A 72,089-nucleotide genomic window follows, 5' to 3' on the forward strand; every position below is an offset into this window, starting at 1 on the left:
AGATTGAAAACTCAGCAATACCAAAGTGCAATCACAGTCAAAGCAGAAGAGAGAACAGATACAAGAGGCAGTAGTTTCGGATTTTTGAGTAACACTCGAGAAAAGCAAATGGAAATTATTCGAGTGAAAGTTCAAATTGCATTTCTCTTTTACTCTCAAAATGTTTCAAGTCTGTCCGCTCTCAAGTATAAAAATCTCTCAATAATATCCACCCTTTTTTCTCTCAATGTTCAAGTCCTCCCAATAATGTTCCACCCTTTTTATGTCAAGAATAACTCTTATTTATAGCAAGACCTTGTCTTGAATTCTCAACCCCAAATTATTCCCCAAATGGCATGCTTTGTCCCCACTATTAAATGTCTTCTTTATTTTAAACCTTGTCCCCCATGCCTACATTAAATAAATGCCACATTACCAACCCATTACAATATGTCCCCCATGCCTACATTAAACAAGTACAATATTCCTTCCCATTATGTTTTGTCTTGTCCCCCATTATATTAAACAAGTACATCAAAAACCTCACCCCATTATATTTTGTCCCCCATGCTTAACATAAAGAATCAAAATAATGTTCAATTACCAAACTACCCCTCCGACCTTATTGCAATTACAAATCTACCCCCGAATGCAATGCAATTTACCAAATTACCCCTCTGCTCTAAACAATCAATTAATCATAACTTGACCAAAATATAGTCAAGATGACCAATTTCTCAACAATCTTCAACAACAATTATATGAACACGATGAACAACACAACTCCAAATTAATGGAACTAAATTAACCATATCGGGAACCAATCCTGGTTAATTTAGCAAGGATACAACAATACAAACAACAAAATACATGATTCAAACTAAATCAAACCAATCAAAAACAAACATAAACTCACATTAAATCACTGGATTTAAACATGAACTTCAAACCAAGACGAACATGAAACAAAACATGACGAATTCACATGATTCAAACAACATTACTAATTTCTGGAAAATACATAACAACATGAGACAAATTGAAGAGATAATTAATTAAATTTCAATTTGAATCTGACAAACATTAAACTAACAAATATTTACATAAACAATAATACAAACATGAAATAAACATGAAAAACAACTAATTAAACTTCTATTTTGAAATCTGAAAATTAATTTAACAAAACATATGAACATGAACAAAACCAAAAATCAAATATCTAACCATAGACATGAACAAAACAAACATTTTCCGCTTTTAGATTCGAAAAATATCAAAACAAAATACGGACAAAATAAAACTCAAAAAATCTACTAACCGAATCGAACAACATACATACGGACTGTTTCGACGACCCTCGACCAAAGCTCGACCACACGACGACGAACGAACTTAAGAAGCCAACTGAAACCGCGCCGAAGCAGCAGCAGCAGTTGTCGCGGCAGAAGTGAAGGAACAAGGCAGCTGGGGGTTCGTTTGGTTACGTGAAGGAGCTGGGGTTCGTTTGCGAAGAAAAATGAAGGCAGAAGAAGCAGCGATGAAGACTGGCCATGGTTGTTCGAGCTGAAGAAGACGAAGTGAGGCAGCAGCAGCTCGGACGGCGAGGTTGAAACATAAGTAGTAGCTTGATGGGTCTGTTTGGCTCGAACGGGACGTCGAGCAGCTGTTCGCCAAGGAGGAAGATGAAGTAGCAGCTCGGATGACGATGTCCATGGCGGAACGGGCTGGACGATGAGGGCAGTGACAGCAGTAGCAGGTTTGGTTTAGACTCAAGGAGATGGTTGGACGTCGTTGAGGCAGTGACGGAGTAGGGTTGAGGATGAAGAAGAACCAACAATGAAGGTGTTCGACGGAGGGCTCGTCGCTGGTTCGAAGAAGACGGAGGCAGCGGGCAGTCCATGGGCAAGCTTGAGCTCGCCATGGAGAAGACGAAGCAGCAAAAAGGCAGCCATGGGAGCTGGTCTTGGAGCTTTGGAGGAGAAGAAGCAAAAGGGTGTGGGGGGCGGATGTTTTCTTTGTTTTTAGGGTTTTTGGTTTTTTATTTTTATTTTTTGTTTTGTTTTGTGTTTTGAACAAATGAAGAAAGGGGTGTTGGGTATTTGGGTTAATGGGGCGGACCGGGTCGACCCGTGTGAAGATGTATTGGGTCATGGAGAAGATTGGGCAATTATTTGGGCCTGAGGTTGAAATTTGAAGAAGTGGCCCAATCCGATTTTTCTTTGTATTTTTGTTATTTTTTCTTCTTTTATTTTCTAAAACTAAATTATAAAAGTACTTAAATTATTATTAAGAACTAAATAAGTTATAAAAGCGCAAATTAACTCCCAATAACAATTAACGCACAATTAAGTAATAATTAAGCATAAAATTATTCGTTTGGACATTAAATGCTAAAAATGCAAAAGATGCCTATTTTTGTAATTTTTAATTTTTGTAAAACTCATTTAATTACTAACAATTGTAGAATTAAATCCTACATGCAAAATGCGACATATTTTTATATTTTTTATTAATTTAACAAATAAGCAAACACAGACAAATACAAATAATTATCCAAAAATATCACAAAAATACTCAAAATTGCACACCAAGGAAAATCATTTTATTTTGCATTTTTTGGGAGTATTTCTCATATAGGGCAAAAATCACGTGCTTACAGTAGGCAAACTCTGCTAAAGGCAAAAACTGATCCCACGAACCTCTAAAGTCAATAACACAATCTCGGAGCATATCCTCCAATATCTAAATAGTCTGCTCGGACTGCCCGTCCGTCTAAGGATGAAATGTTATACTCAAACCTGGGTGCCCAACTCTCGTTGAACTGCTCTCTAGAAATGCGAAGTAAACTGCGTACCTCGGTCCGAAATGATAGATACCGGCACACCATGAAGGCGAACAATCTCCCGGATATAGATCTCAGCTAACCTCTCGGATGAATAGGAGACTGCCACAGGAATGAAATGCGCTAACTTGGTCAGCCTATCAACAATGACCCAAGCTGCATAGAACTTCTTCCGAGTCAGCGGAAGTTTAGTAATGAAGTCCATAGTGATCCGCTCCCACTTCCACTCGGGAAGCTCAATCCTCTAAAACAATCCACCAGGCCTCTGATGCTCGTACTTAACCTACTGACAATTCAAACACTGTGCCACATATGCCACAATATCCTTCTTCATTCTACGCCACCAGTAATGATGTCGCAAATCCTGATACATCTTCATGGTGCCCGGATGAATAGAGTACCGGGAACTATGGGCCTCCTCTAAAATCAACTCTCGAAGCTCATCCACATTAGGCACACAAACTTGACCCAGTAATCTCAAAACTCCATCAGCATCTAAGGTAACCTGCTTGGCACCTCCACACTGCATCGTGTCTCTAAGGACACACAAATGGGGATCATCAAACTGTCGATCACGGATACGCTCCAATAACGAAGAACGAGCTACCGTGCAAGCTAATACCCGACTAGGCTCAGAAATATCCAACCTCACGAATCGATTGGCTAAGGCCTGAACATCTAAAGCAAGCGGCCTCTCACCGACTGGGATATAAGCAAGACTGTCCATACTGGCTGACTTTCTACTCAAAGCATCGGCCACCACATTGGCCTTTCCCAGGGGATATAACCACCTCCTCTTCAACTCCTTTTGCTTGAATAAATACTAAAGACTCTTATGATCAGTGGACACCTCACATGCCACGCCATACAGATAATGCCTCCAGATCTTCAATGCGTGAACAATGGCTGCCAACTCCAAATCATGAACCGGATAGTTCTTCTCATGAATCTTCAACTGCCTCGAAGCATAGGCAATGACCTTGCCATCCTGCATCAACACTGCACCAAGCCCAATACGGGAAGCATCACAATAGACTGTGTAAGGCCCTGAACCTATGGGCAATACTAACACCGGTGCCGTAGACAGAGCTGTCTTGAACTTCTGAAAGCTCGTCTCACACTCGTCTGACCATCTGAATTGGGCACCCTTCTGGATCAACCTGGTCATCGGGGCTGCGATAGATGAGAACCCCTCCACGAACCGACGATAGTAGCCTGCCAATCCCAAGAAACTCCAGATCTTTGTAGCTGATGCCGGTCTAGGCTAGTTCTTGACTGCCTCAATCTTCTTCGGATCAACCTAAATACCCTCTGCTAATACGACATGACCCGGGAATGCAACTGAACTCAACCAGAACTCACACTTTGAGAACTTAGAATATAACTGACTATCCTTCAGAGTCTAAAGAATCACTCTGAGATGTTTCTCGTGCTCCTCCCGGCTACGGGAATATATCAGAATATCATCAATGAAGACTATCATGAATGAGTCCAAATAAAGCCTGAACACCCGATTCATCAAATCCATGAAAGTTGCTGGGGCATTTGTCAACCTGAATGACATAACCAAGAACTCATAATGTCTGTACCGAGTGCGGAATGCTATCTTAGGGACATCGGATGCCCTAATCCTCAACTGATGGTAGCCAGATCTCAAGTCAATCTTTGAAAATACCTTGGCACCCTGAAGCTGATCGAACAAATCATCAATCCTTAGCGGTGGATACTTATTCATGATTGTAACCTTGTTCAATTACTGGTAGTCAATGCACATTCTCATCGAACCATCCTTTTTCTTAAGCATGGGTCTAATGAAACCCTTCTCAAGCAAGTCTTGCAACTGCTCCTTCAATTCTTTCAACTCAGGCGGGGCCATGCGATACAGCGGAATAGAAATGGTCTGAATGCTCGGAGCCAAATCAATGCAGAAGTCAATATCCCTATCGGGTGGCATACCCGGCAAGTCTGAAGGAAAAACCTCAGGAAACTCGTGAACAATAGGCATAGAATCAATAGAGGGAACCTCAACACTAGAATCGCGAACATACGCCAAATAGGCCAAACACCCCTTCTCGACCATACGTCGAGCCTTCACACACGAGATAATGCTGCGGGTAGAATGACCAGGAGTCCCTCTCCACTCTAAATAGGGCAAATCCAGTAAGGCTAAGGTCACAGTCTTGGCATGACAAACCAAGATAGCGTGGTAAGGTGATAACCAGTCCATCCCCAATATAACATCAAAGTCGACCATATCTAAAAGCAACAAATCAACATGAGTCTCAAGACCCCCAATCACCACAATACAAGAACGATGAACCCGATCGACCACAATAGAATCACCCACCGGTGTAGACACATAAACAGGAATACTTAATGAATCACTAGGCATGACCAGGTACGGTGCAAAATAAGATGACACATACGAATACGTAGACCCTGGATCAAATAGCACTGAAGCATCTCTATCACAAACCAGAATGGTACCTATAATGACTGCATCTGAAGCCTCAGCCTCGGGCCTAGCTGGAAGGGCGTAACATTGGGGCTGGGCCTACCACCCTGAACTGCAAACTTACTAAAGTACGCCTTGAAGTGTTGCATTAAAAATTACTATTTTGAAACTATCTCGAGAAGACGAAGTAGCACACGAGGCAATTTTTATAAATCAAAATCTGTAATGCATCCTAATTGAATTAAAACTTTTTTAGAGTCTGCTAATTGCATCTCCACGCTTGAAGTTACCATAACTGCTATTTCTCTCTGGGTGATCTAAACTAAACACTTTCGTCTAATCTTTTAACACGAAACAGAAAAATAAAAAATTGGCATTTAACTATAAAATAGTAAAACATCTAATATATTTAGAACTCAGAAATTTCACCAAAAAATCCATGTCTCCAAAATGGCAAAATCTAATCGTGACCGACGCAGACACACATTCAATATGAACATACCAGAAAAAAGAAGAAAATATTTAAAGTATTTATTCGGATTACTTTATTCCAGAAAGATTTAAAGGATGAAAAATAAAAAGTTAAAGGCATGTTAGACCACATACAGTTTAATCAAGATTCAAGTAGTGCATAATTTGCTGAAGACAAAAAAGAGAATTAACTTTAATGACCTGAGGCGTAAACACTAATATTTGTGGTGATTTTTAGACTCGGTTCTACAGAGGATTGAAAAATTGTCTAATATTTGATTTGTTTTGGTTCCACAATTAAACTTTTCTATTTTATAATATTTATAGTATAGAACTATAGATAATAATTATAGAATTTGATTTCCATTCAAATAACAAATGAACGAATAAGTTTCCTTTACAAATTTGACTCTAAGAATGTCATGTTGACCGGGACTCTGCAATATTTGAATTGCTTTTACATTTTTAGGCATAAACGTTTAAGACATAATTTAATTATTGAAGGGCATAACAGGCAACTAATATTTTAGGGATATTTTTGTCGTTCACATTTAGCGTAAAACATTCGTGCTTTTATAATAACTAGTTTTAGTATACGTGTGTTGCACGTGTATGTTGCTTCAATCAATAAATATATTTATATATAAGAAGAAAAAGTTACTGAAAAATAGCAATTTATATCAAAATAATTTAAGTATTTTCTTAAGGAAATCATTTGTAAAAGGTGGTTAAATTTTAATTGTTTCTAAATTTTATACATTAAAACTTCTGAAATGATTCAAATAATATATATTCGATAAATAAAATTGCTTTTAAAATCTTAAATAAGTAAATATTAGGAAAATTAAGCCATAAAATAATTATAGTTGTGAAATAATTTAATAAAATATAATTTAAACAACCAAGAAAATATTTTCGTATGAAAAGGAAAATAAAGGATCACAATTGATCTTGCACGCTAAATTTTCCTTGTACGATATAGGTACAAAATATTTATATGAAAATTATACAATATTTTTTGTCCTTGGTTGAAAAGAAACTTTACTTTTTTATATTCTCTTCTTTTTCTTAATATAATTTTATCCTTATTTAGTTGGTTTCGAACTTCAAAATATTAGGTAATATTTAACATTTTGCTTGATTTTAAAGTCCTAACTATTAGGAAAGTAACTTAAATTACATATTTGTCAAATGTAAAACTTATTTTTGAAAGTTAAAAAAGACGAACTACATTTCAGTAAGGGCATTCATATTTTTAATATATTTAAAAATTGTTGGATTATATTATTTTTGTCTAATAATTAATTCATAGATTTAATTATTATTTTTATTATAATAGTAACTCATTAGATTTTGTTGATTAAAGTTCTTAATATTAGCACATCCCAGATTTTAAATATTGAACTGTAACAAGAAAAAATGACAATTATGTCAAGGATACTAATATAAAGAAATAATTCATATAAGGTAATTTAAATTTAAATTAGTTTTAAAGTAACACAAAAAATAAATTAGCCCAGATAGTTTCCATGTTCCCCTATATTTCTTACCAATTGAACGTGCATATATTGGGTGAGTTTATTAAAGCGTTTAATTAATAGAATTTTAGGTGATGTTAAAATCCTATATATTAAGAATTTAATATGGAATGATTACAGTTATATAAATAATTTAAATAAGGTAAAATCTTAATTGATTTTGAACTCCTAAATATTAGGACTTCATTCATAATTTAAATCGGAAACTAAGTCCTAAATATTAGAAAAATAATTTGAATTACTATTTTGTCCAATGTGAAATTTATTTTTAAAGGGTAAAAAAGGCGAACGACATTTCGCTAAGGGCCTTCGTGCTTTTAATATATTATTATTATTATTATTATTATAGATTGTTACTTCAAATACAATGTTTGTTTTGATTGTTATTAAAATATTATTGTATCATATCATTAAATCCATCGTTACATTAAAAGTACCACTTTATGGAACACCCGATTTAGTGTGGTCGCGTCGTTTTCTTATTTTTTTTCTCTCATCTTGCCCTTTTTTATTATTAAAAATCTTATTTTATTCTCCACCCTACTATTTTATATAATAATATATTACCTCTTACCTTACTTTTCCTTTATAATATTTGTAAGTTTATTCTTCATATTGTTGGTGCATAACGTCATGAAACGACCGGAAACAATACAATCTATCCAAACATTGCATACATCAAAAACGATACAGTACAATACAATACATACTACACGATACATTATGAAACGATACACAACAAGTATCCAAACAAGTTGTTACTGTCTAAACTCATGGCAGACACCAGAAAGGTAATTATTTTCTGCATTAAATCGTAGTTATTCAAGCACTCTATTTATACTTGCTAAAAGAAATAGGTTTCTAAAACTTGAGTTGTTGCTCAACGCTGACTAAGATCCCATATTAGAAAATTACCCAAACTAAACATGAAGAATATACAACAGGCAATCAAAGATTCTTTCTCACTTGGTATATATATATATATATATATATATATATATATATATATATATATATATATATATATATATATATATATATATAGGAGTCATTGCATCAAAGAAGCGTCCACAATTGACTCAAATATTTGCTTCTTCCAGCATTGCACACCAAAACATCTGGATGAGTTTATGACTCAAAATAACTGGAATTTTGATGAGACAAGTATTTTTTTGGAATCTTTGTACATACCCAAAATCATCACCGTAAGAAACCCACAGAACCCCAAATCATCATCTCTTGTTGTACTTACCCACGGTAAGTAACCCAAAAATAACGCTTACTCACTCCTCTTCCACTGTTATCCCCCAAAATTGCAAATTCTTTCCTTTTCCAAAGCTGTTGATATACGATTTCTCTATTTAATCGTCCAAATCTCTTTCTTATTTATACAATACAGAAGAAATTCGAAGATTTGCTCTACAATCAAGTTGTGGGTAAGCTTCACTCTATATTAAAGTTGGTTTTAGGTTGAATTTCATAATGAAACTCGAGGAAGATGAAGTTTCAGAATTGTATTACGATTGGGTGATAAATGTATCATAATTGTATCTGAGTTGTATTTGATACATCAATACCTAAGACAATTCTAATACAATACTAATACTATTAAAATACAATATTGTATTATAATTTAAGTTTAGAGTTGATTCTAGGTGGATGTTTAAATTGAACTTGAAAAAGATTAAGATCAAAGTTGTATCATAATTTAGAATTGTATCACAATTGTATCACAATTTGTACCTAAAAAAATACATGATACAATACTAATACAAGTATAATACGATATTGTATCAGTTTAAGTTTAGAGTCGGTTTTAAGTTGTATCATAATTGTTTAAGAATTCTTTCACGATTGTATCAAATTTGTATTTGAATTATGAGCAGTTGTGAGATCGTGACGAATTTCACAGTTTGTATCATAAATATATGATAATTATATATTAATTTATTAGTATTGTATCATGTATTATTTTGGATATTAATGTACCATCTACAAGTTATATACAATTGTGATACAAGTATGATACAATTACGTTTTACGTATTGATATATCTGATACAATTTAAGTACAATTATGATACATTTATCACACAATTCCTGAATATTTCTTCATTTTAAATGTTGCCCGGTCTCCCAGCAAAAGAACGATGCAATTGATGATTTAATAATATAAAATTGTCGACAATGGTGGGAAGAGAGAGGATGGAGATTCTGGGCGTAGATTAAGGAATTTTGTTATAAAAAAAAGTACAATTATGATACAATTTAAGTACAATTATGATACATTTATCATACAATTCCTGAATATTTCTTCATTTTAAATGTTGTTCGCTCTCCCAGCAAAAGAACGATGCAATTGATGATTTAATAATATAAAATTGTTGACAATGGTGGGAAGAGAGAAGATGGAGATTCTGGGCGTAGATTAAGGAATTTTGTTATAAAAAAAAGTACAATTTAAGTACAATTATGATACATTTATCATACAATTCCTGAATATTTCTTCATTTTAAATGTTGTCCGGCCTCCCAGCAAAAGAACGATTAATTGATGATTTAATAATATAAAATTGTCGACAATGGTGGGAAGAGAGAAGATGGAGATTCTGGGTGTAGATTAAGGAATTTTGTTATAAAAAAAAAGAGGAGGGATAGAGAAGAGGAGAGGGGGAAAAGGAAAGGATATAATTGAATCCCTTAATTGAAGGCACTAATAATTGAATCCCTTAATTGAAGGCACTAATAATGGGGTGGGAGCCTTTTAAGGAGCAATCTACACAATTTGTAAGAAAAACCTAGATGCTTATTAAAAACTACAAAACATAAAGAACATTGGTAAATAAGTTTCTAATATAGTATAATTAGGTAAAAGTCTTCGAGGATGGCCTTACTCTTATTGATTGACAACTTACAAAGAATTGGATATTTTACATACAAAAGAATATATGAACAGGAAGAAATAGTAATACACAAATACAAGTATAGGAAGAGCATATGAATGACCAACTCAGTTGTATTCCTAGAAATACAAGTAGTTGGAGGAATCTGGATAGTTACTGGTGTCTCTACAGAGTATAGCTCGAGCTTCAACAATTGAACGAGGGGGCTCAATATCCTTCTCTTGTAGAGCATTTCCTTGCAATCTTTGCATTTGGGAAGCAAATATGTCATCCAGAATCTATAAATCATACCATGCAAATATTTCAAGAACCATTTGCATAAATATGTACTACATTATATATACTGAAATTTAGCTCCACTTACCCCAAGAGCATGGTAAGAACCACTATACCATACTCGGTTCTCTTTTCTTCCTTCTAAGAATTTCAGTATGATCTAGTATAAGAAAAGAACAAAATGCCATTAACTCAAGGGTAAAAAGAAAAAAGTTAAAATTAATCATTGTAGTCGAACAGCTCAAATTTGAGATGGTCACTAGATAAACCAACCTGTCCCATTTTGTCCCAAAATCCACGGCAGATTGCAACAAATATTACACTTGTAAAGACTTCTTTCAAGTTGCTTAAGGAATCTGAGAGTTGTGAATTCAACAGTTGCATTCTTTCACGGATTTCAGCCTCCCCATCTGCTTCCTTCGTTTCCTCCAAAATCCTTTGCAAACGTGTGCAACGATTTGCTTGCATCTGAAGCAGCAAAATTAGAGAGAAAGTTTAACCACCTCATTTCATGCATTTATATTCCAGTCAATAGTGTGATATGATAGACAGTAAAACACATGGAGTAAACACATCACAAGATTTACTCTCACTGATAAATAGCTAATTATGAGATAGTAGTTGCTTACATTACTAGCAAGCTTGATTATTATTGCTTGCATGTAGTTTTTGTATTTAGTCCTCAGTAATACCGTAACTCCATTCAGTTGCTCCCCGAAATTGGACTTCTTCTCTCCATTCGCTGGTAGATAGGATGCCCATGACTTCAAAATGTCTTCTAGTTGACAGTGTAGAACGTCTAGAATTCTCTTGATTGTGTTCAAGAAAGTGCCCAACTGTCAAAACAAGGCCCCAGCATATTTAGTTAGTTATGCTTCCTCTGCATTTGTGTGTATTAGCAGCTTATGCGTCTCTTTGTTACAACACTAATTGTTATAACCTGTCCATCTATTACTAGCAGTTACCTGATTAGGAATGCTATAGAGAGTAGTTGATTGCCTTCTTGCTAATTTCTGAACTTGCATGCCGAGCTTCTTTGGAATGCTATCCTTCAGTGGGGTCAAGATATCATTGTACTGTTTCTCTATGGCTTTTATAATTGCTCTTTCTACATTAGCAACAGCCTGTGATATCAACAGAAAGCGTTAATCAGCAAATGGAAGGGGTTCTCATTTATTTATACATTTGCACAGCCATGAAACAGCATCAAGCATCTGTCTATATGTTTCCATGAATACGAAAATAGAGCTTACATTCTCCAAAATGACAGTGTACTGAGGCCAACGGTTGATTACTACTTCATACTCAGTTAACATTTGTTTGGTTTTCTCAAACATTTCTTCGGCAAAAGGAGAAGTAGAATAGTTCGTAATAACACCAGACCATAACACCTGAAAGAGGTGATAGTTAGAATATGGAAAAATTTTAAGCCTCTCTTGCACAATAACAAAACAAAAGGGGTTATTTCAAGTGAAGATTAAGAGCTGAGTTACCTTTTCTGCCTTGCAAAGCTCAAGTAAGTGAAGTTGCAAATCCTCTATCCATACCATTATATAACTATGAAAGAGACCTCTCGAGTCTACACCACCTTGCACTCGACTGAATCATGGGAGAAAAGGTTAAATGACTTGTCTAAGAAAGCATAACAATTTCTTTGCTTCGATACAAATTTAATTGCGTTCAATATAACCTGATGTTCCATGTGTCTAGATTCCTCTCAAAATCAGCTGCTGCAATCAAAAGTTCATTCACATGTAGAGAAGGACTTGATGGAGGCCATGCAGCGAGAAAGTTCTTGAGCCTCTTACACAGTTCAGTGCTGTAAACTGAAGCCGTGATGGTTGTAAGGTCAATTGAACTGAAAAATGAATGTTCCCACTGTAAGACAATCTGAAGTTTTATTGGCAGTTTAAGTTGCACAACTGCAACAGCCAGCATAATACGAGAACTTGGAGCAGTAATTGTTGGCATTTTTAAGCCTATCTTGACATGAATTTCATTGAAACGCATGACAATATAATCATGGATATGCACCAACAGATTGATATCAAATTGCATCTTACTTTTAGTTGCATCATACCTTGGAAGTATATGTTGATTGTGGATCTTAATATCTGCCTGGATTTCATTTGATATTCGGGAGCAAAGGTTCTTCATCTTCGAATAAGCAGTGGTTATTGTTACTGAATCCATGACAAAGCCATCTAAGTTTGTTGACAGGAATTCATCAGTTTCGACCATGTGTTTTCGGCACCTCTTTGCTGCTGCTATCTGTTAAATCATATTTTCATTAGACTTATATGATGAGACATCAAAAAGTGTAAGCAAAACCAGACAACCGAATGCTCTACTCATTTACCTGTATATAGTTTCTAAGTGTCATCTGAGCATCTTGAGCAAGTATGTCATGGAGAAGAGTGTAAACTTGAACGGCAGGAGCAAGTGCTGGTGCTGCAGTTTCTGCTACAGGAGCTGAAATGTCTGCTAAACCTGTGGGACAGTTTTCATCCAAGGACTTGTAGTTTTCAAACACCGTGGCCAAGAGACTTCCAACTTCTGTTTCGCAATCCAGAAGCAAACTTTTCTGAAACAAGAAAAATTGTAAGTTTGCGTTCTCAGCTCAGGTGAAGTTTTTGCCGGCTTACTGAAACTAGCATGTCCAGTTACAATGATTTTAACAATTCAAAAAGATAAGCCAGTATTTAAATAGCAAAGGGTAGAGGATCAATTAGATAGACCACTTGTAAATGGTAACATATGCCTTCGCTTTAGTTTCTGAAAATACTTTTACCTCCTCTTTAAATATATTTTTTCTCTCTCTGAAATAAGAAACTAATAAGGTCGCGCCATTGTTCTATGATACCATTTATCTATGACATCTCACTAGAAAATGGAAAGCAGGTCAAATTTCAATGTTCAAAGAAAATGTAAAGCAGGTCAAATAAAATGGTAGAAGAGAGTAACATATTTGAAAGACAAAGGATGCTGCAATTAATTTACGAAGGTTTGAGAACTCTTGCATTTACGGGAAAACTAGATTAGCATTGCTGTAGAATTGGATTTTAAGAAATAATTCTGTAAAATGTCTAAATCTCCAGAATCACATCATCATCGAAGGTTTGAGAGTTCAGAGTCTGATACCTCTTGTCTTGTTAAACTTTTGTCGTTCCTTGCCTTCATCACTGGCACAAGCAACTCATGAATGAGCTCTAAACAATCTTTCGTTGGAGTGGCAACATCCATGACATATGAAAGGTACCTATTGAACTCTACTTATTCAGCTTTCTTAAAGAGACATTAAAGGATATAACATTTGCATATATCACAAGCATACCTTAATTTAGTATAGGTATGTGAGACCCCATAGTACAGAGAAAATTCTGTCAGTAACCAGTTCCAAGGTCCCTCAGACCTTAAACTTCGTGCACTGAATTGTTGAGCATGCATGGAAGCCTCCAGTAATAGATCATATGCAAGAGTCTCCGCAATAGGTCCACTCTGTCATAAATGGGAATCGAACGCATGTCACAAATTATTATTAACTCCTGCACCTATAAAATGAGCTAAGACACCATACACCAGCAGCAGTTTTGAGTATGTAGATCTTAATAATAACTGACAAATAATGTTTGAGACCTCAAGTCAAAAAGGGCCAAAGGATAAAGACCTCGAGTTAAATGGCTTAAGGTTAAGTCTCCAGTCTGTAGTTGTTTTCTTCTTTTCTTTTGTTTCATAAAAGAATCGAGAAAGAAAAAGATATATAAATATCTTTTATGTCGAACATTATGTGCTAGCTAGAAAATATGTATAAATATCAAAAACAGAGATAGGAGATGATGTTACACTTAGCAAACTGAATTAACAACCACCACCTTAAGGGAAAGATAATGAATAAGCTTAGAATCATACTTTTAGCAGATTCAAATTTAAATGTTACTCTTCTGACTTCAGATGAAAAATTATGATGTTACCTACTCATATTACTTCCTTCTCCTATTTAACGTATATTACGACAAAAACATTCAGATTCCACGGGACAGAAGTTAAATATGGTGGAGTGTCCTTGTTAAAAACCTTGACTTGTGTTGTCTCATCAGTTGTCAATGTACAATTGATTGATAGCTGGACCTTCCCAACACATTCATTATCATCATGATAAATCGGCCACCAGCGAATCTTATCATTCTGGAACAGTTACGAAACTGATGTAAGAAGGTGGTATAATAAGAATTTGAAAGCTGAATAAAATAGTCGTAACAATATGACCTATTGGAGGTTTTGACATACACTGCTGTCAGTCACGGCTGAGATCGGTATTGAAGTTCGACCCAAAGTACTTCTCTTCATATCCTGTACTTCAAGCAAAAGAGCATCTCCTTGGTTCTCTGGGAAACTGTATTCAGAAATATGTTATCTTGTCTGGAGAAATTAACATCTGAGCATAATTGTCCGATATCAAATAGAAACTGAAGTACAGGACTATCTTACATATGAGAATGCGAGCATCGGGGCATAGTGTCACAAAAATCTAAATATAACGATCATATTTCTAAACTACTTATAAAGGTGACCATACAATTGGAATCTTGACATAACTGTTCTTTTCCTCATCTTGCAAATTCTAATCAGAGAAAAGAAGTGAACGTAACAAAAAGAAGTTCCCTAAGTCTCTCATAAAGCTTATTGTAAGATAACCACACAACTGGAAGTCTTCTAATCCTAACAATATTCAGGATACAGTTCACTGGATTATTCAACTGGATTATAAGCAATATAGAACCAGTATGAAGTGAAAAAAACAACTTACAAGTCATGGTGATCACCACTTCCAGGCTGCAGCATAACAGCAGAATTTGGTTCAAATTTAGTATCTTCCATTGAACTCTTCAGGAGAACTAAGCATCTCAGGGATTCTGCAGACAACATAGTGGAAAACAACTATGTTATTTATGTACGAGGATCCTAAAAACTCTACATGGTTTTTGTTTGATTTTGATAGTTCCAGAAATCTACTTATTTCCAGAGCGTGCATGAATTCTTAACACGTAAATAAGAACCAATATAGACCATCAATGTGTTATTAGTTAAGGAATCAACTAGGCCTCAATACCAAACTAGGTTGGATCGGTTGGATGAATCGGGCCATCTCATTCCAATATCTTTTGTCTTTTAGAACAAATTAGGAGTTCTTTAAAAATAGAGTGTTCCCAAGTCTCACACAAATCCGTAACCACATTAGAAAACCTCCTTAATAATACAATCTAATACAGATATAACAACTAGTTGGCATCGCCTATATGGTTCGTTGCTTCCATTTTATTAAGAATGTTGCCTTAATTGCGAGAGGTAGTAGTTCTTTTGATACACTTCTCTTCATATGATTTTAGGTCTACATTGGCCCTTTTAGCACCCTTCAATCACGATATTGTCTTCACCTAGAGAAGACCATCACCATCAATGCTTTATCAGGAAATAAGAAAAGAAAAAAACGTCAATCAGGTTGCTATTTTATCATCTAGAATAATCATTCTAAGAGAATCAAGCAAGCCGTTCGTGTTGAATTATGTAAACCTTTTAGAAGACTATGTTTTTTGAACTCCACAGGCATTTTTGGTACTCCCTCTGTTTCAAGTTAGATGACACACTTTCCTTATTAGTCCGTTCCAAAAAGAATGACACATTTCTGCAATTGAAAATAATTCAACTTTAAACTCTTTATTTTACCCTTAATGAGAAGCTTTTATAACCACACAAATGTCATGACCCCACAAAGCTTTTTTTACCCTTAAGCTTTTAAGACCTCAAGTTTCAAAAGTCTTCTATTTTTTCTTAAACTCCGTATCGAGTCAAACTACCTCATCTAAATTGAAACGGAGGGAGTACTTGTTTCCGTGATCCAATTGAAGAGAAAAGATCATTCAATAAGAAGTACTAACCTTCGGATGTCAGCAGAGATGAATGAATTTTAAGAGAATTGATTCCATTTTTCACCAGTGAAGAAACATGCCGTACATATTCCGCTCCGGCCTGCATGCTAATTGCACCTCGCATTGAGTTTGCGCTCTTAAGCTTCCTCTTTGGTATGATTCTTAACTTTCTTACTGCAATTGGTTTTGAAATGATGTCAAGCATTATATACTATGCAAGTAAAAGATACACATTACATTACAGAATAAGATATCTACTTGCAATATAGTGTCACAAATTTTATTTCATTTTCTTCGTCTGGAACATCTAAAAGGCTACATTCTAACACATCTTAGGCGAAAGATTAGTAGATGAAACCATAACTTATTAATCAAATATGATTCACAGCTATTTATTTAATGAACTACCCATTCTAACACATCTTAGTCGAAAGATAAGTCAACTATTAAACTTTAACCAGAAAGTGATGTGTCTAGAAGGGAACAAGATTTCATAGAAATTGCAGGATTAAACCATAACTTATATTCAAATCTGTCTTCACAAAAGAAAAAATAACTAGCTCTGAACTATAAATTACCTACCTTACCTCCGAGGCTCGGACACACACATACAAATAAAAACCAAAGAGCTGCACTACCTATTACCTCAAAAGTTAAGCATAAACAAGCGTTCTTGAGTTATACCTTCCACACGAACCTTCCCCACTAATTTTCTCACTTTCAAGGGTAATGTTTGTCCATTTGTCTTATTGATCCTTTCTGTTGTCTGCATGCCTCGAGGTTGGAGCAACAGTTTCTGCAAGCTGCGAAGTTGAATAAGATAGTTAGCGAATGGTATTAGTCATGGAAAAAGTGTTGTGGCCTTTAAAGCTGCTTTTAAGTGATTCAATAAGAGAAAATATAAGCTAGCATACCAGAAAGCACCTCGAAGCAGCTGGCATTCATCGCGTAAAAATTCCGGTGCTTCAACACATCCTCTTGCCCAAGCATTTAGGCATAGACGAATGCAGGCATCATAAGCCAAGAGAACTTGCCATCCATTTTGACTGATGTTGTCAAAGAAATGCTCAGTAGTTGCAATCTAATAAATAAGACTTAGAAGAAGTACACATCTTTTTTTAACCCTAAGCTTTTGAGGCAGCAAGATAATTTAAGTAAAAAAGAAAAACCTGGTATCATAACGGCTTGGAAATCCCACAGAATTTCCTTGCTGGAACGAGGGCACAGTGTTTGTTTCCACAAAAGTTGATTTATCTTCCCTGTACCAAAATGAAGCTGTCATGGAAATGAAAGACATCTGCAAAAATGTTTCATGCTGAATGTCATTTCACTTTTTCATACCCTCGGCTTTCAGTCTCTGAAAGAACTTGTTCATTTCTATGACAAGCCTCTTCTGGAATATTTTTCTTATTGTGCTCAGTTCCAGACAACCCTCCAGAAGTGCTCAATCCACTTCCACATTCCTGTTCAGAGTTATCTTCATCTGCTCCAATATCCAATATGGGTGGTGCACTTGGGGTTCCTAAGTCATTTAGCCTACCAACAGGTGTTGCCTGCATTACATATAGTTAACCTCTTATCAAGAAAAACTCAACTTCGATCATATAATCAATCAATCAATGAAGGGAAAAGGCTAAAAGTTACCCCCTTCTATGATACCTAAATATCTTAATTTTACCCTCCGTCATACTATATCCGTTAGAAAGTTGTCTCACATTTGCCTTTGACCTTAACATACCTCCAAACTAAAGTATAACAAAAGGTAATTTTAAACCACAATAAAATATAAGTGGGAAACTTAAACCTTTTACCCAAAGTTTTTTAAGACGTGGAATCTACCCACAGTCCACAGAGCCGCCAACAACAACAACAACAACAACCACCTAGTATAATCCCACAAGTGGGGTCTGAAGGAGGGTAGTGTGCAGTGGCGAAGCTAGGAATTTTTCCAACGGTATTCAAATTTAAAAGAAGTGAAAAAAATCTCCTACAAAGGGTGTTCAATATGTGTTATATACCTCTAAAACGTAATATTTTACATATATACACAATGCAATTTTTCGACGATGTGAACATGTGGCTTCGCCACTGGTAGTGTGTACGCAGGCCTTACCCTTACCCTGGGGGTAGAGGGGCTGTTTCTGAAAGACCCTTGGCTCAAGAAGATGAAAAGAAATAATTAGAACAATAACAACAACAAAGGTCAGAAAGATAGTACCAGCAACCTAAGGACTAGAAAAATAAATGGAAAAAGCAATAGCAATATCAAGTAACAATGGCAAGATACTAGGAAACCGGAGCAGTACATACTAGAGCCACTTAAAAGAAAGGGCAAATACCAAACTCTTTGCTAATCGCAAAGGTACAATAGATGGCCTCAAAGTATAAGGAATAGTAAAATTAAAATATTTCAGATAGTAGATAATTGAACCTTTTCCCATAAATTAATGATACTCCTTTCTATGCTACCTAAATATCTTAATTTTACCCTCCATCATACAATATCCATTAACAAGTTGTCTCATATTTGCCTTTGACCCTAACATTCCTCCAAACTAAAGCATAAGGGAAGCTAATTTTAAACCACAATAAAAAAAATAAGTGGGTAATTTGAACCTTTTACCCGAAGTTCTTTAAGACGAATAATCTACCCACACTCCATGCTAGAGCCAACAACAACAACAACTCAGTATAATCTGATAAGTGGAGGTCTGGGAGGGTAGTATGTACGTAGACATTACCCTTACTTTGGGGTAGAGAGACCCTTGGCTCAAGAAGATGAAAAAAAAACAATAGAACAGTAACAACAACAAAGGTTAGAAAGATAATACCAGCAACCTAAGGACCAGAAAAATAGATGGAAAAAGCAATAGCAATATGCAGTAACAATGACAAGATACTAGGAAACCGGAGCAGTCTATGCTAGAGCCACTTAAATGAAAGGGCAAATACCAAACTCTTTGCTAATCGCAAAGGTACAATAGATGGCCTCAAAGTATAAGGAAAAGTAAAATTAATATATACTATCAGATAGTAGTAGATAATATAGCAAACTAGTCGAGGTTGACAATGTGAATGAACAGTAATGTTGGAACTTACATATGCACTATGTGGTTGAACTTTATCACGCAGATAGCTAGGAACACTACTCAAAAGTGTAGCTTTCTGTGCACTTCCCATAAACTCCAGCTCACTAAATCTCCTAATACCATTTTCTGGTACTTCAACTCTAAGATTCTCTTGTAAAATTCCTCTATTCAGCGTGGAGCCATGTCGATTGTTTAATCCAACTCCTTTAACTTCACATCCGTTTGTACTCAATGTTTCTTGTTCAGAGTAATGGCCATCGATTTCATCTGAAGCTGAAGTCACACTCTCACTCTCATCATCAAAGTCGTAATCATAATCATCTTCATTGCTGTCTATACTAAGTGTTTTCACTGTGTTATGGGGTTTTAGAAGACCCGAATGAAATTTCAAGGGTGGTAATATATGTGAATTTGGGGTGTAAGTGGCTAACGGAGATCTGGGAATTGAGTATCTATCATCAAAGTTTTCAGATAATGGCGATCTTGGATTACATGATTGTTTTACTTCAGTCCCCTGCAACCCAAAATTTACCATACCAAGAATCAATTAGGAAACAAAATTAACAAGAACCCAGATGTAAAAAAGAGTGGATATATACAAAGTCGCACACTTTTTTTTTCAATTGTACCAGTAATTTGGCTTACCTGTTTGATCCAGTTAATTGCAGACTCGTCCAAACCTTCTGTGAACATTTCTGTTTGTTGGTTTCTACAAAAAAACCAAATGATTTTTAGAGAACTTAAAGGATTGTGAAGGAATAAGAAGAAGGGGGAATTTGAGGAGGAAAAAAGGAAAGAAAGCTGAGAGAGAGAGAGGTATAATGGGGGTAAAGAGAGAGACAAGAAGAGCGGTCTTGTGCTCCACCTCCTTCTAACGGCTAGTTTGAAAAAGGCTGAGATGAATTTAATACCATATGCTGTCTCCCCAATAATTCTTTTCTATTTGCCGTTCGAGGCTAAAGTCTCTCACTGGAAATATTATTTTGAAGAATTAATCTAAATAATTACTCACCCAACTACTAAAATTAAAAGTAACCATATATATATATATATATATATATTTGTGTAAAGATCTCTTATTATTTTTGGTTCTCTATTCTGCGTTCAGAATCGCATTGGGATCCAACTATTTCGAATTTAAAATTTCACTTTATTAGTAAAGTGCTGCCAATTCAAAGGCAATTTTATATCCCTGGGTCGAATCTAAGACTTCGATTAAGATGGAAAGATATTTATCACTTCATCACAATCTATGGTTCTCTCCGAAAAATTAATTATGGTTGAGTTAAATTAAAATATAGAAATATTCATATTTTTGGTGGCTGAAAGAGTATTTGTAAAGCCAAGTACTATACATAGAAACTTCATTTGCTCTTACAAAATTTACTTTAGATCTTGTAAACACTTTAATGGCCTTCTCTGAGCAACGACCACAAATTTAGAAGTAGATCTCCGCAACTTCAAACACTTAAATTGGATGACTTTGTTAGAACATAGAAATAAAGGTTGTCAAGGTAAGGTAATAATAACCACAAAAAAAAACACTTGATCAAAGTGTGGTGATAAACTCATAATTTGGATTTTGCAAAAATGTACAAATAGATCCGATGTTCCATCTGTTAAACTGCTTCATGCCCTGAACTAGGTTGCTGATCTTCATGGTTCAGACCGGCAGTGGCAAGTGTTGTTACGACGAAAATATTGAAAACAGGCATTGAGGGAGACATTCCTTGTAGCCAATCCAGGAAAGTATTGAAAGTCTTGGCAAGCCAAGTATAATTCATGGAAATCAATATGATCATGGGATATGCATACCAAAATATATATTTTGGTACTACCAGACAGACCAGCAATAATAGAGTAAGACTTGTGGAGAAATCTCCAACTCTTATACATATTTGCCACTGCTCGCTTCTGGGGTGAATTTTTATGGAGGTGAAGGAGAAGATGGTGAACGTGAAGAGAAGAATGCTAGCTTCCATTAAAGTAAACTGGTGAGAAACTGCTACAACGTTGAACGGATCCCATTGCCAGGGAGGTCCGATTCCAGATTTGAGAATGTTTACTAACACTAAGATAGTGTGCCTAAGATCAAAATGATCAATGGATACCATTTGTTTCCTTCAGAATCTCCGTAGATATTGTAGAAGATGTTTTAACCTTTCCGAGTTTATATAGATCATAACAGGTGCAATCCCAATTTTCCTACTTGCAGGCTAGGTAGTGGTAGGAATAAAGGAGGATAAGGGTCAAAACATTCAAATCCTATGATACTTAAGGATATGTATATGTTGACTTGTGACTACTGACTACGTAAGTCAAGTCGCTGAAGCAAAATATTAATTAAGAGCGGCTGGTCGACAGAAACTGCAACATTATATTGACTTGTCATTTTGTGCGTCTTTGGGTTGTATAAATCTACAATTAAGGGTTTAATACCTCCTCTCAGGTTGACTCCCACATCAAATGCTTCTAGCTTTTTGATACTCTCTTTTTAGTGACCTTCACAGGTAGGCTTTGGCTATGTGGTTCTGACTTACCCAACGGTTAGTCTTCGCCTTCTGCTCCATATTTGCCTTTCCGAGTTCTGTAGCTGGCAAGAAAAAGATCAAATTTAAAAAAGTAAAAAGAAGTTGCAACGGAGAGTCTGAAGTCATAAATAACTATGAGAGACCAGGGTTCTGGTTCCAACAGAGGCAGAAAATCCTAAGTGATTCATCCAAAAATCTAAACCTTTGACAAAAAGAGTTATTTGGATACCTATTAGCCCCTTGACAAAGGTCCTCGGTAGGTGCGAGTTGTGATAAGGATTTTCATGATGGCTTTGGCACACAACCTGAAAAATTGGGCAACATCATGATGGGCTGCTCGGCATGACGGACAATGCGAGGTTCGACAAACGTACCTTGAACGGAAGCAAGGCGCATCTTACTTAGATGTGCGGGTTGGCAAAACAATGGCAAGGCAAAGCCATGTCAAGCAGGGGCAAAGACATGGCAAGGCAAGGCGGGACAAGCAATGGCAAATGATACGGACAGATTTGATCAAGTCGGGGGCGACTTGACATGGGCGGGCAGCTGTGACAATGAATGTGTGCGGCTAAGTCAGCGGGCAGCGAGTTGTGGCAATGACATTGGCGCGGAGCAGTGTCAAAGGCAAGGTTGGGCGCAATGCCAGCCTTGGCACAAAGCAGTTGGGCGAAAATCAGACACATGTTGTGCACAAGCAGCAGTTGGAAAACATGTGCTTTAGCAGTTGGCAATTGCAACCTCTTCCAAGACATGCTGGTCATGGCCTAAAAAGTGTGCCCACGTTTTTGTACTTTGTCTTAACTTGTTTGCCCATCAGTTGGGGCTTGTCAACTGATTGTAGCCTTATAAATACTTGCCTAGGCTGTCCAAAACGGGGCAGAGAACTTAGTCTAAGGCATTGTGTAGCCAAAATTCGTCTAAGTCATTTCCTAAGGGTGGGAAAACCATTTTGGGGCAGGGAATTAGGGAATTCTTTGTCTTGGCCATAGGGTTGGCTATTGTGTTCTTGTATTCACATATTAATACAAGTTGGGAAGAAATTCCTGTATATCGTGTGTGCCTTTATCTACTGTTTTTGCTGTCTATTTTCTTTCTAAGTGCAAACGTCCCTAACAATAAAACTAAGTGTTGGAAAGGCTGAAGTCAAGGCTGGACTTGACTGCCACACGGAGGTGAACCTCGGGTTGAGTTCGAGTGACACAAATCACCCCTGTGACAATTGGTATCAGAGCTAGGTTGGATGAAGAATGGCTGGTGGCAACGCAGAACTGAGGGAAAAGGTTACTGCATTAGAGGCACTCGTCGAAATTGTTGATGAGGATCAATTTCTGACTATCTTGAGGCTGAGATGAACAGGCTGAGCCAGGAGTGCACAGATCTGAAAATGGAAAATGGGTTGCTGCGTCGTGCTGTTGGCAATGATGAAGCACAGCATGGAGCAGATCGTACCAAGGTCAGAATTCCGGAGGCTAAAGAGTTTAATGGCGCAAGGAGTGCCAAGAAACTCGAAAACTTCCTGTGGGATATGGAACAATACTTCCATGCTGCCAAAGTGCAAGATGAAGACAAAGTCCTCATTACGACTATATACTTGGTGGACGATGCAAAGCTGTGGTGGCGTACGCGCGTGGCAGATGATGTAAGTGCTGGTAGGCCGAAGATTGACTCTTGGGAAGGGCTGAAGAAAGAGTTGAAGGATCAATTCTTTCCTAGCAATGCGGGCTGGATTGCTAGAGATCGTTTGAAGAAGTTGAAACAAACTGGAACGGTCAGGGATTACGTCAAGGATTTTAGTACTTTGACGTTGGATATTAGCAACATGTCTGAGGAAGACAAGCTGCATAATTTCCTTTACGGGTTGCAGTCGTGGTCACAAATGGAACTCCGAAGGCAAAATGTGAAAGACTTTCCTAGTGCCATTGCTGCTGCGGATGCGTTGGGTGATTTCCGGTTGGGACAAGATGGTTCTGATTTCTCTACTACTTCAAAGTCCAAAAACGGGAACAAAGACAAGGTAAAAGAGTGGAGGAAAAATGGAAATGACAAGGGTAATGCTGTTGAGGGCAATAGCAATGAGAAGGGAAAGCAATGTGCTGGACCTTCGACAAACAAGGGACAAAACAGCAAGTTTGATGGTTGTTTTATTTGCAAAGGGCCACACATGGCGAGGGATTGTCCAAGAATTGAACGGCTTTCAGCGTTGTTTGCTGAAGAAAAGAGTGAAGACGAGACAAACGAGGAAGAACATGGGCAAGCAACAGCATATTTAGGGCCTATGGTGGTGCTGAAAAATGCGGAAGCTGCTTCGTCGAGGACGACGAATTCTTCTGGTGGGGGTGGTTTGTTAGCCCCTTGACAAAGGTCCTCGGCAGGTGTGGGTTGTGACAAGGATTTTCATGATGGCCTTGGCACACAACCTGAAAAATTGGGCAACATCATGATGGGCTGCTCGGCATGACGGACAATGCGGGGTTCGACAAACGCACCTTGAATGGAAGCAAGGCGCATCTTACTTAGATGTGCGGGTTGGCAAAACAATGGCAAGGCAAAGCTATGTCAAGCAGGGGCAAAGACATGGCAAGTCAAAGCAAGGCAAGGCGGGACAAGCAATGGCAAATGATACGGACATATTTGATCAAGTCGGGGGCGACTTGACATGGGCGGGCAGCTGTGACAATGAATGTGTGCGGCTAAGTCAGCGGGCGGCTAGCTGTGGCAATGACATTGGCGCGGAGCAGTGTCAAAGGCAAGGTTGGGCGCAATGCCAGCCTTGGCACAAAGCAGCTGGGCGAAAATCAGACACATGTTGTGCACAAGCAGCAGTTGGAAAACATGTGCTTTAGCAATTGGCAGTTGCAACCTCTTCCAAGACATGCTGGTCATGGCCTAAAAAGTGTGCCCACGTTTTTGTACTTTGTCTTAACTTGTTTGCCCATCAGTTGGGGCTTATCAACTGATTGTAGCCTTATAAATACTTGCCTAGGCTGTCCAAAACGGGGCAGAGAACTTAGTCTAAGGCATTGTGTAGCCAAAATTCGTCTAAGTCATTTCCTAAGGGTGGGAAAACCATTTTGGGGCAGGGAATTAGGGAATTCTTTGTCTTGGCCATAGGGTTGGCTATTGTGTTCTTGTATTCACATATTAATACAAGTTGGGAAGAAATTCCTGTATATCGTGTGTGCCTTTATCTACTGTTTTCGCTGCCTATTTTCATTCTAAGTGCAAACGTCCCTAACAATAAAACTAAGTGTTGGAAAGGCTGAAGTCAAGGCTGGGCTTGACTGCCGCACGGAGGTGAACCTCGGGTTGAGTTCGAGTGACACAAATCACCCCTGTGACAATACCTATGGTGGGATTTAGCAAGCACCTAGTAATTATACATAATTAGAAAAGCTGAGCACAAGCTAACCCAAACAACATCATTTGGAAGTAAAAAAAACGTAAAAAGTACTCTGCACGCTAGTTATGAAGTAGTTGCACAAACGGAGTAATAAAATTGCAAGTTTGCAACCATGGGAAGCAGTATAAATGGAGACTGAATAAGAGCATCATAAGAAACACACATTCTGCATCGTTAAAACCTCTTATCCGAGACACGGTTCAGTACCAAACGTCCAGTAAAGTGTATCAATGGACAACTCAAGCAATGTCAGAACACAAGCTAGAAATCACTTCGAATATCAATGGAGTTCAGAAAGAGTGCATTTGAGAAAACTATCCAGCCGCATGACAAAATCCATGTAATTACTCATGAAGTAACCAGCACATGATGCAATATAGCAACAACCAAATCTATGCATGGGACTTAAATATGAACCCAAATATAACCAGAGTATTCGTTCCAAAAGTGATATGGAACAAAACCACCTTAAACCTATCCTCTGTTTCAATTACAAAGTAAGATAATCAGCTAAAATCAGTTCTCTGGTAATTTCTCCATTGAAAGTAGCAGTTATCAAGATACAAGAAATATGGGAAAATGTGATTAAAACACAATGAAGGATGAAAAAGCTAAATCACAACTTTGAACTAACAAAATATCTAGCCTCAGAATATGACAGTAAAATAGGAAGTACAAAGGTCCTTGGCTGCAGTTCAGATACTCTTTCTGGCAGGACTAGGTAAATTTTGACAAGACAGAAAAGGTCTTTAGCCATCCAACAGTCGTAATCACCCTGCAGAACCATTTAGTCGATCTTCACTGATGAGAAAAGATAATGCACGAAGTAAAATGATGTGAGGAAGCCAATAGTGCCAGTTGACAGCATGATTGCGACTGCCATTATCAAAGAGTAGCCAAGGTAAAGTATAGCTGATACTGGGCCACTCAAGCTCTGGAGGTCAAAAACCAAGTAATTGATGGAGTACAGGAACACATAGAGAGCAACAGAGCCTGATGCATAGAATGCTTTCCACCACCACATCCAGTCCTCCACACAAAGATGCATATAAGTGAGCACGACTGAAACTTCAGCACAAACAGTAACCAACAGGAGGAGGACAATAAGCAGAAAACCGAAAACATAGTAGAACCGTCCAAGCCAAATACTAGAGAGGATGAAGAAGAGTTCAATAAAGAGGGTTCCAAATGGCAGAGTTCCAGCACCAAGAACAAGAAGCCAAGAGGGATACTTGCGTGCAGGGATCTCCCTAGGAATCTGGTTAGTCCGCACAGGATATGAAATAGGCTCAGCTCGTGTTCCAAGGTATCCTCCCAAGAGGGTGAGAGGCACTGAAATACAGAACCAGAGTGCTAAGAGAGTGAAAAATAATGAGATGGGGAGTGCTCCAGTACTTCTGCTTCCCCAAAGAATGAAATTCAGCACAGTGAGGATGACGAAGACAATCCCAGGAAAGAAGCACGCAGTTGACCAAGAAACCGATCTCCAACCTTCGGAAGTGCCCTTTATTGTTCTCCAAGCACGCACACTAACGTAACCAGCAGCAATTCCCAGGAAGAGATAAAGCAATATCATACCTGTTAGCAGCATTCCTCGTGAAGCTGGTGACATGAAACCAAATGCAGCAAAAACAATAGTGACAACTGCCATTCCAGTAATCTGAACCCCATCTCCAATCATAACACACAGTAACGTTGAGTGATTTGGCTCTCTAAAAACATCACCAACCACAAGCTTCCAACCAGAAAGCTCCTCATTCATCTGTGCCTGAGCCTCTTTATCCAATTCCTCATACTTGGTCAAATCCCTTCTAACTGTTCTCAAAAAGATAACAAAAACAATACCAGCCAGGAAAAATATTACCATCAACGAGTTGAGAATTGAGAACCAATGGACCCGGGCACCTTCCATCTTCAGATAAGCATCCCATCGAGATGGCCATCTAATATCACTTTTCACAAATTCAACCTCATACGTGAAAGACACTCTTTCTTGCTCTCTTATTATTTGAGACTTCTCAAGTTCAAGTGGACAACTTATGGATGAAGAATTGTCGTACATATGGAGTTTTGTCATCTTTTCTGGCTCATACTTGACACTGCATGGAACAACCTCAAACCCAACAATCTCAAAACCAGATGCTTTACTCTTGTCTGTCTCTGAAATGACACCCATACCTTCTTCACCAGTACCAATTATCTGAATTCCAGCACCCTCGTACTCGTGAATCAGAACCCTGAACTTAAGGTGGTTGATTATGTAATCTTCGTTACTGTTTTGTGGTGAGTAACCTACTGGAAACCCTGTCCACTGAATTTTGAGCCCATTTTGGTTGGCATATCTCAAAGCAGGCAAATTATCCAGAATCATGTTAACCTGGTACAGATCACGGGTCCTCTGCTTCAACAGCTTTACCTCATGCTCATTTAAGGGTGGGGTAGTACACAGGTAAATAGATTCATTGACATTCATCTTAAATCTATAGGGAGAGTTGTCAATCTGATCTCCCATGAGCAACTCTCCCAGATTCTCAGCACTTTTCTTGACTCCACCTGGGGGCTTGCAGTAAGGAAGACTATAGTAGCTGAATGGAAGTTCAGTTTCAATCGAAGTCAAAGAATTCACTTTGACAATGATTTCTTCACCTGTTGAATATGTATGCATGTAGCTTCCAGGAAGATAAAACCCATTACAGGCATGAGAAACAAGAATGACATAAAGGAAAACAGCCCAATATCTCCTCGTTGAAATCAACGGGGAAGCCATTGCTCAACAAAAACACCGATCGCCTGAAAACTAGTTTGATCCACCACAAAAAATACAAGATCTCTGTAGATTACTCCAGGAACTCTGCAATAAGGATCAGTGTTAATGATCTTCCTTATGATTGATCATGAAACAACTACATATCCACATTGATCGTGTTAGTGAACAGCTTAACAGAAACTCACACATATTATCGTACATATTGAAGTTGGTAGTAAGTTAACCACTCATTACGCAACTAATCACTCATAAGATCTAGACGCCAGTGAAGCAGAAGAAAATGAAATCCAGAAGTAACTCAAATCAAGCTAACCCAAATCCAACTAATACTAGTAGTGAGACACAACCAGATGGTCATGCTAGGCAGATCCAGCTACAGCAAGAGAAAGTGCACAAATTCTCAAATTTATGTATAAACAACAATTACACCTAGACTCAAGTATATTTTTCTGCACTCATTATGACAAGGAAATAGTTAGTGCAAAAATAATCCCTCTGCTACTACACTGAATCCTAAATCCACCTCTACGTATTGGATAAACTTTTCTGACTGTCAATAGAGCAAGAAACAACTTCATATCGCAATAGATCGTATTACTGAACAGCCTAGCAGCAACTCAAACACACTACTATACATATTAAATTTCATGATTTAAAAAGAAAAAAGAAACAACCATTCATTCAAATCTAACTACACAAATGAAATAACTCAACTAACAAGAACGCAAATCTAATGCTAGCACGAGCAGATCCACCTTAGTGCAGCGGATGCACGAACACACAAACACAGTGCTGTCTTCACTCGAATTATATATACAAAATTTTAATTAACAAATACGTATAAATTTATGCTAGTATATCCTAACTCATTTTAACAACAACAAAAAGAAGGATTAGTAAGTACAGTAACCTACACAGCTACTAACTTAAAATCCTAGATCCGTTTCTGCGGTATACTAAATAAAGTTTTCCTGCTATAAATAGAAAAGCGAACAAAGCGTAACTGGAGCATTAATTGAAGTAGATCTATAAATACAACAAGAAAGCAATAATAATCAATTAAATGGTTACCGGCGGAGTGAGTGAGCGATCTGGAAAGTGAGAAATGACGGTGAAATCGAAGGGGATTTGCAATTTGGCAGATGGGGTTGAAGAAAAGGGGGAAAAGGCAAAAGAGTCGTGAAGTGTAATCCAGAGGGCACTGGAGTTTGCAATAAAAACCGTTTGCGCGTGTTATATATGTGGGGACCTGTTATCGCGTGAGTTTCAATCAGGTTTTTAGATCTTGCTGTACTATCTGCCTTGATAATTTGGTAGATCTATCGCTCCTGTACATTGGGGACAAAAGGGGAAATATAGTTTTAACTCTCTACCGTGATTTGGGAACTAAGAGGGGTTGCTCTGATGGTAAGCAACCTCCGCTTCCAACCAAGAAGTTGTGAGTTCGAGTCTCCCCAAGAGCAAGGTGGGAAGTTCTTGGAGGGAAGGATATCAGGGTTCTATTTGGAAACAGCCTCTCTACCCCAGGATAGGGGTAAGGTCTGCGTACAAACTACCCTCCCCAGATCCCACTAAGTGGGATTATACTGAATTGTTGTTGTTGTTGTTGTACCGTGATTTGGGAAACTTTTGACAATCTCTAGCCCACAAATCTATTATATAATTTGAAGCCAAAAACTAATTATTATAGCTAGGCAAAGCCTTAGAGCGTGTTTTGGAAAGTCACATTGGAAATAAATTTGGATGTAATTGGGTGTAATTACACAGTTTGCCATATTTGTTTGGCCAAATAATTATTTGGTCAGCATGAAATTGGATGTAATTGGAGGAATGTAATTACACTCTCCAATTCTCAAGGAGGAGGTAAGAATTGATGGTAATTAGAAGGTTGCTTTTTAGTTTCTTTACTTTTTATTTTTATTTTTATTTATTTTCTTTATAACTTTTATTTCTATTATTTTAATTTTTTTATTTTATTTTTACTTTTAATTTTTTTTGAAATTTTAAAATATTTTTTTTTTATTTTTTTTTTTGAAATCTATTATTTTAATTTTTTTTTGAAATTGTAAATTTTAAAATATACTTTTAATTATATTTTTCTTTGGCATGTTTGTTTAGCCAAGTAATTACTTGGTCGGCATGTTGTTCACTTTTGAGTTAGAATTGATAGATTAGTTTTGGTTAATGCTATGACATTATATTTATAAAATATTAATTTATTTTATCAAACATGAATTCCACGATGTTTTTTACAAAATATATATAAATTATTTTTATAATATTAGTTATAAATATGTGATTGCTAATTAATATATATATGTACGAAAAATATACATCTTAAATACCAAATATAATATTATTTATACTTATAAAAATTTATAGGCATATATTTATTATATTAACTTTTAAGTTTTCTTAATTACTTAATTTTAAATTTAATCTAACTTTGTAATTATACTTGTACAACCAAACAGTAAACTTATAATTATACTGTAATTACACTATGACAAACAAACAGGTCATCTTAATTACATAACTATATAATTACTGCATTAGTAATTACATCAATTTACCCGGTGGCTTTCCTAACAGACCCTTAAAGGTAGGCACACCCTTTTCCTTTTACAGCATTTTGTCCGTACCATCACAAGCCCTTGTACCTCTTGTGCACTGCCTTAGCATTAAGCTCGTCGATCGAGCCTTCGCCGTCGCCGACGGTGGAGTCCACGGTGGTTAAAGCTGTGGTTGTGTTTGGTGTAGTAGCCATTTCGTTAAAATACCAAATCAGCCCCAATAATATTGTTAATATTTGATAAATTAAAATGCAAAGGACGTGGCTTTATGTAAAATTGATGTTTAAGGGGCATTTTTTGGGCGTGCAGTATTTTTAGTCGGGAAATGTCACCGGAAAAGGAGGGAAAGTGGGTGACGGTCGGTGGTCCATTATAGAGAGAAAAGTGTTTTGGACTGTAGTGGTCCTCTTAAGACTCTTTATATGTTTTTGACACGTTCCTCTTTTTTTTTGCTGTGTTGGGAGGAAATTTCGAGCAGTTTCTATAGAGAGTTCCGTGCCGGAGTTTCGCCGGAAATGGTGCCGGAGAAGAAGAAAAAGAGAGAGAGAGAGAGAGTTGAGAGCAGGCTTTGGTCTTAACACAATTTTGTGGTTGTATGGAGGTATGGACATACATTTGCAAAGAGAATATCCATATACATTTTTATATGTGTCACATAGCATAAATTCAGAGCTTGAGATTTCCATGCAAGCTTCTTCAATTTTATTTGAAGTTCCTAACCCACCTTCTCCCCTCCTAGCTAGTGATTCTCCAATATACAAAATAGACTGTACTATACAAAAAATATATTAAAAAGACTGTTACTATACAAAATAGATTATTATACAAAATAGATTATTATACAAAATAGACTGTCATTATACAATTTATATATTATAGACTGTCACTATATAAAATATATACAAAATAGACTGTCATTATACAAAAAATGAGTGTGCGCTTGTATATGGAGATGAAAAGAAAAAACCTAAATACCACTGAATATCCATTATGCATAACGTTGAAATATATACAAAATAAACGGTCACTATACCAAAAAATTATACTAAATAGATTGTCACTATACAAAAAATATACAAAATAGACTATCACTACAATTCATATACAATAGACTGTCACTATATAAAAATTATACAAAATAGACTGTCACTATACAAAAATTATACAAAATAGACTGTCACTGTACAATTTATATACAATAGACTGTGACTATACAAAAAAATATACTAAATAGACTGTCACTACACAAAATATATACAAAATCGACTATTACTATACAAAAAAATATACAAAATAGACATTTCGGGCTATTAGATGTAATATGTTTGGGCCGGAGGACATTTCGGGTCAAAGGGGAAAAACATGGGCTATTAAAATTTTGAGGGGCTATAGAGGGTAGTTTTCTCTCTATTTTTCTCATACATGGGCCTCTGCGTCTCTATCTTCGCTGTGTAGAAATGACACCGGGTATCCACTCTAAAGGCTACTATTTAGGAATTAGCCAACATATTCTAAATTTTAATTTTTCAGTTCAATTTTTTAGGGCAAAAATATCTTCAACCGTTCAATTGTCGCGCTGAGTCATTTGGTTCACTTAATACAACACTTATTTATACGGTGATTAATAATAAATTGATTGTTATGTGATAATTAATAATGAAAGAATTATTGTTCATCAATTTACTTATATTTTTAAACAAAAGACATTTCTATTTAAATAGTTTAATTTTTGCATTGCTAGCACCCGTATTCTATGTAAAAATTGCTTGGGCGACCAAATAACCTATACCTATTTTTTTTAAAAACTTTTAACTTGTACCCACTTTTTAAATAACTTCAGCCCCATTTCTCCTCCTCCTTCTCCTCCTTCGTTTTCTTCTTCTTTCTTCTGTTGCTGTTGGTGCAGATTATTTCTTCTTCGTTTTATCTCAATTAATATTCTTTCAACTGACCTAATAATGCAAAAAAATTTAATTGTTTGCTATTACAAAGCGTCCCAGAATGATCTAATATCTTTTTGAACCTCTGTATTGAAAAAGTTATAGCAAATTATGATAGTCTAGTAATACTTTCCATTTTCAATTACTCATAGTGAGCCTCTGAGTAATTGTAAACAGAAAGTTATTTTAATTGAAATAATTCACTTTCTTTTAGGTAATATTTGTAAACAGAAAGTTATTTTAATTGAAATAATTCACTTTCTTGCTTCCTAGAGCCTCTGAAATCTCCTAATATTATGAAGAAATTCTTTTCTTTGAATGAAAACCTCTAAATGTGTCTGAATCTTTTAATATTTTAATGCTACACAAGCTTTCTTTTTAATATTTTTTTTTGTTCAAACAATTATCATCAGCTGAAAGAATACTTGTAATAGCAAATGATGGTGTCTGGGACGCTTTGTCTGCATTATTAGCCAAGTAAAATATTAGTACAAACAAAAACTTCACCTCTAGAGCTGAAGTTCGACAGTTACAAAACAAAAACTTCAGCTCTAGAGCTGAAGCTTAGAAACAAAAAGCCAGTTACAAACAAAAACTTCAGCTCTAGAGCTGAAGTTTGACAGCTACAAAACAAAAACTTCAGCTCTAGAGCTGAAGTTCGCCAGTTACAAATAAAAACTTCAGCTCTAGAGCTGAAGCTTAGAAACAAAAAGCCAGTTACAAACAAAAACTTCAGCTCTAGAGTTGAAGTTTGACAGTTACAAAACAAAAAATTCAGCTCTAGAGCTGAAGCTTACAAACAAAAACTTCAGCTCTAGAGTTGAAGTTCGCCAGTTACAAACAAAAACTTGAGCTCTAGAGCTGAAGTTCAACAGTTACAAAATAAAAACTTCAGCTCTAGAGCTGAACTTCAGGCCCGGCTACTAGAATGCTGAAGTTTTGCGTGATTGTCGTTGCTACTTCAGCCCCGTATGCTGAAGTTATGCGAAAAAGCGGGTACGCTTGTAATTTTTTTTGCAAAACGAGAACAAGTTAAAACGTGACACAAAAAGCGGGTATAGATGCAAATGCCCCTTATTCTATTCAACATGTTATCTCATACACAATAATATATATAAATTCTCGTGTAACTTAACAGGGGTAATATTTAATATCGCCAATCAAATATTGCATTTATTATGTAGGGACTATCTTTTTCTTATGTACGAACGGAATACTATATTATCTTATGCAGGATTTTATGTTGGGATTAGCCGCTCCAAAACTACAACCAAACGATCTGGTCCTTTGGAGAAAATAAAAGGGAAAGTGCAAAATAAGCTAGAGCTAACGGGGAAAACAACTACTAACACCTGTAAAATAGTCACTAGACAAAATCCTCAAGTATATATCTTGTTTTCTTAAGGAGCCCAGTGTCAGCTTTGTGGGTAGTAATAGAAGAACAACAGTTTGATACAATTTGCTCTGGTTGTAATATGGACAAATTGAACAGGGAACCGAAAATAACTTATAAAGAAATGATCTTTTATTGTAATCTATGGAGTAAAAAGAACCTTTTACTTTCTCAATAATAAGGTAGAAATCTTGTTAAATCTGAAAGTGATGCAATTGCAGAATTGAGCCTTGAGAAGAAGCTGAGTTGGTAGAGTTAGTTAGTACTGGTAGAAGTTAGTTACAGTTTGTTATAAGAATTTAGCGGAAGTGAGTGGTAGTTAGCAGTATAGATTCCTTCATTCAGCTGAAGTGTAAGTATCACGACAATTGTATTGCACATATTCATTCAGATATAATAACATCTCTCTTCTCTCTATACTCTCTCTCTTACGAGTTAGCTAAATATCTCAGATCAGTCCCTAATTTAGCCTCATCTTCCTCGAGCTGCAGCTCCTGGATTAGTTCTTTTCATCTTAATTCTTCTTTGTTGCATCAATTAGTATCAGAACTGCTCGATTCTTGGCATCGACATGGGTCGGGATAAAAATCAAGACAAACCTATTGACCAAATGGATGGTAAAATTTCAGAAATTCAAGAACAGTTGCAGAAATTAATGGAGGGTATGACTAGCTTGACTAATCGAAATACACAAACTGATAAGGAGTTGTTTGAGATCAAGGAGGCCATTGGGTTCATTAAACAAAAGGGAAAGGAAACAGAGCAATTGGGAATTGAATCTCCATTTGACAGTGACTGTTCGATGGGCCAGAGTCGTCTGAATCGACCTCGAGAATTTCAAGCAGGCTCTACTCCAATTGGTAATTTCTTTACCCGATTTTCCAGATTAGATTTTCCTTGATTTTCTGGGTATGATTTGAGGTCTTAGTTGTATAAGGTGGATCAGGTTTTTCTATGGAAGAAATCTCTTTTGATGAGAGAGTGAAAGTGGCTTCAATTCATTTTGATAGGGAAGCCATTGCTTGGCATAGATCTTATATGAGGTCACGGAATACAAGTGTGTTCCCTACTTGGACTGAATACGTGTTAGCTTTGAATGAAAGATTTGGAGAAGATTTTGAAGACCCTATGGAGGCAATTAAGAATTTAAGGCAAATTAGAGGTGTAAAGGAGTATGAAGCTGAGTTTGATAGACTTTTGACTGAGGTCAATATATCAAATCAGAATACTATTAGTTGTTTCTTGGGGGGTTTGAAACCAGAGTTGAATAAAGCTGTTAAGATTCAGTCGCCAAGGGCTTGATGCAAGCCTATAGGATTGCTAGATTACAAGAGGGTGTTTTCGAAGCACAAGCTCAGTCTTGGGGAGTTAAACCTTACTTCAAACCACAGAACTCTATATTACCTACCCCTTCCTACTTTAAACATCATAATTACCAAAAACCTCCCATATCAAATCCTACATTTAAGAAACCTTTTGAACCAAATTCTAGTAAACTTAACAAATTGCCTGGTAGAAGGCTAACTGCTGCAGAAATGGATGAAAAATGGGCCAAGGGGCTGTGTTTCTTTTGCGACAAAAAATATGAACCATGGCATATTTGCAAGGCAAGAAAACAGATATAATGGTAGATGTGAATGATGAATATGGAGTTATTGGTGAAGATGAATTGGAGCAAGGTTTAGAAATTAATATAGAATCGGATGAACTAATGACAATCTCTCTGCAGGCATTTACTGGAGTAACAGGTTATCAGACCACAAGGGTCACTGGTTATCATGAAAAGAGACCTTTACAAGTGTTGATTGATATAGGAAGCAAGCACCCACAATTTTATTGATGAAGAGGTGGCCAGGAAATTAGGGTGCAAGCCTAGTCCCATAGCTGAACAATCCATAAGTGTAGCTGATGGAAGACGAGTGCAAACTGCGTCAGTATGTAGGAACTTGCAATGGCTGCTATGGGGCACTACATTCTCTTCAGACTTTTTACTCCTGCCCTTGGGTAATGTTGATATAGTATTGGGAGTACAATGGTTGAGTACTCTTGGTAGAATCTTATTTGATTTCAAAAATTGAGCAATTGAATTTGTCTATCAAGGAAAGAAACATGTGCTGAGAGGGGCTAGCAGCAAGCTGAAATTAACTAAAACCAGCACTCTGAATAAAAAGCCTGTGGACGATGCTCAATTTTTTATGATGTCTTTAATCACAAATGCGATAGAGGGTATTCATTGTAATAGCATACAAGTTTCTCAAGGTAATGAGATATCTCTTATTTTGTCTACCTTATTGGAGCAATATACTAGCATTTTTGAAATTCCTACTGTATTGCCTCCCCATAGAGGTTCCTTCGATCATAGAATTCCTCTCATAGATAAAGCAATACATGTTAGTAAGAGGCCTTAATAGATATTCTGGAATAAAGAAGGATGTCATCGAGAAGCTTGTGCAGGAACTGTTGGATTAGGGAGTGATACAACATAGTATCAGTCCTTATGCTTCTCCTGTTGTTTTAGTGGGGAAAAAAGATGGTAGCTGGAGGCTTTGTGTTGATTACAGAGATCTAAATCAGCTGACTGTTAAGGATAAATTCCCTATACCAATTATTGAAGATTTATTAGATGAATTGGGGGGTGTTGTGGTTTTTTCTAAAATTGATCTTAGAGCTGGTTATCACCAATTAAGGATGGCTGTTGATGATGTCCATAAGACTTCTTTCAAACTCATGAAGGACACTATGAATTCTTAGCTATGCCATTTGGCTTAACTAATGCTCCATAATCCTTCCAAAGTCTTATGAATTCTGTCTTTAAACCCCTTCTCAGGAAGTCAGTCTTAGTCTTCTTCGATGACATATTAATTTACAATAAAAATATGTCTGATCATATTATGCATCTAAAGGTTGTGTTTGAGTTAATGGCATGACATCAGCTGTATGCTAAGCCATCCAAATGTGCTTTTGGGGTACATGAAGTGGAATACTTAGGGCATTTTATTAGTGCAAAAGGAGTGGCTACAGACCCTAAAAAGATTTTAGCTGTTAAACAATGGTATGTTCCCACTACTGTAAAATAGCTGAGAGGATTTTTAGGATTAGCAGGTTATTACAGGAGATTCATCCGAGGTTTTGGTGCAATTTGTAAACCTCTAAACGAACTGCTCAGAAAAGACAACTTCAATTGGACAGCTGAAGCTACAACAACTTTTGAAAAACTGAAGAATGCCCTGGTGACTGCACCTGTTCTAGCCATGCCCAATTATACGAAGCCTTTCATTATTGAGACTGATGCAAGTGAAATAGGCATTGGTGCTATCTTGATGCAACAGGAGACATCCAATTGCCTATATTAGTAAGTCACTGGCTCCTAAACATCAATCTATGTGTGTTTATGATAGGGAGCTATTAGCTCTCATCTTTGCTGTCACGAAGTGGTCACACTATCTCCTAGGAAGGTACTTTATTGTCAAAACTGACCAGAAGGCATTGAAATACCTGTTGGAGCAAAACATACATACAGAGTTCCAAGTAGCTGGAATCTCTAAGCTCATGGCTTTTGACTTTTCTATTGAGTGTAAGAAGGGAAATGAGAATAAGGTCGTTGATGCTTTGTCTAGAAATAAGGAAGCTGAACTTCTAGCTATTTCATTGTTGTCCCCTAATGATCCCTTATATGCTCAGATTAAAGAAACTTGGTCTTCAGATGGTGCATTACAGGAGCTAATTACAAAATTACAAGTTCAATCTTTCAGATCTTATACTTGGATTAATTCTCAGTTGAGGTGAAAAGGCAGATTGGTTGTAGGTGCAGACCATCAACTCAGGCAATCTATTATTACGTTGTGGCACTCTACTCTCCAGGGAAGTCATTCAGGCATGGATGCAACAATCAAGAAGTTAAAGTCTCTATTTTTCTGGAAAACTCTTTCCCAGGATACTAGAGAATTTATTAACAAATGTGACATTTGTCAAAGGCATAAGTATGATGCATCGGCTTATCCTGGATTGCTGCAACCTCTTCCAATCCCTAAAGGTGTTTGGACTGATATTTGCCTTGATTTTATAGAAGGTCTTCCTAAGTCTAATGGCAAAGAGGTGATTCTTGTTGTCGTAGAGAGGTTGAGCAAGTATGGGCATTTTATGAGTTTGCAGCATCCTTATACTGCTCAGTCAGTGGCCAATGATTCCTAGATAATGTTTACAAGCTTCATGGCATGCCTGTTACAATGACAAGTGATAAGGACCCTATATTCCTTAGTTCATTTTGGCAAGAATTTTTTGCTCTACAGGGTGTCCAGTTACAAAGATCCACTGCTTATCACCCTTAGACTGACGGTCAAGCAGAGGTTTTAAATAGAACCTTGGAGACTTATCTTAGGTGTTTTTGCTCTGACAGTCCTCGCAATTGGTCAGCTCATTTACCACTAGCTGAATGGTGGTATAACACTACATATCATACTACAATCAAATGCACTCCTTATGAAGTTTTGTAGTCAGAAACCTCCAATACATCTTCCCTATTTGGTTGGTGAAGTTGTTACTGATATGGTTGATCGATCAATAGCTGCTAGAGAAGCCGTAATACAGCTGTTGAAATTCCATCTGGCCAGAGCTCAGCAGAGGATGAAAGACATGGCTAACAAGCATAGGTCTGATAGGAGCTTTGTGGTAGGAGATTGGGTTTATCTGAAATTACAACCCTATAGACAAATCTCAATTGCTTCCAGGCCATTCAATAAGCTTGCAGCAAAGTATTTTGGTCCTTATCCTATTACTGTGAAGGTTGGAGTTGTTGCTTATTGGTTACTACTACCTGCATATGTTTTGATTCACCCAACATTCCACTTGTCTCAACTTAAGAAATGCCATGAAGTTCCTGCTACCATTTCTCATCCACGCGTATTGCATTTATCCAGTCCTTACTGTCCTGATCCTGAAGGCATCTTGAGCAGGAGGTTGGTCAAGAAAGGAAACAAGGATGCATGTCAAGTCTTGCTTAAATGGTCAGGTGTTGATGTTGCTCAAGCTACTTGGGAGTACCTCACTGACTTACAACATAGATTTCTTTCCTTCACCCTTGAGGGCAAGGGTGTTCTTGATTAGGGAGTATTGATGCAATTGCAGAATTCAGCCTTGAGAAGAAGCTGAGTTAGTAGAGTTAGTACTGGTAGAAGTTAGTTACAGTTTGTTATAAGAATTTAGCGAAAGTGAGTGGTAGTTAGCAGTATAGATTCCTTCATTCAGCTAAAGTATAAGTATCACAATAATTGTATTGTACATATTCATTCAGATATAATAACATCTCTCTTCTCTCTATACTCTCTCTCTTACGAGTTAGCTAAATATCTCGGATCAGTCCCTGATTTAGCCTCATCTTCCTCGAGCTGCAACTCCTGAATTAGTTCTTTTCATCTTAATTCTTCTTTGTTGCATCAGAAAGATTTCGAATTAAATTTTGAATTTACACAATTAGTAACCTAAAGAATAAAGTTCATTATGATATTAATCTCTTGCTTTATATTCAGACCAAATTAAATATCTTTTTCACTATTGATGTAGCCAAATGACGTATTACCCAAATCTTCTAGTTTGTTTTAATGAACTAGCTCTCGGATTTAACCATGTAGTATATCTTAGTTGGAAAAAAATCCTTAATAAATTTTCTCACAAGAAGGTCTATAAGAGTCTAATATTTACTTTTGATTTATTTCATTCCAAACAATTAAGAAGTTGTAATTGTAGAAAGTTTATCCCCTTCTTCTTTTCTACTTTTTTGGTTATTTTATTTTTCTCCGTCAAGTTGTGGGAAATTAAAAACTCGAAAACTAGGGTTCGAAAATGTCTAAATTATTCAACCTTTATCTAATTGGTATCGACAAATTTTGCTTTGTGTGAAGGACATATAAATCATTGTAGTTTATGTGATACTCATTGTTGGGTAAGTGGACATACTAGTAGAAAAAGTGAACACGTGGACACTGTGGACCGATTGTAACGAACAAATTGTATGGGTCAAAATTCGACCGAGAAAATTTAGCACGAGGATGTGATTATTGTGAGATTTGTAACTATCATGGGCAGTTTGGCCGAGGTCGATCAGTGATCAACAGAACAGGCCACTGAGCGGCTTTTGGGGCCGAGGTCGAGTAGCATGCAGAGATGTAACGGATAGTATAGTTTTGGAATTTTCAAAAGGAAATATTCTTTTGAATATTCCTCTTGTTGTACCTTTTAGGGTTCTTTGGAAATATCCCATATAAATAGTAGGAGAGATAAGGTAAAAGGAATGTAATATTCTATATGGTAAGAACTCTCTTGAAAAGTTGACTCTCTAGTAAAATACAAACATTGTCTTTCCAAAGAGATTCGATTTGCTGTTTATTCCACATTTCTCGTATCAGATCCGAGAAAAGCCTCCTATATTCTCATATTCATTTGTCTTACATCATTGTCAGAGAGAGGAATCATCCATCTCCTTCAATATTGGGTGAATCATTTCCTCTATTTACATTTAGTGTCATTTATTGTATTTATTGCGTATCATTATTCTCATCTCATTCATTACCGTAACATTTAATAAATATTGCATTAAACCCGTTTTAACATGGTCCCACATCACCCACTTAAACCCATTTTAGATCTAAAGTTATTATCTTTAACTAGGATTAGCCCCTAATCTTTTCATTTAATTAGTTTAACAAAAAGTTTATACTTTTTGGTCAAACAATTTGGTGCCGTCTGTGGGGATTTTCTATTGGAGTTTTAGTTCCTTCTAGATCTAAAAAAATGCAAAAACCCTACACTTCCTTATGTGCACAAATCTAACATGGTAGGCAACAGAGATGAAAAAAGGAAAGCAATAGCCGACCTCACCACCAATCTCCTTCACACCATCAACGAAGTTGATGAAACGGAGAATGAAGATGTAACACCGAATACCTCTCCTAGGCGAAACAGATCGCCCCCTCCTCATGGCAGCATCACAACCTCACACGGTAAAGGGGCCTCTACATCCACTGCAGAAGAAGCATCACCGGCAGTGAAAAAGTTGCTTGAGGCGTGGTTGACAAACACGCTTACCAGCATTCATGACAAGCCTGGTCAAAGGCCGAACAGAGAAGATGCAAGAGTTTGTGTTACATCAGCGACAGATGAGCAACATGTCCCCTTGTAACAGGTATAACTCACAATGTTAGTGATGCAAGTAATGACACTCTCACATCCATTCTGAGGAAAATGGAGGAAATGGAGAACGTGAACAAAATGTTTCGCGACCAAGTGGAAGAGCATCAAGAAAGGATAAACAAAATATCGGACGCCCCAAAACTCCTACCAAAAAGGGATGCCGGTTGTTTTGTTGAGCAATTGTACAACGACGAAGCATCACTACATGCAATACCCAAAACCTTCAAAATGCCACCGTGCCTGAAAATATATGACAACACAATGGACACTGAAGACCATGTGACTCATTACGTCACCATAGTAAATGGCAACGACCTCGCCAAAGAGAAAGTATCATCCATCTTACTGAAGAAGTTCGGCGAAACTCTCACCGGGGGAGCATTGACTTGGTATTCACAGCTGCCCGCACGTTTGATTGAAGCATTCGAGGAGATGGCCGACAAGTTCGTATAGCCCATGCCGGAGCAAAAAAAGCGGAGGCAAGAGTAAATGATATATTTGCCATCAAACAATCACTGGGAAAGAGACTAAGGGACTTCCTTGCTCAATTTAACCGAGTAAGGATGACCTTACCAAACATATTGGAAGGAATGGCCGTGGCAGCCTTCCAAAACGGACTGAACAGAAGTGGTTCGAGGGGGACCAGAAAGCTACTGAGCCACCTCATGAAATATCCCCCAACCACTTGGGACTAAATACACAATGCTTATTGTGTCGAAGTTCGAGCCGACGAAGATAATCTAAATGGGCCGACCCAACGGCTAACTTCGGTACAAGCTGAGTCCAGAAAGGGCCGAAGAAACAACAATATGAGAGATCTATCAGGACCTCGACCTAATCGGGAAAGACATGAGCCTCATGTTAGAGGCACCATCATGCCACCTCTTCTCCACGACGAAGGCCCATCTAGGCCACGAACAGGAACTCACCAAAGTGAGAGAGGTAGCCCCCATTATTATCTACTCACAATTTCTGTGTTTCCCTCTCAGAAATAGTCTACGTACTGGAGAAGCTCGGCCCAAAAGTGAAATGTTCGTAAAAGATGAGATCCGACCTGAGTACCAGAAAGTTAAATGTCCTCTGCGAATTCCACCAAAAGCGGGGTCACAAAACTGAAGATTGTATCGCCCTAAGACAAGAGGTCGTGAACATGCTTCACCAAGGGCACTTGAAAGAGCTGATGAGTGATCGAGGGAGAGCCAACTTCGCCCATAGATGTGAACAGCATCAGGGACCACCCAAACCACCTTCCCCTGCTCGAACCATTCAAATGATCATCAGAGGGGGCAACGACGCATCAATCAACAGCGTGAAGTTCACCACCATCCACAAACTCAAACGGTCGATCACTCATGAACAGTACGACGAACTCAAAGAAAGTATCATCTTCAATAAGTCGAATACCCAAGGTTTGGTTTTTCCTCACTATGATGCCCTTGTCATTACTTTATGCATCTTTGATACAGATGTAAAACGTATTATGGTCGATGATGGGAGCGACGCGTGCATCATCCACCCTCGAGTTCTCGCACAATTGAAGCTCTAGGATATGATAGTGTCACGCTGCATCATACTGACAAGTTTTAACAATGCAGTTGAGTGGACATCTAGAGAAATCATGCTGCCCGTCCTGGCTGGTGGCATCACTTTGGAGACTACGTTCCACATCATGGACCAGGATACGGCATACAACGCCATCATAGGTTGACATTGGATACATTCCATGAAAGCCGTCCCCTCTGGCTTATATCAAGTCATCAAATTTCCCACCTTTGGGGGGGTATTCAGCATCCAAGAATGCTACCGCATTGCCCAAGACTGCACATACACCCAAATATTGTAAGGCAAAGCCGAGGTCGCATAGCAATTAACAAGGTTGGGGTCAGGTGGTGTTAGAGAGAAGGACATTATCAGGGACCCCTAAATCATATGAGCCATATGGTCAACCGTAGAGAATCTCGACCCCGTCCAACTCGATGATAACAACCAAAGCAAGAAAGCTTTCATCGGCCACAAGCTCCAAGAACCAGGTAAATTCCGTTAATTCTTAAAAAGTAATGCGGACCCGTCCCATGCAGACATGCCAGGTATCCCAAAGGAGATAACAACATACAAGCTGAACGAAGAGAATCAGTTGGGGAAGTTCCCTGAGCTTCATTACTCATGTTTATGATCATCTTTACACTGTTTAATCATGGTATTAGTGGAAATTAAGGAAGAAAATTGAGGAATTAAGGCTTGAGATTAAGAGACCTTTGAGTGGGGATTTGAGGGGCCATTTGAGGTCCGATTTTGATGTCCATGATATGTATAGAGTCGTGGGAGGATGAGGATTATATTGATGTAATTTTATCGGATTCCGAGACGTGGGCTCGAGGGCCCGGTTTGAGCAATTTGGGGATTTTTGATGTCAATGGGATATTTTCGAGTGGGCTTTGTTCCCTTAACATATTTTAATGGTTATGTTCTGATTGTGGCTAGATTTGGAGCATTTGGAGTCGATTCGTGAGGGCAAAGGCATCACGGGCTAGAGTTTGGATCGGATCGAGGTGAGTAATGATTGTAAATAATATTCAGAGGGTATGAAACCCCGGATTGCACATCGTAGTGCCATATTGAGGTGACGCACACGCTAGATGACGAGCGTAGGGTCGTGCACTATTGGGAATTGTGACTTAATCCATCTCGAATGACTGTTTACCGCGTATTTGATTGAAAACTATTTGTTATCGTCATGTTTTGGGTTGAATGCCATATTTGGGTTTCGTGCCAACTATTTGAATCCTTAGGGGATTTTTATTTATATTTCCTCACTGTTTGGACTTTATACTTGAACTCAGTCATGCTATATTCTACTGTTTTCATAACTCAGCCATGTTTACTCTGCTTTAACACTTAAATGATTTTTTTAAATGATATTTTGGGTTGAGCACTATGTTTTACTGTTGCCCGAGTGGCTGTGAGATTCTGATTGAGTAAGGCCGAGGGCCTATGTTGTGAGGAAACATTGATTATGATTATGAGTTCGAGGGCCTGAGATATGTACGCCACGAGGTGGCTTGTTGATATGAGGCCGAGATCCTAGTGATGATGCCAAGAGATGGCTTGATATTGCGCTTGGACCGTAAGGGGCCCCTCTAGGAGTCTGCACACCCCTAGTGAGCGTGGGTACCTATTGTGATGTGAGAGATAGCCCGAGGGGCTGGTATTGTTTACATCGTAGCTTGAGGGGCAGTACTTTATATGCTTATCTGTCTTATTTGTCTGTCATTTACCTATTTAATTGTTGAATAGGCATTTCTTGAAGTTTAAACTAAACTTATATGATTTTACACATCTTTACTGAATCGATGTTCTTACCTATTTCACCGCTTCATTATAGCCTATAATGCGCCTTACGTGATTTCATGCCTTCAGTCTTTATTTATGATTATTACTCACTGAGTTGGAGTACTCACTTTACTCCCTACACCCTGTGTGCAGATTCAGGCGCATCTGGTCCCACTACCGAGTGTTGATCTTTCCAGCTCCGGCAGATCCGAAGATTCTCTAGGTAGCTACCGGCGTTCGCAACCTAGAGCTTCTTCCCTTATCTTACTTCTCTTTGTTTTGGATTTGTATTGAACTTTGTAGACTTTCTTGTCTCATTCTGTATTTTTAGATGCTCATGACTAGTGACACCCCGGTATCGAGCTGTGTTGGGTTTATCTTCCGCAACTATACTGTTAATTGCTTACTTTGGATTATTTATCATGTTTTAGACTTAAATTCTTATGGTTTGATTGCTTAAAACTAAAATGGAAAGTATCGGCTGGCCTTGTCTTCATGAGAGGCGCCATCATGACCGGGTTCGGGTTTAGGGTCGTGACAAGTTGGTATCAGAGCCTAGGTTACATAGGTCTCACGAGTCATAAGCAGGTTTAGTAGAGTCTCGCGGATCGGTACAGAGACGTCTGCACTTATCCTAGGGAGGCTACAGAACCTTTAGGAAAACTTCACATTCTTGAATTCATATCGTGCGTCCTTGGTTCAACTTGAAAAGTAACTCTTTGAATTCCTTCCATGCGTTCATATGCGCGCATGAGTGCTCAGTATCGGATGTGCATCGATGGCTTATGATTCCCTAGTCTGGAGTACTTGAGGTTGTGTTTTTGCCTGTAGCTGGAGCACTGAGGCGTTGATTATGTGAGCAAGTGCTTTTGGATTTGTATTGTCGATAGCGTCTCTATTAGGGGGGTGATGACTAGATAGTTGTATGATGAGTATGATGTGACTACGAGGTGTATTCATATGATTTGGAAGCGACGAGAAGGGTCTGCTGGAAGATAGAAGAACTATTAGGTGCTTGATTTTCATCTTGATTTGAGGAATAGCCCCGAGTTTTGGGTGTGTGAAGAATCTTTCATGTTTTCTAGTTGGGGAGTAAAGTAAATTTCATGTTGCGCTATGAGTTCAGGTTCAGGAAGATTAAATGACTGCGTAATGTTTTTGACGGTGGAAGGTATGCAGAAATTTTAGTTTGAGGCAAAGTAGGTGGGTTATCTCCTGCGGAGTGTTCTGAAGTTGTGTGATCCTTATGTTGTTTGTTAGAAGATCTCATTTACAAGTGAAATATATGTGTGGCAATTTAAATTTAGGTCGCCTAAGAGAGTGAGTTTAACTGTTACGAGAGTGAATGCAAGATTTGTAGAAGATTTAAAGTACCAGATGGTTTGTGTTTCACAAGCTTATGAAGGATTGAGTTTATTCTCACTATGGTATTATGGCAGCATCAGAGTATATGCGTTATGAGTTATTGTATGTGTTTTGATCTATGGCTTTGAGCCAAGTGGGGGAGTCTGCTATTGATTAGGTGATTGCACGGCTATGTGCTATGTTGGTTCCAGTTTGAGGCGTACTGGTGAATCAGTTATGGCTTGCAGAGGTTGAGGCTGGGGATGGCTTGAGTAAAAGAAATTTTAATACAAGTTATGCTATGATTTTTTGGTGTATGAGAGTCACGAAATGACTTGAGTTGTTATTGGTAAAGGATGCTTAGTGCATAGGGCAGTAGTTGCTTGGTTGCATTAAGGTGAGGTTACATTCTGCACTATCGGAGTACTAAGGAGGCACAAGTTGTTTGGTCCATTTGTTCAGGCTAATTGCATGTTTGAGTAGAGTGGATGACTTTCGAGGATGGTTCTAATGTGTTCAAGATCTTACATATAATAATTGGAGATTTTCAAGTTGTACTTCTGGCCAGAAACTGAGGTTTGCATTTGGAGGGTGTCAAGACTTGTGGCATTTCTATATCAATTATGGGATTCTATACATCAGTATCAGGAAGGTGAAGGTAATGGATTTAGATTCGCAGGAAGTCTCTTCAGAGTGAAGTATTTTGAATGTGGTGCTTTTGGGAATATTTAAGAGAGTAATCAATGTCTTATGAGTCTTAGACGATGTGGTTTTATGCTTGGGCCTCGTGTGGTGAGTTTGGGTTGAGGAATTGTGGTGTTATAGCAAGAAGAAGTATCAAGTTGAAGGTAAATCAGAAGGAACTTGGATAGATGGGATAGCTTGGTAGTAGGCCGGATCGGTATGGTAAGGATATGATTAGTTCCTTGGGTGCTTATGAGGTAATGAGTTTCTACAAGTATTTTGCAGCAATGCTCTTGGGTTGTAGTGGCCTGCGTAGCTTGGTTGAGTTAGAAGGATTTAGTCCTGACAGATTTGGTTTTGTGCAAAAGGGAACTCAGAGAGTTCTTGATGATTTCTACCACGGATTGGAGGTGTATATTTTCGAATGGCATGAGGAGCGTGGGATGTATAGTGATTTCCTTCCAGATGGGCTCAATAGAAAGTTCTTGGTTGGTTGAGTACATAGTTTCTTGTGGCTCGGAAGGGATATGAAGTTCTCATGTTATCCTAGGCTGGTATGGTATATGCGATATGTTGTGGAGGATTGAGATTTGTGTGTGTAAGGTTACGGTTCAGTTCTAAAAGGGAGGTCACAAGTTCTGGGGCAGAACGGGCAGTTTCAGATGATTAAAGAAAAGGTATTGCTAATTGGGGCGATTTGACGAGGGTATATGTTTCAAAAAAAAAAGAGAAACAAGGCAATGTGATTGAGTTGATGGTACTTTAGTAGTATTGCGGCACTCTCTTGTTGGATCGACTACTAATATTCGAGTTTGCTTGGTGGCACAGAAGAATTATAAGAGTACCTCTCGTGGAAAGATTGGGTATTAGAGGTGTGTTATAGATTCAGATGACAGAATTGGGATCAGATATTGAGGTGTGTGTGCTATATGGAGTTGGAGATTGGGAGTTACCATATTCAGGTCATGTTATGGTTGTGGGTCACGTGTATCGGCACTGTATAGTGACTATCGGGGTTTGGAGACCCGAGTGGGTCTTTTGCTGCTCAGTATGTTAGATTTTGATGTAATACTGGGTATAGACTGATTGTCTTCGTGCCGTGTTATTCTGGACAATTGCGATAAGGCAGCAATGTTGGCTATACCGGGAATTCCATGGATTGAGTGGCGAGGTTCGACGGATTATGTTCCTAGTAGGGTGGTGTCATTTTTGAAGACCCGGCAGGTGGCTGGGAAGGGTTACCTTTCTTACTTGGCCTTCGTGATAGATGTCAGTGTAGAGACTCCTACTATTGATTCAGTTCTAATGATGAGGGACTTTTCCGGATATGTTTCTTGCTGCCGAGCATGCCACCAAATAGGGTTGTTGATTTCGGCATTGATTTGGTGTTGGACCCCGTATCGTACGACACCGGCAGAGTTAAAGGAGTTGAAGGAGCAGCTTCAAGGTTTCCTTGATAAGGGGTTCGTTGGCAAGACAATGTGGATGTATGTTCTAACTTGAGTCGGCCTGGTTGGCTCCGAGTTGTATTGTTGAGGGATGTGTTGATTCGATTATTATTGAGCTTATTAGTAATCTGGGGAGATCTATGAGTTACCTTTTTTGTGTTGCGAGGCGTTATGATTTGTTGGTTATAGGCACTCATGGTGCGGTTCCATTGGGGTTTTATAGTGGAAGTTGAATGGTAAGAGCATTGGATATTGCTCGGCGGATAGCGCATCGGTTGTGTCCTTTCAGGTTTGTGTATGTTATGTCAATTGCTTCGCGGTGGTTATGATGATTGCTTTGGTTTTAGACATCATACTGCGCATGGTTGTCGATTTTGAGCATAGTGACTTGAGGTGTTTCATGTGGACCAGTGTTTGGATGAGGTCACGCATTGGAGCGAAGCTATGTGGAGGTATGATCCTGTGGGTCAGATTCGTGTGTTCTGTTTCTATGATGTGTGATAGGTTCTCAGCATTGTGTGTGTTGGTACTGGTGAGCTTGCGGCACAGCTCTTTCATTTGAGTCATTTTCATGATTTGAGTATGTTCGGATTATTGCTTATTGGTGCGCGGATTGCGCAAATTGTGGCTTTAGTTTGTATTGAGGTGTCATGTCACCAGAGTAGTTGTGTGGGATTCGATGAGATCGTTGGGATCTTTAATAAATACAAACGGATTCCACTTCAGCATGTTGGAAGGATAATATTGAGGTTCAGCTCAGAAATTTGCTATGGTCTCTGCTAAAGGAGAAGTGGCTTCATGAATAGTTGATCTGAGTAAAGGTTATGGTTTACTGCGTGTTGCATTTATCAGTGGCAGTATATGAACGTGTTGGAATGAAACTTTAGTTGATAAGAGGTTTTCTATCGGTATTTGGTGGTTGTGTGCAGCTGCTGTGATTAGAAGTTATCGCTACAAGTGTTTGAGTTATGTAGTATGTCATGTAATTGCACCTGCGGTTGCAGGTAGGGGTTATTACAGCTGGTTCGAGCTTATTCAGATGTATAGAGGTAAGATTCTGATCTTGTGGATGATTCCAGAAGTGGAAATATGGTTCTAAGATTTATGGGCTAGGTTGGATTGTGAAATTTCAGTTACATTGTGTTATCGGACCTATATGAGATAGGGTGACGTGGGATCACCCCCGGGTATATGCATGGTAAGGTTATTCAGCGATTGGTTGGCTTTTGGAGCAACTATGGGCACGTTCGAGAACGAACGTATGTTTACGTGGGGGAAGATTTAACGACCTGATCGATTATTTTGAGCTTTTGCACTTCGCTCGCCAGTTCTCGGGCATGACTTGCCCCGTGTGATGTATTATAACTTATGTAAATCATTGATTTTGGTTTTCACGGTAATCAGAATAAATTTGGAAGAACAGTTCTCAGTTTGAAGCTTGAAATTTGAAAGGTTTGACCAAAATTTGACTTGTTGGTATATGATCTCGGATCGGAATTTTTATGATTTGGTTAGCTCCATTAGGTGATTTGGGACTTAGGAGCGTGATCGGAGTGCATTTTGGAGATCCGTGGAAGGTTTAGGCTTGAATTGGCGAAATTGAGTGTCACGACCCGGATTTTCTACCCTCGGGAGTCGTGATGGTGCCTACTAATGTGAGCTAGGCAAGCCAATTATTGAACAGATTACCTTTATCCATTTTTATACCCTTTTAGCATTTATAAAGCAATAATGTGAAAAACAGCGGAAATTTCATTAAGCAGAAGAAATGTAGTAAAATATCTGAAATATGAATATCATACAACAGTTTAAGCCTTAATCACGCAGAACTGGTGCCACAGTACCATAGACGATCTAAGAGTACTAAATACAAAGTCTGAAAATAAAGATACATTATTTCCGAATCAAAGAAATGAAACAGAAAATAAAGGATAGAGGAGACGCCAGGGCCTGCGGACGCCTGCAGGTCTACCTTGGATCTTCGCGCGGACTGAAGGTAGCCACCCAAATGCTATGGTCTAAGAGCTGCTCCAAGATCTGCACATAGTGCAGAGTGTAGTATCAGCACAACCGACCACATGTGCTGGCAAGTTCCTAGCATAACCTCGGCGAAGTAGTGACGAGGCTAGGACCAGACTACCAAATGAACCTGTACAGTTATATAATATACAGCGGAAAATAAAATAGGAATAAACAAGTAAAGATGGGAGGGGGTACATGTTGCGGGAGGTATATCAATATCAAGAGTAAATCAAGAGTAACGGCATAAGGACAACTTAGAATTCACAGCAAAACAATAAGAAACTTGTATCCAATCTATAAACACTTTGTATCAACAATTGTTGCGGCGTGCAACCCGATCCCAATATATAACAACACTGTTGCGGCGTGCAACCCGATCCATATGATCTATCACTGTTGCGGAGTGTAACCTGATTCGCATATATCATTGTTGCGGTGTGCAACCCGATCCACATATATCATTATTTCGGCATGCAACCCGATCCATATATAATATTGTTGCGGCGTGCAACCCGATCCACATATAATATTGTTGCGGCGTGCAACCTGATCCACATATATCATTGTTATGGTGTGCAACCCGATCCACATATACAATCAACAACAATCATAACAAGAGTCCCGACAAGGGATCAATAAAGAACTACACTATCCCGGCAAGGGAATCGACAGTATAAGTAACTACGTCCTGGCAAGGGAGAAACAGCTATAACCAAACTTGTTCCAATACCTAACTACCTCAGCTAACACCAATACTCAGTCATAAGTAATTTCCACGAGAATAGCCATAATCCTTGCTCAATACAGAGAATCATCAACTTAAGCATCCGTAGTATAATCTAAGAACACAATAAATTTCAATTCAAGACTCATGGTCATGCTCAACACCAACGTATAGATACACATCACCATGCCTATACGTCGTACTCAACAAGAAACAAGTAGAAAATAGGACACAACTCCTAATCCCTCAAGCTAAGGTTAGACCAAACACTTACTTCGATTCCATGAACACAATTCACGTCTCAACTATCGCTTTACCCCTTGATTCCACTACCAATTCGCTCGAATCTAGCCATAAGTTACTTAATTACATCAATAAACGCTAAATGAATCAGTCCTAATGCATGAAAATGAGTTTTTCTCAAGTTTTACCCAAAAGGTCAAAAATCGCCCCCGGGCCCACATGGTCAAAACCCGAGGTTCGAACCAAAACCCGATTACCCATTCCCCCACGAACCAAAATATATATATTTTTTTAAATCGGACCTCAAATCGAGGTCCAAATCCCCAATTTTTGAAAAACCTAGGTTCTACCCAAAACACACAATTTCCCCCATGAAAATCATTATTTTTGAGTTGAAATCATGTTAAAAGATGCTAATGATTGAAGGAAACGAGTTAAAATTGACTTACAATCGATTTGGAAAAAGAGTTGTTCTTGAAAAATCGCCCTAGGGAGTTTGTGTTTTGAAAAGATGTGAAAAATGGTTGATTTTTTTCGGCTAAGTATAAAAATTGCAGGTTGCTGGTATGGGAATTGCGAACCCCGACCTCTGCTATGTTCGCATTTGCAAAAGCAGTTTCGCATTTGCGAAGTCGCATTTGCGACTAAGGTCTCACATTTGTGACTAAGAGGGATTCCAGGCAGATGTCGCATTTGCGACAGACACTTCGCATTTGCGAAGAATGCAACCCAGGCCACCTCTCGCATTTGCGATACATTTCTCGCATTTGCGAGACAAGCTTCGCAAATGCGAAGCCTGCAGGCCTGAAGCATACCAACAATTCCCTAAGTTAAAATTTCACTCTGTGGCCTATCCAAAACTCACCCGAGCCCTTGGCGCTCCCAACCAAACATGCACACCAATCTAAAAACATCATCCGGACTTGATCGTGCATTCAAATCACTAAGATAACATCAACAACTTGGAATTTAGCATCAAAATCATGAAATTTTCTTAAGAACTTCAAATTTCCAATTTTCTAAAAAATGATCTGATTCACATCGTTTCAAGTCCGTTTCTTACCAAATTTTCACAGACTTATCTTAAATCACATATAAGACCTGTATCAGGCGTCAGAACCAAAATATGGGCCCGATACCATCGAGTTCTAATCACAATTCATTTCCAAATCTCATAAATAATTTCAGTAAATAATTTTCTTTAGAAATTCATTTCTCAGGCTTGGGACCTTGGAATTCGATTCCGGGCATACGCCCAAGTCCCATATTTTCTTACGGACCCTCCGGGACCGTCAAATCATGAGTCTAGGTCCGTTTACCCAAGATGTTGACCGAAGTCAACTTAATTCATTTTATAATCAAAATTTACCATTTTTCACAGATTTTCACATATTAGCTTTCTAGCTACGCGCCTGGACTGCGCACGCAAATTGAGGTAAGACAAAAAGAGTTTTTAAGGCCTCGAAACGCAAAATTTATTTTAAAAATAGGTGATGACCTTTTGGGTCATCATATTCTCCACCTCTAAAACAACCATTCGTCCTCGAACGGACATAAGAAGGAAGTACCTGAGTCGGGAAAAAGATGGGGATAACGGCTCCGCATATCAAACTCGGACTCCTAGGTCGATGCCTCAACAGGATGACCTCTCCACTGAACACGAACAGAAGGAAAACTCTTCGATCTCAACTAACAAACTTGCCGGTCTAGAATAGCTACCGGCTCCTCCTAATAAGACAAGTCCTTGTCCAACTGGACAATGCTGAAATCTAACACGTGGGATGGATCGCTGTGATATTTTCGAAGCATGGACACATGAAATACTGGATGCACGGCTGACAAACTCGATGGCAACGTAAGTCTTTAAGCCACCTCTCCCACTCGATCAAGAATCTCAAACGGGCTAATGAACCTAGGGCTAAGCTTGCCCTTCTTCCCAAATCTTATCACTCCCTTCATAGGCGACACTCGAAGCAATACTCGCTCACCGACCATGTATGCCAAATCATGAACCTTGTGGTCAGCATAACTCTTTTGCCTGGACTGAGTTGTACGAAGCCTATCCTGAATAATCCTGACCTTGTCCAAGGCATCCTAAACCAGATCCGTACCTAACAACCGAGCCTCTCTCGGCTCAAACCATCCAACCGGAGACCGACACCGCCTACCATATAAAGCCTCATAAGGAGCCATCTGAATACTCGACTGGTAGTTGTTGTTGTTGTAGGCAAACTTCGCTAAAGGCAAAAATCAATCCCATGAGCCTCCAAAGTCAATGACACAAGCTCAGAGCATATCCTCCAAATCTGAATAGTCCGCTCGGACTGCCTGTCTGTCTGAGAATAAAACGTTATGCTCAACTCAACCCATGTGCCTAACTCTCGCTGAACCGCTCTCTAGAAATGCGAGGTAAACTACGTATCTTGGTCCGAAATGATAGACACGGGCACACCATGAAGACGAACAATCTCCCAGATATAGATCTCAACTAACCTCTCAGAAGAATAGAGACCGCCACAGGAATGAAATGCACTGACTTGGTCAGCCTATCAACAATAACCCATACTGTATCGAACTTCCTCTGAGTCCGTGGGAGTCCAACAACGAAGTCCATAGTGATCCGCTCCTACTTCCACTCAGGAATCTCAATCTTCTGGAACAAACCATCAGGCCTCTGATGCATACTTAACCTACTGATAATTCAAATACCGAGCCACATATGCAATGATATCCTTCTTCATTCTCATCCACCAATAGTGCTTCCGCAAATTCTGATACATCTTTGCGGCGCCCGAATGAATAGAGTACCGGGAGTTATGGGCCTCCTCTAAAATCAACTCTCGGAGTCCATCCACATTAAGCACACAAACTCGACCCTGCAATCTCAAAACTCCATCATCACCTAAGGTAAACTGCTTGGCACCTCTATGTTGCACCGTATCTCTGAGGACACACAAATTAGGATCATCATACTGCCGATCTCGGATACGCTCCAATAATGAAGAACGAGCGACGATGTAGGCTAACACAATGCTGGGCTCAAAAACATCCAACCTCATAAACTGATTGGCCAAGGCCTGAACATCCCAAGCAAGCGGTCTCTCACCGACCGGAATATAAGCGACACTGCCCATAGTGGCTGACTTCCTACTCAAAGCATCGGCCACCACGTTGGCCTTTCCCGGATGATATAATATGGTAATATCATAGTCCTTTAATAGCTCCAACCATGTTCTCTGCCTCAAATTTAGCCCCTTTTGCTTGAACAAATACTGTAGACTCTTGTGGTCCGTGAACACCTCACATGCCACGCCATACAGATAATGCCTCCAAATCTTCAACGCGTGAACAATGGCTGCCTACTCCAAATCATGAATTGGATAATTCCTCTCATGAATATTCAACTACCGCGAAGCATAGGCAATGACCTTGCCATCCTGCATCAACACCGCACCAAGTCCAATACGAGATGCATCACAATAAACTATATACGGCCCTAAACCTGTGGTCAAAACCAACATCGGTGCCGTAGTCAGAGCTGTCTTGAGCTTCTGAAAGCTTGCCTCACACTCGTCCGACCATCTGAACTGGGTACCTTTTGGGTCAACCTGGTCATCGGGGCTGCGATAGATGAAAACCCCTCCACAAATAGATGATAGTAGCCTGCCAATCCCAAGAAACTTCGGATTTTTGTAGCTGATGTTGGTCTAGGCCAGTTCTTGATTGCCTAAATCTTCTTCGGATCAACCTGAATACCCTCTACTGATACAACATGACCCAAGAATGCAACTGAACTCAACTAGAACTCACACTTAGAAAACATAGCATATAACTGACTATCCCTCAAGGTCAGAAGAACCACCCTAAGATGCTGCTCGTGTTCCTCCCGGCTGCGGGAATAGATCAAAATATCATCAATGAAGACTATCATGAATGAATCCAAATAAGGCTTGAACACTCGGTTCATCAAATCCATAAAAGTTGATGTGGCATTTGTCAACCCAAATAACATCACCAAGAACTCACAATGCTCGTACCGAGTGCGGAAAGCTGTCTTAGGGACATCAGATGCCCTAATCCTCAACTGATGGTAGCCAGATCTCAAGTCAATCTTTGAAAATACCTTGGCACCCTGAAGCTGATCAAACAAATCATCAATCCTTGGCAAATAGATATTTATTCTTGATTGTAACCTTGTTCAACTGTCGGCAATCAATACACATTCTCATCGATCCATCCTTCTTCTTAACAAACAACACCGGCGCACCCCAAGGCGAAACACTAGGTCTAATAAAACCCTTCTCAGGCAAGTCTTGCAGCTGCTCCTTCAACTCTTTCAACTCAGCCGAGGCCATACGATACGACGAAATAGAAATGGGCTGAGTGCCCGGAGCCAAATCAATGCAAAAGTCAATATCCCTGTCAGGTGGCATACCCGGCAGGTCTGAAGGAAATACCTCAGGGAACTCACGAACCATAGGCATAGAATCAATACAAGGAATCTCAGCACTAGAATCACAAACATAGGCCAAATAGGCCAAACGCCCCTTTTCGACTCACATATGAGATAACATTGCGGGTAGAATGACCAAGAGTCCCTCTCCACTCTAAACGAGGTAAACCTAGTAAGGCTAAGGTCACCGTCTTGGCATGACAGTCCAAGATAGCGTGGTAAGGTGATAACAAGTCCATCCTCAATATGACATCGAAATCAACCATGTCCAGAAGCAGCAAATCTATACGAGTCTCAAGACCCCCAATCACAACTATACAAGAGCGATAGACTCGACCTACCATAATAGAATCGCCTACCGGTGTAGACACATAAATAGTAGCACTCAAAGAATCACTAGGCATGACCAGATACGGTGAAAAATAAGATGACACATAGGAGTAGGTAGACCCTGGATCAAATAAAACTGAAGCATCTTTGCCACAAAGCAGAATAGTACCTATGATAACTACATTGGAAGCCTCAGCCTCAGGCCTGACTGGAAGAGCATAACATCGGGGTTGGGCCCCACCACCCTGGACTACATCTTTGGGATGGCCTGCTGCTGGCTAGCCTCTACCTCTAGCGGCCTGAGATCCACCTCTAACACCTCTACCGCTACCTCTACCAACTCTACCCCTACCCCTAGCTGGCGGGGCGGGCGGTGGAACACCTGGTGCCTGAACCATAGCACGGGAACCCTGCTGCAGCGACTGAGTACCCACCAATCTCGGACAAGCCCTCCAGATATGCCCATACTCACCGCACTCAAAACATCCACCTGAATGTTGCGGCTGAGGAAACTAAGACTGACCCTGGTGACATGAATGACCACCCCCGAAAACTCTGGAGTGACGGTGCACTGATAGGAGCTGGTGGTGCACTGTAGGGTTGCTGATCAGAATACTGCATCTGAGGACCACGACCACCTGAGGCACCATGAGAAACTTGAAGTGCTAACTGAAAAGGCCTATGAGGATGGCCCCTACCATACGAATCTCTAACTCCTGACGAGGTACCAGTGAATCTGCCTAAATGACGAGGCCTCTTGTCAGACCCATGACCACCTCCCTGCGATAGAACCATCTCAACTCTCCGGGCCACATTGGCCGCCTCCTAGAAAGATATCTCACTTCTAGTTTCCCTAGCCAACTGAAGACGAATCGGCTGAATAAGTCCATCAATGAACCTCCTCACCCTCTCTCTCTCGGTGGGAAGTATGATAAGAGCATGACGAGCCAAGTCAACGGATCTGGTCTCATACTGGGTAACAGCATAGAATCCTGCTGGAGACGCTCAAACTACCTCAGATAGGCCTTTCTCTGAGTGATGGGGAGAAACTTATCCAGAAATAGCTGAGTAAACTGCTCCCAAGTCAAGGCTGGTGATCTGGTTGGTCTAGCCAAACAATAGTCTCTCCACCAAGTCTTGGCGGATCCAGACAAGCAAAAAGTAGCAAAATCGACCCCATTGGTCTCAACTATCCAACGTTCCTGAGAACCTCATGGCAGCTGTCTATATAATCCTGGGGATCCTCAGAAGATGCGCTGCTGAGAGTAGTAGTGAAGAGCTTCTTGAACCTGTATAATCTCCACAAAGCATCGGCAGACATAGCTGCTCCATCACCGGTCTGAGCCACTACACCCGTCTGAACTACTCCAACTGGCTGAACTGCTAGAGTCTGAAACTGGGGAGCTACCTGCTCCAGAGTGCGAGTAGTAGGAATTTGGGCTCCTTCTCAAGCCTGAGAGATGGCTGGTGCTACAGGAAGCAAGCCTACCCGGGTGACACTCTCTATGAGGCCTACCAGATGGACCAGAGCATCCTGGAGTATCGGGGTAGCAATTAACCCCTCTAGGACTTGAGTTGGGCCCACCGGAACTGCTGGGGCCAGAACCTCATCATCAAAATCAACCTGAGGCTCCACTGCTGGTGTTGCTGCTCTAAGCTGAGCTAAGCCCCTACCTCGGCCTCGCCCTGTGCCCCTCGTGGGAGCTTCTACTGGGGGCTCGGGCTGCTAGTCAGTGGATGAGGAAGCACGTGTTCTCGCCATCTGCGAAAGAATTGAGTAGAAATTCAATTAGCATTGAGAAACCAAACCACACGACAGGAAGGAATAAATGTGAAGTTTTTCCTAACTCTGTAGCCTTTGAGGGATAAATTCAAACGTCTCCATACCGATCCCTCAAACTCTACTAAGCTTGTCTGTGAACTGTGAGACCCATGTAACCTAGAGATCTGATACCAACTTGTCACAACCTGGATTTCCCACCCTCGAGAGTCGTGATGGCGCCTACTAATGTGATCTAGGCAAGCCAATTATTGAACAGATTACCTTTATCCAATTTTATACCCTTTTAGCATTTATAAAGTAATAATGTGAAAAACAGCGAAAATTTCATTAAGCGAAAGAAATGTAGCAAAATATCTGAAATATGAACCTAATACAACTGTTTAAGCCTTAATCACCCAAAACTAGTGTCACAGTACCACAAATGATCTAAGAGTGCTAAATACAAAGTCTGAAAATAAAGATACACTATTTTCGAATCAAAGAAATGAAATAGAAAATAAAGGATAGAGGAGACACTAGGGCCTGCGGACGCCTGCAGGTCTACCTTGGATCTCCGCGTGGACTAAAGGTAGCCACCCAAATGCTATAGTCAAAGAGCTGCTCTGGGATCTGTACATAGTGCAGAGTGTAGTATCAACACAACCGACCCTATGTGCTGGTAAGTGCCTAGCCTAACCTCGGCGAAGTAGTGACGAGGCTAGGACTAGAATACTAAATGAACCTGTGTAGGTATATAATATACAACGGAAAATAAAATAGGAATAAACAAATAAAGATGGGAGGGGGGTACATGTTGCGGGGTTGTATCAATATCAAGAGTAACGGCATAAGGACAACTTAGAATTCACGGCAAAACAATAAGAAACTTGTATCCAATCTATAAATACTTTGTATCAACAATTGTTGTGACACACAACCCGATCCTAATATATAATAACACTATTGCGACGTGCAACCCGATCCATATCATTTATCACTATTGCGGCATGCAACCCAATCCACATATATCATTGTTGCGGTATGCAACCCGATCCACATATATTATTGTTGCGACGTGCAACCCGATCCACTTATAATATTGTTGCGGGGTGCAACCCGATCCACATATTATATTGTTGCGGCATGCAACCCGATCCACATATATCATTGTTGTGATGCGCAACCCGATCCACATATACAATCAACAACAATCATAACAAGAGTCCCGACAAGGGATCAATAAAGAACTACACTATCCCGGCAAGGGAATCGACAGTATAAGTAACTACGTCCTGGCAAGGGAGAAACAGCTATAACCAAACTTGTTCCAATACCTAACTACCTCAGCTAACACCAATACTCAGTCATAAGTAATTTCCACGAGAATAACCATAATCCTTGCTCAATACAGAGAATCATCAACTTAAGCATCCGTAGTATAATCTGAGAACACAATAAATTTCAATTCAAGACTCATGGTCATGCTCAACACCAACGTATAGATACACATCACCATGCCTATACGTCGTACTCAACAAGAAACAAGTAGAAAATAGGACACAACTCCTAATCCCTCAAGCTAAGGTTAGACCAAACACTTACTTCGATTCCATGAACACAATTCACGTCTCAACTATCATTTTATCCCTTGATTCTACCACCAATTCACTCGAATCTAGCCACAAGTTACTTAATTACATCAATAAACGCTAAATGAATCAATTCTAATGCATGAAAATGAGTTTTTCACAAGTTTTACCTAAAAAGTCAAAAATTGCCCCCGGGACCACATGGTCAAAACCCGAGGTTCGAACCAAAACCCGATTACCCATTCCCCCACTAACCCAAATATATAATTTGTTTTGAAATCGGACCTCAAATCGAGGTCCAAATCCCCAATTTTTGAAAAAACCTAGGTTCTACCCAAAACACCCAATCTCCCCCATGAAAATCATTGGTTTTGAGTTGAAGTCATGTTAAAAGATGTTAATGATTGAAGGAAACAAGTTAAAATTGACTTACAATATATTTGGAAGAAGAATTGTTCTTGAAAAATCGCCCTAGGGAGTTTGTGTTTTGAAAAGATGTGAAAAATGGTTGATTTTCGGCTAAGTATAAAAATTGCAGGTTGCAGGTATGGGAATTACGAACAGGGTTCGCAGTTCTGCTATGTTCGCATTTGCAAAAGCAGTGTTGCATTTGCGAAGTCGCATTTGCGACTGAGGTCTCGCATTTGCGACTAATGGGGATTCCAGGCAGATGTCGCATTTGCGAAAAAGGTAGCCCAGGCCACCTCTCATATTTGTGATACATTGCTTGCATTTGCGAGCTCGCATTTACAAGACAGGCTTCACAAATGCAAAGCCTACAGGCCTGAAGCATACCAGCAATTCCCTAAGATAAAATTTCACTCAGTGGCCTATCTAAAACTCACCCGAGCCCTCGGGGCTCCCAACCAAACATGCACACCAATCTAAAAATATTATACGGACTTGCTCGTACATTAAAATCACTAAGATAACATCAACAACTAGAAATTTAGCATCAAAATCATGAAATTTTCTTAAGAACTTCAAATTTCTAATTTTCTCAAAAATGATCCGATTCATGTCGTTTCAAGTTCGTTTCTTACCAAATTTCACACACTTATATTAAATCACATATAAGACCTGTACCGGACATCGGAACCAAAATATGGGCTCGATACCATCGAGTTCTAAGCACAATTCATTTCCAAATCTCATAAATAATTTCAAAAAATAATTTTTTTAAAAATTCATTTATGGGGCTTAGGACCTCGAAATTCGATTTCGGGCATACGCCCAAGTCCCATATTTTCCTACGGACCCTCCGGGACAGTCAAATCATGGGTCCAGGTACGTTTACCCAAAATGTTGAGCGAAGTCAAATTAATTCATTTTATAATCAAAATTTACCATTTTTCACAATTTTCACATATTAGCATTCTAGCTACGCGCCCGGACTGCGCACGCAAATTGAGGTAAGACACAAAGAGGTTTTTAAGGCCTCGAAACGCTAAATTCATTTTACAAATAGGTGATGACCTTTTGGGTTATCACATTGAGATTTTGGCATTTTCCGATTGATTGGTGAGATTTTGATATAGGGGTCGGAACGGAATTCCGGAAGTTGTAGTAGTTTTGTTGTGGCATTTGGGATGTGTGCAAAATTTCAGGTCATTTGGACATGGTTTGGTATACTTTTTGATCGAAAGCGTAATTCGGAAGATTTTGGAAGCTTCGGCTTGAATTCGATGTGTTTTTGGTGATTCGATGTTGTTTGAGGTGTTTTGAAGATTGGTACAAGTTTGAATGGTGGTATGTGACTTGTTGGTGCTTTTGGTTGGGGTCCCGGAGGCCTCGGGGTGATTTCGGATGGGTGACGGAAGAATTGGAATTGAGTTTTTGCAGCTGAAGCATTTGGTTTCTGTCATAACCACACCTGCGGTTAAGAGGCCGCAAGTGCGATGATCGTAGAAGCGTAAGGCAGCTGAAGATGCGGCCAAGTTAAAGTCCTTCAAGAACCGCAGAAGCGGTATCGTGGGCGCACCTGCGGTAGTACAGGTGCGAGTTTTTAACCACAGATGCAGAAATTGGCAACTTAATGAAAACCACAGATGCGGTGGATTTGGTCGCAGAAGCGGGAAATGGACCGCAGGTGCGAAAATGCCTGGGTCAGAAAGTATATAATGTTCCTTCGGAAATTTTTGCTAAGTTCTCCATTTTTGAAGACGAGAAGCGAGCTAGGGCAGTGAGTTCAAGGGAAAATTGAAGAGAATCAATTGGGAAAGTTCCCTGAGCTTCATTACTCGTGTTTATGATAATTTTTCCATTGTTTAATCATGGTATTAGTGGAAATTAAGGAAGAAAATTGAGGAATTAGGGCTTGAGATTAAAAGACCTTTGAGTGGGGATTTAAGGTCCGATTTTGATGTTCTTGATATGTATAGACTCGTGGGAGGATGAGGATTATATTGATGTGATTTTTGTCGGATTCCGAGACGTGGGCCTGGGGGCCCGGTTTGAGTAATTTCGGAATTTTTTATGTAAATGGGATATTTTCGAGTGAGCTTTGTTCCCTTAGCATATTTTAATAGTTATGTTCTAATTGTGGTTAGATTTGGAGCATTCAGAGGTTGATTCATGAGGGAAAAGGCATCACGGACTAGAGTTTAGACTGGATCGAGGTGAGTAATGATTATAAATGATGTTCCGAGGGTATGAAACCCCGGATTGCACATCGTAGTGCCATATTGAGGTGAAGCACACGCTAGATGACGAGCGTGGGGTCGTGCACTATTGGGGATTATGACTTAATCCATCCCGAATGACTGTTTTACCACGTATGTGACTGAAAACTATTTGTTATCGTCATGTTTTGGGTTGAATGCCATATTTGGGCTTTGTGCCAACTATTTGAACCTTTAGGGGATTTTTATTGATATTTCCTCACTGTTTTGACTTTATACTTAAACTCAGTCATGTTATATTCTACTGTTTTCATAACTCAGCCATGTTTACTCTGTTTTAACACTTAAATGATATTTTGGGCTGAGCACTATGTTTTACTATTGCCCGAGTGGCTGTGATATTCTGACTGAGTAAGGCCGAGGGCCTATGTTGTGAGGAAACACTAATTATGATTATGAGGCCGAGGGCCTGAGATATGTACGCCACGAGGTGGCTTGTTGATATGAGGACGAGAGCCTAGTGATGATGCCACGAGATGGCTTGATATTGCGCTTGGGCCATAATGGGCCCCTCCAGGAGTCTGCACAACCCCAGTGACCGTGGGTATCTATTGTGATGTGAGAGATAACTCGAGGGACTGGTATTGTTGACATTGTAGCCCGAGGGGCAATCCTTTATGTGTTTATCTGTCTTATTTGTCTGTCATTTACCTGTTTAATTATTGAATTGGCATTTCTTGAAGTTTAAACTGAACTTATATGATTTTACATATCTTTACTGAATCACTGTTCTTACCTGTTTCACCACTTCATTATAGCCTATAATGCGCCTTACGTGATTTTATGCTTTCAGTTTTTATTTATGATTATTACTCACTGAGTTGGTGTACTCACTTTACTCCCTGCACCCTGTATGCAGGTTCAGACGCATCTGGTCCCGCTACCGAGTGTTGATCTTTCTAGCTCCGATGGATCCAAAGATTCTCTAGGTAGTTGCCGACATTCGCAGCCCAGAGCTTCTTCCCTTATCTCACTTTTCTTTGTTTTGGATTTGTATTGAACTCTGTGGACTTTCTTGTCTCATTCTGGATTTTTAGATGCTCATGACTAGTAACACCCTAGTATCGGGCTGTGTTGGGTTTATCTTCTGCAATTGTACTGTTAACTGCTTACTTTGGATTATTTATCGTGTTTTAGACATAAATTCTTATGGTTTGATTGCTTAAAACTGAAATGGAAAGTGTCGGTTGGCCTTGTCTTCACGAGAGGCGTCGTCACGACTGGGTTCGGGTTTAGGGTTGTGACACTTCTACTTGTCTCTTACATCTCCTAGTTTCTTGTTTTTTGTGATTTCATGGAAAGATCTCGAAGAGATCTAGTCCAGATCTTGTTCAAGACCCTCTGAGAGTTCGTCGATGGTCTGTGAGTGCTTCTTTTATTGATGTTTACGGTTCAAATCTCTGGTTCAAGACCATATTTCCCTTTACCCTTTCCTTTTTCCTTCAAAAAACCTAATGTTTGGACTTGAATCGGTTAAGATCTTTATAGTTCCGGAGCAATTCTGAGTTCATCACTGATTTTCTTTAAGGTTCTCTTACTTCCTGACTAGTAATCGATTTTCGGCACTATGTTATTCTAGAGTTTTTGGTTCCTTTATTTTTTGTTGTCCGAATCCCTACCTATTTGAAATGTTTCAAGTTTCCATGGCTGTTTTCTTTAAGGGTCCTTTGAGTTCTATATTGTCAATCAACCTTAAGTGTTTTCAAATTAGGGGTTTTCTACTTCTTCTGTTTTTGCAAAAGGTTTATCGAGATCCTCATATTTTGTTTAATCTTTCTCGCATGATTATGTTTTTGGTTCAATTGACTGACTATTCATTGTTTGATTTCAACCTCTTTTCCATTATTATTGGAATAATTAAACTGATTAGCCTAATTATCTAGGGTTTCATTTTTCTACTGAAGTAATGTACTGATTTCTGTTTGTTTCCCTTAATCCTGAGGCTCTTAATTTACATCTCTTGTCTGTTTATGGGTTAACTGGCCTATGATTGGTCTTTAATTACCTATGATTGCCTTATTCGTGTGATTGATTGCTTGATTTGAGGGTTCTAACCCCAACTAACTATTAAACTCACTCCTTGCCTTATTTAAAACTCAATCCGAGTCATTTATGGGAATAATTCCTTGATTTTCTGTCCTTTTGTAAAGATTCACTGATTATTTGATTACTTCATTTACCTTATTTGCAATATTTACCTGTCTTGCCTTAATAAGCTATCCGCAGGGTTTTGTGGATTCTTACTAATTCCTTTCCTTAATTAGGCCCCTTTCCTTAATTAGGCCTATGTTATTACCATTTGATCAATTACCCCTAATTAAGGGGTCTATTTTGAACTCCTTTATGTGATCGGATTCTGTGATCCCATGATTTCCTTAATTGACTGAATGTTGATTTCTTTACCTTATTTTGGCTCTACTCTTGAACTGCTATATAAGCACTCTCATTATGCTCCATTCAACACATGACAGACTGTTCAGAATACACACATATACATTTAAAACTCTCCCTTCTTTCTTTGCTACTTGTGCTAACTGTTGATCTAGCCGTTTGAAAACCAAGGCTATATAGTGGAATTGCACATGTTTTTCACATTCTGCATTTTTTCTTTAATTGGTATGTCTCTAGTTAAATTCTAAAATTCAACTTTATGTGTTCCATGTCTATACATCCATGCTTATTCTTGTACTAGTTACTCAATTGTTATCATGTTTACTGCTTTAGTCAGCATGCTTAAATTCTTTATTCTCTTGTTAAATGTGCAGTCAACATGCCTAAGTCTCACTTGATTGTTTGATATTTTACCAGCATATTTATTCAGCCCCTGTTTACTCTCTTTAATTGGTGTAATCATGTTGATAATTTAGTTGTCTAGTGTACTTGGTTGATCCTAATGAACATACACTTTGTCTTCAACATGACTATGTGCTTCTTATCATGACTAGTTTGTCAAGTCTCTGAACTATTAAACTCATGTTTGTTATGTGTAGTTGTTGCTCCCTATGCTCCCCTAGACCCTGTTATATGTTTTGAACTCTCTATGTCCCAACCCCCCCTTGACCCCTATTTGTAAAGTTGATTGCTGAATGATTGTGATTGCTCTTCTCAGAATTGATCTCTAAAACTATTTTCACTCTTAGTATTTTCTCTAAGCTGTGTCTATTCCTGAAAACCTGTTTCACTCCTGAAAATTTATTTCAACACTGTTTTATGTCAAGTACTCTCACCCTACTCCTAGACTATTAAGTTCACCCCCTCTGATATATGTACTGCTTAGGGATCCTTGAGATCTCTCTAAACTCTGGCATACCAGGGCTGGCCCTTCCATACTGCACATAACCAATCCCTATTTTATGAAAGGTCTTGATGTGAGCACTGCCCGGGATCCTTAAGGTCCTTAGGGAACTCTGACACACCAAGACATACACTATTGGATGAAAGATATTTGGCTTCTGAGACTCTATGGAAGGCTGACATTCCCAAGTTTACTTTGGGCCTGATTTAGGCTCCCTATAGTATAGTTCCATTTACTTATGTAATTCATTTGATCCTAGTTTGTAATAATATTATTTGTAAATAGATGTTGGGGTGATTAGTAAAAAAGAGAGGGTCCTTATATGATGTTTGTGGGAAATTAGGTAGATATCATGTTTTAGGTTGATACATAGTAGAAATCATGCTCTTAGTTTATATATATTTGCAACAGAAATCCTTCTTTGAGTTTATGTTATGATAAAAATCATGCTTTAGGCCCATATGCTATGTTACTTGCATAAAAACATGTCATAAGTCTATAATATTTGCATTAGAAAACCTGCCTTAGGACACTTACATTTATATTTTGCATATTAGAAATATGTTATAAATTCATCACTTCTTTGTTTGACTCTGCATAAGTTATTATCACATGGAAATCATGTCATTAAATTGTTGCTTAATAATAATCTCTCTCTGCATTAGAAATCCTGATTTAGGACTTTGTTTGCATTGGCTCTAAACCATGTCTATGTCTTTTTGAATAAATAACTGTCTATAAAAAGGTTTAAGAATAGTCCAACACATAGATATCATGTTCTAGTGTAGATATGCATGAAATCAGTTCTGTAACATTAATCACCTAATTTAGTATGTCTATAGGATTGAATGATCTCAAGCTATCTTAACCAATTCCCAAAATTATGATTGCATACAGACCCATGCCTAGGCAAGCCTTAGGTAATTAAATAACTGTGAAATCAGGTTCTGTTTATGTGTGAAATTGTCCAGGTTTAACAGACAATAAAATCAATAGGCAAACTAATTAGAGTTCTGCCACTTCACTCTTAAACAAATACTGCATATTCTGTGTTTGTGATGTTCATCTAGATATCATGTTTTAAGGCCTTCTGAATTTCTTTATAATCAGTTGTTTGAGACGTGCTATGTATCTGTTTATGTGTGGAGGCAAACTGTCACGATCCGGATTTCCCACCCTCGGGAGTCATGATGGCGCCTACTAGTGGAAGCTAGGCAAGCCGACCATTTGCACAAATTACATATTTCCCATTTTAATTCCTTAACAAGTGTGAATCAACAGTTATAAATAGCGAAAATTTAAAACAAGCGGAAGAAACGGTAAAACATTTGAACAAATATCCAATACAATATCTTAAGCAAACATCTACCCAGAACTGGTGTCACGCTTCACAGACAGTCTAGAATTACTACAAACAAGGTCTGAAAGATAACTAATACACCGTTTCTGAAATAAGTAAATGAAACAAGATGAAGGGATAGAGGGAGATGCCAGGGCCTGCAGGACTACCTCGGAATCTACAACTAGACTGAAGGCAGCCACCCAAGCTAACGTTTGAATGTTGTTGCTCTGGGATTTGCACATAGTGCAGAGTATAGTATCAGCACAACCGACCCCATGTGCTGGTAAGTGTCTAGCCTAACCTCGGCGAAGTAGTGACGAGGCTAGGATCAGACTACCAAATAAACCTGTGAAGTTATATCACATACAACGGAAATAAAACAGAAATATACAATTAAGGATGGGAGGGGGACATGTTGCGGGGGAATATCATTTACCAACAGTAACTCAGAAGAAAATCATAAATAACAATCTAAAATTTGCGGCAAAATGAATAAGGAAACTGTAACCAATCAATAACCACTTTTATCATTTATTGTTGCGGTGCGCAACCCGATCCAAATCATAAAAATATTGTTGTGGTACGCAACCTGATCCATATCATTTGTCACTGTTGTGGCGTGCAACCCGATCCAATTATAATTATTGTTGCGGCGTGCAACCCGATCCAAATATAATATTATTGTCGCGTGCAACCCGATCCACATATAATATTATTGCAGCGTGCAACCCGATCCATATATAATATTGTTGCGGAGTGCAACCCAATCCACATATAATATTATTGTGGCATGCAACTCGATCCCAATATATAATTCAACACCAATCACAGGAAAAGAGTCCCGACAAGGAAACAATAAGGAAACAACACTATCCCGTCAAGGGAATCGACAATATAAGTAAATACGTCTCGGCAAGGGAGTCAGCTATAACCAAACTTGTTCCAATATTTTACTTCATAAGAGAAACCTCATCTAGCACCAATACTCAACCATAAGCACTTCCACGAGAATAATCATAATTCTTTCCCAACACAGAAAATCAACAACTTAGGCATTCGTAGTACTTATTAAGAATACAACGATTTCAATTTAAGACTCACGGGCATGCTTGACACCAACGTATAGATACTCGTCGCCATGCCTATACGTCGTACTCTACAAATAACACATAGCAAATAGTACACAACTCCTAATCCCTCAAGCTAAAGTTAGACCAAACACTTACCTCGATGCCACGAATACAATTCAAGTCTTAACTATCGCTTTACCTCTTGATTCTACCACCAATTCGCTCGTATCTAGCCACAAGTTACTTAACTATATCAATCAATGCTAAATGAATCAATTCCAATGCATGAAAATATGTTTTCTAAATTTTTTCCCAAAAAATCAAAAATCGCCACCCAGGCCCATACGGTCAAAACCCAAGGTTCGAACCAAAACCCGATTACCCATTCCCCCAAGAACCCAAATATATAATTTGTTTTGAAATCGAACTTCAAATCGAGGTCCAAATCTCCAAAATTTGAAAAACCTAGGTTTTACCCAAAACACACAATTTCCCCTATGAAAATCATTGATTTTGAGTTGAAATCATGTGAAAAGATGTTAAAGATTGAAGAAAACTAGTTAGAAATAACTCACAATCGATTTGGAAAAGAAGTTGTCTTTGAAAAATCGTCCAAAAGTGTTTTGGTTTTGAAAGAATGTGAAAAATGGTAGATTTTCGGCTAAGTTATAAAATTGCAGGTTGTAGGTGTCGCAATTACGACCAGGGTTCGCAATCAGAAAACTGAACCTTTCGCATTTGCGAATAAAATGTCACATTTGTGACCAAGTCAATTTTCGGTCACCTTCGCATTTGCGAGGGACCTTTCGCAAATGCGATATCGCATTTGCGATAGAACAATCGCATTTGCGATAGAACAGTCGCAGTTGCAACTAAGGCGGCCCAGGTCCATTATCGCATTTACGATGTTTTGTCGCAATTGCGAGCCAGGCTTCGCAATTGCGAAGCCTGCAGACCTGAACACACCAGCTGAAAAACCTGCAACTTCCTAAGTCCAAATTCCACTCCATGGCCTATCCAAAACTCACCCGAGCCCTCGGGGCTCCAAACCAAACATGTGCACTAACCTATAAACATCATACGGATTTGCTAGTGCATTAAAATCACCAAAATAACATCAACAACTATGAATTTAGCATCAAAATCATGAAATCACTTAAGAACATCAAATGTTTTCTAATTTTCTCAAATAAGGTATGACTCACGTCATTTCAAGTCCGTTTCTTACCAAACTTCACAAACTCAACTTAAATCACATATAAGACCTGTACGGGGCTTCGGAACTAGAATACGGGCCCGATACCATCAAATTTCAAATACATTTCATTTCCAAAAACTCATAAATATTCTAGAAAATAATTTTCTTCAAAATCTATTTCTCGGGCTTGGGACCTCGGAATTCGATTCCGAGCATACGCCCAAGTCCCATATTTTCCTACGAACCCTCTGGGACTGTCAAATCACGGGTCCGGGTCCGTTTAACCAAAATATTGACCGAAGTCAACTTAAATTCATTTTAAAGTCAAAATTCATCATTTTTCACAAATTTTTAAATAATGGCTTTCAGGCTACGTGCCCGAACTGCGTACGCAAATCGAGATGATACTGAAAGAGGTTTTTAAAGCCTCAAAATACAAAATTTATTTCTAAAACAAGTGATGACCTTTTGGGTCATCACATTCTCCACCTCTAAAACAATCGTTCGTCCTCAAACGGAAATAAGAAGGAAGTACCTGAGTCAGAGAAAAGATGGGGCTAATGACTCTGCATATCAGACTCTGACTCCCAGGTCGATGCCTCAGCAGGCTAACCTCTCCATTAAACACGAACAGAAGGAAAACTCTTCGACCTCAACTGACGAACCTGCCGGTCTAGAATAGCTATCGACTCCTCCTCATAGGACAAGTCCTTGTCCAACTAGACAGTGCTGAAATATAACACATGGGATGCATCACCGTGATACTTCCAAAGTAGGGACACATGAAACACTGGATGCACGACTGATAAGCTCGGTGGCAATGCAAGTCTGTAAGCCACCTCTCCCACTCAATCAAGAATCTCAAAAGGGCCAATGAACCTAGGGTTAAGCTTGCCCTTCTTTCCAAATCTCATCTCGCCCTTTATGGGCGATACCCGAAGCAATACCCGTTCACCGACCATGAATGCCAAATCACGAACCTTACGGTCGGCATAACTCTTTTGCCTAGATTGAGCTGTACGGAGCCTATCCTGAATAATCCTGACCTTGTCCAAGGTGTCCTGCACTAGGTCCGTACCCAACAACCGAGCCTCTCCCAGCTCAAACCATCCAAACGGCGACTAATACCGTCTACCATACAAAGCCTTATAAGGAGCCATCTGGATACTCGACTGGTAGCTGTTATTGTAGGCAAACTCTGTTAAAGGCAAAAACTGATCCCACGAGCCTCCAAAGTCAATGACACAAGCTCGGAGCATATCCTCCAAAATCTGAATAGATCGCTCGGACTGCCTGTCCGTCTGAGGATGAAACATTATGCTCAGCTTAACCCGTGTGCCCAACTCTCATTGAACTGCTCTCCAAAAATGTGAGGTAAACTATGTACCTCAGTCCGAAATGATAGACACTGGCACACCATGAAGACAAACAATCTCCTGGATATAGATCTCAGCTAACCTCTCGGAAGAATACGAGACTGCCATAGGAATGAAATATGCTGACTTGGTCAACCTATCAACAATAACCCACACTGCATTGAACTTCCTCTGAGTCCATGGGAGTCCAACAAAGTGACACGCTCCCACTTCCACTTAGGAATCTCAATCTTCTGGAACAAATCACCAGGCCTCTGATGCTTGTACTTAACCTGCTGACAATTCAAACACAGAACCACATATGCAACAATGTCTTTCTTAATTCTCTGCCACCAATAATGTTGCTGCAGATCCTGATACATCTTCGTGGTGCCCGGATGAATAGAGTACCAGGAACTATGGACCTCATCTAAAATCAACTCGCGAAGCCTATCCACATTTGGCACACAAACTCGACCCTGCAGGCTCAAAACTCCATCATCTCCTAAGGGTAACCTGCTTGGCACCTCCGTGCTATACCATGTCTCTAAGGACACACAAATAAGGATCATTATACTGCCGATCTCGGATACGCTCCAATAATGAAGAACGAGCAACTGTGCAAGCTAACACACGGCTGGGCTCAGAAACATCCAACCTCACGAACTAACTGGCCAAAGCCTGAACATCCAAAGCAAGCGGTCTCTCACCGACTGGGATATAAGCAAGACTGCCCATACTGGCTGACTTCCTACTCAAAGCATCAGCCACCACATTGGCCGTTCCTAGATAATATAAGATGGTGATATCATAGTCCTTTAATAGCTCCAACCACCTTCTCTGCCTCAAATTTAGCTCCTTTTGCTTGGACAAATACTAAAGACTCTTGTGATCCTTGAACACCTCACATGCCATGCCATACAGATAATGCCTCCAAATCTTTAACACGTGAACAATGGCTGCTAACTCCAAATCATGAACCGGATAGTTCTTCTCATGAATCTTCAACTGACACAAAGCATAGGCAATGACCTTGCCATCCAACATCAACAGCGCACCAAGTCCAATACGAGATGCATCACAATAAACCGTACAAGGCCCTGAACCTGTGGGCAAAACCAACACCGGTGTCGTAGTTAGAGCTATCTTGAGCCTCTGAAAGCTCACCTCACACTCATCCAACCACCTGAACTGTGCACCCTTCTAGGTCAACCTGGTCATCAGGGCTGCAATAGATGAAAAACCCTCCACAAACCGACGATAATAGCCTACCAAACCCAAGAAACTCCGGATTTCAGGAGCCGATGCGGGTCTAGGCCAGTTCTTGATTGCCTCTATCTTCTTCAGATCAACCTGAATACCCTCTACCGATACAACATGACCCAGGAATACAACTGAACCCAAGCAGAACTCACATTTCAAAAACTTAGCATGCAACTGACTATCTCTCAAAGTCTGAAGAACCACTCTAAAATGTTGCTCATGCTCCTACCGGTTGCGGGAATAGATCAAAATATCATCAATGAAGACTATCAAGAACGAATCCAAGTAAGGCCTAAACACTCGGTTCATCAATTCCATAAAAGTTGTTAGGGCATTTGTCAACCCGAATAACATTACCAAGAACTTATAATGCTTGTACCGAGTGCAGAAAGTTGTCTTAGGGACATCGGATGCCCTAATCCTCAACTGATGGTAGCCAGATCTCAAGTCAATCTTTGAAAATACCTTGGCACCCTGTAGCAGATCAAACAAATCATCAATCCTCGGCAATGGATACTTATTCTTGATTGTAACTTTGTTCAACTGCCGATAATCAATACATATTCTTATCGATCCGTCCTTTTTCTTAACAAACAACACCGGCGCACCCCAAGGCGAGACACTAGGTCTAATGAAGCCTTTCTAAAGCAAGTATTGCAATTGCTCCTTCAATTCTTTCAACTCAG

The 72,089-nt window shown here is 39.0% G+C and overlaps 5 protein-coding genes across 5 annotated transcripts; 3 read left to right on the forward strand and 2 right to left on the reverse strand.

The window, feature by feature from the left end:
- Positions 1 to 10,112: 10,112 nt before the first annotated feature.
- Positions 10,113 to 20,358, reverse strand: LOC104238145 (uncharacterized). The gene is made up of 22 exons (XM_009792434.2): positions 20,127 to 20,358; positions 19,492 to 19,995; positions 17,734 to 17,945; positions 17,562 to 17,651; positions 17,307 to 17,438; positions 17,077 to 17,195; positions 16,402 to 16,566; positions 15,273 to 15,378; positions 14,753 to 14,858; positions 14,540 to 14,650; positions 13,800 to 13,963; positions 13,607 to 13,724; positions 12,825 to 13,049; positions 12,546 to 12,736; positions 12,156 to 12,323; positions 11,959 to 12,064; positions 11,719 to 11,856; positions 11,431 to 11,589; positions 11,095 to 11,301; positions 10,739 to 10,933; positions 10,554 to 10,625; positions 10,113 to 10,467 (listed from the first exon to the last, which is right to left on the reverse strand). Exons 1-22 carry the CDS (start codon positions 20,172 to 20,174, stop codon positions 10,309 to 10,311), a joined length of 3,495 nt encoding a protein of 1,164 aa, XP_009790736.1. The 5' UTR covers positions 20,175 to 20,358; the 3' UTR covers positions 10,113 to 10,308.
- A 3,002-nt stretch (positions 20,359 to 23,360) lies between these two features.
- On the forward strand, positions 23,361 to 24,368 carry LOC138873134 (uncharacterized). Its single transcript, XM_070151572.1, has one exon. It carries the CDS (start codon positions 23,361 to 23,363, stop codon positions 24,366 to 24,368), a length of 1,008 nt encoding a protein of 335 aa, XP_070007673.1.
- A 1,547-nt stretch (positions 24,369 to 25,915) lies between these two features.
- On the reverse strand, positions 25,916 to 29,382 carry LOC104238146 (transmembrane 9 superfamily member 12). The gene is made up of 2 exons (XM_009792435.2): positions 29,251 to 29,382; positions 25,916 to 28,263 (listed from the first exon to the last, which is right to left on the reverse strand). Exon 2 carries the CDS (start codon positions 28,177 to 28,179, stop codon positions 26,200 to 26,202), a length of 1,980 nt encoding a protein of 659 aa, XP_009790737.1. The 5' UTR covers positions 28,180 to 28,263; positions 29,251 to 29,382; the 3' UTR covers positions 25,916 to 26,199.
- Positions 29,383 to 35,676: 6,294 nt separating this feature from the next.
- LOC138873135 (uncharacterized) lies at positions 35,677 to 37,871 on the forward strand. The gene is made up of 6 exons (XM_070151573.1): positions 35,677 to 35,850; positions 35,900 to 36,089; positions 36,186 to 36,344; positions 36,604 to 36,788; positions 37,019 to 37,137; positions 37,415 to 37,871. The coding sequence occupies exons 1-6, from the start codon at positions 35,677 to 35,679 to the stop codon at positions 37,869 to 37,871; spliced, it is 1,284 nt and encodes a 427-aa protein (XP_070007674.1).
- A 693-nt stretch (positions 37,872 to 38,564) lies between these two features.
- On the forward strand, positions 38,565 to 39,188 carry LOC138873136 (uncharacterized). The gene has a single exon (XM_070151574.1). The coding sequence runs from the start codon at positions 38,565 to 38,567 to the stop codon at positions 39,186 to 39,188; it is 624 nt and encodes a 207-aa protein (XP_070007675.1).
- The last annotated feature ends 32,901 nt before the right edge of the window (positions 39,189 to 72,089 follow it).

The sequence above is a fragment of the Nicotiana sylvestris genome, chromosome 7 (assembly GCF_000393655.2).
Source record: "Nicotiana sylvestris chromosome 7, ASM39365v2, whole genome shotgun sequence".
NCBI classification, from domain to species: Eukaryota; Viridiplantae; Streptophyta; class Magnoliopsida; order Solanales; family Solanaceae; genus Nicotiana; species Nicotiana sylvestris.

Excerpts from the sequence above, each read along its gene's own strand:
- LOC138873136 (XM_070151574.1), top strand. The coding sequence starts at position 38,565 with ATGAAGTTTTGTAGTCAGAAACCTCCAATACATCTTCCCTATTTGGTT.
- LOC138873134 (XM_070151572.1), top strand. The coding sequence starts at position 23,361 with ATGAACAGGCTGAGCCAGGAGTGCACAGATCTGAAAATGGAAAATGGG.
- LOC138873135 (XM_070151573.1), top strand. The coding sequence starts at position 35,677 with ATGGCATATTTGCAAGGCAAGAAAACAGATATAATGGTAGATGTGAAT. Across the intron at positions 35,851-35,899 it reads CAGGTTATCAGACCACAAGG|GAAGCAAGCACCCACAATTT; the intron begins GTCACTGGTTAT and ends TGATTGATATAG. Across the intron at positions 36,789-37,018 it reads TAAGGATGGCTGTTGATGAT|CTGTATGCTAAGCCATCCAA; the intron begins GTCCATAAGACT and ends GCATGACATCAG.
- LOC104238146 (XM_009792435.2), bottom strand. The coding sequence starts at position 28,179 with ATGGCTTCCCCGTTGATTTCAACGAGGAGATATTGGGCTGTTTTCCTT.
- LOC104238145 (XM_009792434.2), bottom strand. The coding sequence starts at position 20,174 with ATGTTCACAGAAGGTTTGGACGAGTCTGCAATTAACTGGATCAAACAG. Across the intron at positions 19,996-20,126 it reads CAATTAACTGGATCAAACAG|GGGACTGAAGTAAAACAATC; the intron begins GTAAGCCAAATT and ends TTTGGGTTGCAG. Across the intron at positions 12,324-12,545 it reads AATCAACATATACTTCCAAG|TTCAATTGACCTTACAACCA; the intron begins GTATGATGCAAC and ends TTCATTTTTCAG.